This window comes from Pseudophryne corroboree, chromosome 11 (genome assembly GCF_028390025.1).
Source record: "Pseudophryne corroboree isolate aPseCor3 chromosome 11, aPseCor3.hap2, whole genome shotgun sequence".
Taxonomy (NCBI): domain Eukaryota; kingdom Metazoa; phylum Chordata; class Amphibia; order Anura; family Myobatrachidae; genus Pseudophryne; species Pseudophryne corroboree.
Window position 1 is genome coordinate 177,555,509 of NC_086454.1, and position 72,089 is coordinate 177,627,597.

Here is a 72,089-nt window from a genome sequence, read left to right on the forward strand (position 1 = left end):
AAACAAGCTTTTGTCTCAGCTCCAGTCCTCAGACATCCCAACCCAGAATTGCCCTTCATTGTTGAGGTTGATGCCTCGGAGGTTGGAGTGGGGGCTATCCTATCTCAAAAGGATCCGGAGTCTCTGGAACTACATCCTTGTGCCTTCATGTCCAGGAAATTCTCATCCGCTGAATCCAACTACGATGTTGGTAACCGGGAGTTACTGGCTATTAAATGGGCTTTCGAGGAGTGGAGACATTGGCTTGAGGGAGCAACACATACCATTTCAGTATTGACTGACCACAAAAATCTTCAGTACATCGAATCAGCTAAGCGGCTGAATGCCCGGCAGGCTCGTTGGGCTTTATTTTTTACTCGTTTCAAGTTTATTATCACCTTTAGGCCAGGTTCCAAGAATACAAAGGCGGATGCCCTGTCACGCAGTTTTCTTCCAGTTCATAATAACAGTCCTGTTACTCCCATACTTCCGTCTTCAGTCATTTGGGCAGGCCTCACACAAGATTTATTTACCCAGTTAAAGCAGCTTCAACATCAAGCTCCTGGAAATACTCCTGCTGGTCGTCTTTACGTCCCTGAGTTTTTGAGAGCTACTGTTTTGACTGAATTTCATGATAGCAAAGTTGCCGGGCATCCGGGGATCTCTAAGACTTTGGAATTAGTCTCCCGCTCAGTATGGTGGCCTGGTCTTTCTAAAGACATTAAGGAGTTTGTTTTTTCTTGTCAGGTCTGTGCACAGCATAAGGTTCCCCGTTCCTTGCCTATCGGGCAACTTATGCCCTTAAATGTTCCTCTCAGGCCATGGTCTCATATTTCCATGGATTTTGTGGTAGACCTCCCTCTGTCAGCCGGATTCCGAGTCATATGGGTGGTAGTGGACCGTTTTAGCAAGATGGCTCATTTCATTGCTCTTCCCCGACTGCCATCTGCCCAGGGATTGGTTGTTTTGTTTCTCCGCCATGTTTTCAGACTTCATGGGTTGCCCACTGATATTGTTTCTGATCGGGGTCCACAATTCATTGCACAATTCTGGAAGTCCTTTTGTGCCTCATTAAAGATGAAATTGTCTTTAACATCCGGTTACCATCCCCAATCCAACGGGCAGACCGAGCGAGTTAATCAATCATTAAAACAGTATTTGCGTTTGTACTCAGCCAAACTCCAGAATGATTGGTCCGAGTTTCTTCCTTTGGCGGAGTTTGCTTACAATAATTCTTGTCATTCCTCCACTAATGTGTCTCCATTCTTTTCAGTTTTTGGTTTTCACCCCAGAGCTAATTCTTTTTTTCAACATTCTTCTGTTTCCTCGCTAACCTTAACCTCTCATCTCAGAGTCATTTGGAAAAAAGTGCACCTTGCCCTCAGAAAAGCGGCATTTCGAGAGAAAATTTTTTCGGACAGGCTCCGACGTCCTTGCACTTTTAAGGTGGGAGACAGGGTATGGTTGTCGACTCGTAACATTAGACTTCGACAAACTTCAGCTAGATTGGGCCCCAAATTTATTGGACCATTTCATATTATTAAAAAAATCAACCCAGTTGCTTTCCGGTTACGTTTACCAAGAGCTCTCCGGATCGGAAATACGTTCCATTGCTCCCTGTTGAAACCATACGTTTCTTCCAGTAGATTTCCTCGGAAGATCTCTCAGGGGAAATCACCAGTAGATGTACAGGGACAACAGGAGTTCTTGGTGGAGAAGGTTCTCGATTCCAAATTGTCCCGGGGTCGGCTTTATTTTCTGGTGCACTGGAGAGGCTATGGTCCAGAGGAAAGGTCTTGGGTCCTGGATAAGGATCTCCATGCCCCGAGGTTCAAGAGGGCATTTTTTCGGGAATTTCCTCGGAAACCTGGCTTTAGGGGTTCCTTGACCCCTCCTCAAGGGGGGGGTACTGTTAGGCGCCGGGGTCCGCTCGTCGGTGCGGCCCGGCGCCTAGCAACCAGGGACGCCATGCGCGTACAGCCGCCGGCTCCCTGGCAACGCTAGACGCCGGGCGCACGGAGCCGCACGGAACCTAGCAACGGGAACGCCACTGGCGGACCGCGTTCCCCGTTGCTGGGTCCATTTAAATTAGTAAGGGCACCTGTTTCCTGGCCGTGCAGCAAGGCAGCTGCACGGCATTCATGCAATCAGCACTGGCAGCAGTTGATTGGAGGGCTTCGGTTTATATGCTCTTGCAGTGCCTCACACAGACGCCGGTAATAGCTTCCTGCATGCTGTATCTGTTTGCTGAGAGTGTTTCCAGTCCTGCTGTATCCGGTCGTTCCTGTCCTCAGTTGTCCTGCACTCGGAAGTCGTCATCTGTTCCTAGAGTCCTGACTGAGCACCGTTAAACATCCAGTGGTGTTCGTGAGTCGCGGCGTAGCCGTGTGTTGCGGCTTGGCCGCTTTATTACTTATTATTTATTATTTGTGTTTCGGAGCTTTTGCGGAGGATTCTGCTCCCACAGATCCACTCTGGTATCCAGCGGTGCTGGGTAGGAGTAATGGACTAGTGGATTTTGGTTGTCCTTTTATCTGGCGGTTTTTCCGCGCATACTTCAAGTTTGGTTAGTTAGCTTGTTGCCCTTGGCCTGTTGTAGTCAGAGGTCCTCTTGTCATCATCCTGCCTCGGATTTCCCTTTGTCTCTCACTAAGACCGGGGGGCACCGGAGTTGGGCAGACATAATCCGCCTTTCAAACGTGGCTGCCAGGGGCTCAAGAAACCATAGTCTCGCAAGGGATTTCCGATAGCACGGGTGAGACAATAGAGTTAGGGCGCCAGGGGCAACTAGTCTTTCCTGCTCCCGTAACCAGAATTCCCTTCCAGTACTCTGGCCATTGTCATAAGATCTCCTCCGGTCAGGAGTACTGGAATCATAACATTATTACCGGCCAAACCAAAACTTAAAATTAAACAGGGTTTGATTTTTTTCCTTATTCAGTTTTGTAAGAGTTATCGGCCTCATGAATCCCACAGGTTTAGGGCCAAATCCTGGTCAGCTCCTAGTCAGCCAGATTCAAGAACTTACTCAGATGGTTCAGGATCTTTCCCTGCGGGTGAAGTCGCAGGAAGATCTTTTACGAACTTCCCCGAGGGTAGTCCCTGAACCAAAAATGCACTTGCCTGACCGTTTTTCTGGTGATAGGAAGGAGTTTTTTAATTTTAAAGAATCCTGTAAACTTTATTTTCGTTTAAGACCGATCTCCTCAGGTACTGAATCTCAGCGGGTTGGAATCATTATTTCTTTGCTCCAGGGGGATCCTCAGACCTGGGCATTTGGTTTAAAAGCAGAGGATCCGGCATTGTTGTCAGTCGACGCTTTTTTGGGGTCTTTAGGGCTTTTGTATGATGACCCTGATAGAGAGGCATCCGCTGAGAGTCAGTTACGCGCTCTCAGACAGGGTAGAAATCCTGCAGAGGTTTATTGTACAGAGTTTCGCCGTTGGTCGAACGACTGTGGCTGGAATGACCCAGCCCTGCGCAGTCAGTTTCGCCTCGGCTTATCTGAGTCTATAAAAGACAGTCTCCTTCAGTATCCCGCTCCTGAGACTCTCGATAAACTCATGGAGCTTTCTATTAAGATTGATCGACGTCTCAGAGAGCGGAGGGCTGAAAAAGGAGCACCAGTCAGGACTACTCCATGTGTATTTTCCATTCCTGAGGACGTAGAGGAGCCCATGCAGATGGGTCTCTCCCGTCTGTCTCCAGAAGAAAGAGCCAGAAGGCAAAACTCTGGTCTTTGTTTGTACTGTGGGGGTAAGGGACATTTTGCCCGTAATTGTCCGAACAAGTCGGGAAACGCCTCGACCAAGTGAATTGTGAGGGGGTTCACTTTGGTCTGCAGCTTATCTCCTCGAATAACTCCCTTTTAGTCCCAGCTAAAGTTTCCTTTGGCAGCCTCAGTTCTTCGGTGTCGGCTTTTGTCGACAGTGGAGCTGCAGGGAACTTTATGGACTTAACTTGGGCCAAGGCCTTAGGTATTCCTCAGTTAGCCTTGGGTAGGTGTAATACCATGCATGGTTTAGATGGGAGTCCCTTGTCCAATGGGGTTATTTCCCTCTGTACACCTCCTGTACTACTTACGGTAGGAGCTCTTCATTCCGAAAAGATCGAGTTCTTCCTTACCCATTGCCCAGCAGTTCCAGTGGTTCTGGGTCACCCTTGGCTGGCCTTTCATAATCCCACCATTGATTGGCAGTCGGGGGAGATTTCACAATGGGGTACCATCTGTAATAAGGAATGTATTACGTTTCCCGTTAGAATAGCTGCTGCCATTCCCGAACTCATTCCCGTGGAATACCAGGACTTTGTTGATGTGTTTTCCAAGGGCAATGCGGACATTCTGCCTCCCCATCGGCCTTATGATTGTGCTATTGAGCTAATTCCCGGTGCCACATTGCCAAAGGGAAGGTTATATGCTTTATCCGGGCCAGAAACTGCGGCCATTAATGAGTATGTTAAGGAGAGTCTAGGGAAAGGATTTATCAGGCCATCTAAATCCCCTTTAAGTGCAGGCTTCTTCTTTGTGGAGAAAAAAGATGGATCACTCAGACCTTGCATTGACTTTAGAGCCCTGAATAAGATCTCAGTTAAAAATACTTATCCTCTGCCGCTGATTTCTGTCCTCTTTGATCAGCTGCGTTCGGCTGTGATTTTTTCTAAAATTGACCTGAGGGGAGCATATAACCTCATCCGAATCAAGTCTGGAGATGAGTGGAAGACGGCTTTCAGTACTCAGTCGGGTCACTACGAGTATCTGGTGATGCCGTTCGGCTTGTCTAACGCTCCGGCAGTTTTCCAGGATCTCATTAACGATGTGCTCCGTGACTTTCTAGGAAGATTTGTGGTTGTTTACTTAGACGACATCCTGATCTATTCTGACTCAATTGAACAACATGTTACCCAGGTGCGTCAGGTTCTTCAAAAATTACGTGAAAATCATCTATATGCCAAGCTGAAGAAGTGTGAGTTTCATGTCACGGAGGTATCCTTTTTAGGGTACATTATTTCCCCTCGGGGATTCTGCATGGAACCTAAGAAGCTCCAAGCCATCCTTAATTGGGCGCAACCCATCAACTTAAAAGCAATTCAGCGCTTTTTAGGGTTTGCGAATTATTATAGAAGATTTATTCATTCTTTTTCCGACCTGGTTGCTCCCATGGTGGCACTGACTAAGAAGGGAGCGGATCCTACCAACTGGTCACGTGAAGCTGAGTTATCCTTTAAGGCCTTGAAACAAGCTTTTGTCTCAGCTCCAGTCCTCAGACATCCCAACCCAGAATTGCCCTTCATTGTTGAGGTTGATGCCTCGGAGGTTGGAGTGGGGGCTATCCTATCTCAAAAGGATCCGGAGTCTCTGGAACTACATCCTTGTGCCTTCATGTCCAGGAAATTCTCATCCGCTGAATCCAACTACGATGTTGGTAACCGGGAGTTACTGGCTATTAAATGGGCTTTCGAGGAGTGGAGACATTGGCTTGAGGGAGCAACACATACCATTTCAGTATTGACTGACCACAAAAATCTTCAGTACATCGAATCAGCTAAGCGGCTGAATGCCCGGCAGGCTCGTTGGGCTTTATTTTTTACTTGTTTCAAGTTTATTATCACCTTTAGGCCAGGTTCCAAGAATACAAAGGCGGATGCCCTGTCACGCAGTTTTCTTCCAGTTCATAATAACAGTCCTGTTACTCCCATACTTCCGTCTTCAGTCATTTGGGCAGGCCTCACACAAGATTTATTTACCCAGTTAAAGCAGCTTCAACATCAAGCTCCTGGAAATACTCCTGCTGGTCGTCTTTACGTCCCTGAGTTTTTGAGAGCTACTGTTTTGACTGAATTTCATGATAGCAAAGTTGCCGGGCATCCGGGGATCTCTAAGACTTTGGAATTAGTCTCCCGCTCAGTATGGTGGCCTGGTCTTTCTAAAGACATTAAGGAGTTTGTTTTTTCTTGTCAGGTCTGTGCACAGCATAAGGTTCCCCGTTCCTTGCCTATCGGGCAACTTATGCCCTTAAATGTTCCTCTCAGGCCATGGTCTCATATTTCCATGAATTTTGTGGTAGACCTCCCTCTGTCAGCCGGATTCCGAGTCATATGGGTGGTAGTGGACCGTTTTAGCAAGATAGCTCATTTCATTGCTCTTCCCCGACTGCCATCTGCCCAGGGATTGGTTGTTTTGTTTCTCCGCCATGTTTTCAGACTTCATGGGTTGCCCACTGATATTGTTTATGATCGGGGTCCACAATTCATTGCACAATTCTGGAAGTCCTTTTGTGCCTCATTAAAGATGAAATTGTCTTTAACATCCGGTTACCATCCCCAATCCAACGGGCAGACCGAGCGAGTTAATCAATCATTAAAACAGTATTTGCGTTTGTACTCAGCCAAACTCCAGAATGATTGGTCCGAGTTTCTTCCTTTGGCGGAGTTTGCTTACAATAATTCTTGTCATTCCTCCACTAATGTGTCTCCATTCTTTTCAGTTTTTGGTTTTCACCCCAGAGCTAATTCTTTTTTTCAACATTCTTCTGTTTCCTCGCTAACCTTAACCTCTCATCTCAGAGTCATTTGGAAAAAAGTGCACCTTGCCCTCAGAAAAGCGGCATTTCGAGAAAAAAATTTTTCGGACAGGCTCCGACGTCCTTGCACTTTTAAGGTGGGAGACAGGGTATGGTTGTCGACTCGTAACATTAGACTTCGACAAACCTCAGCTAGATTGGGCCCCAAATTTATTGGACCATTTCATATTATTAAAAAAATCAACCCAGTTGCTTTCCGGTTACGTTTACCAAGAGCTCTCCGGATCGGAAATACGTTCCATTGCTCCCTGTTGAAACCATACGTTTCTTCCAGTAGATTTCCTCGGAAGATCTCTCAGGGGAAATCACCAGTAGATGTACAGGGACAACAGGAGTTCTTGGTGGAGAAGGTTCTCGATTCCAAATTGTCCCGGGGTCTGCTTTATTTTCTGGTGCACTGGAGAGGCTATGGTCCAGAGGAAAGGTCTTGGGTCCTGGATAAGGATCTCCATGCCCCGAGGCTCAAGAGGGCATTTTTTCGGGAATTTCCTTGGAAACCTGGCTTTAGGGGTTCCTTGACCCCTCCTCAAGGGGGGGGGGTACTGTTAGGCGCCGGGGTCCGCTCGTCGGTGCGGCCCGGCGCCTAGCAACCAGGGACGCTGTGCGCGTACAGCCGCCGGCTCCCTGGCAACGCTAGACGCCGGGCGCACGGAGCCGCACGGACCCTAGCAACGGGGACGCCACTGGCGGACCGCGTTCCCCGTTGCTGGGTCCATTTAAATTAGTAAGGGCACCTGTTTCCTGGCCGTGCAGCAAGGCAGCTGCACGGCATTCATGCAATCAGCACTGGCAGCAGTTGATTGGAGGGCTTCGGTTTATATGCTCTTGCAGTGCCTCACACAGACGCCGGTAATAGCTTCCTGCATGCTGTATCTGTTTGCTGAGAGTGTTTCCAGTCCTGCTGTATCCGGTCATTCCTGTCCTCAGTTGTCCTGCACTCGGAAGTCGTCATATGTTCCTAGAGTCCTGACTGAGCACCGTTAAACATCCAGTGGTGTTCGTGAGTCGCGGCGTAGCCGTGTGTTGCGGCTTGGCCGCTTTATTACTTATTATTTGTGTTTCGGAGCTTTTGCGGAGGATTCCGCTCCCACAGATCCACTCTGGTATCCAGCGGTGCTGGGTAGGAGTAATGGACTAGTGGATTTTGGTTGTCCTTTTATCTGGCGGTTTTTCCGCGCATACTTCAAGTTTGGTTAGTTAGCTTGTTGCCCTTGGCCTGTTGTAGTCAGAGGTCCTCTTGTCATCATCCTGCCTCGGATTTCCCTTTGTCTCTCACTAAGACCGGGGGGCACCGGAGTTGGGCAGACATAATCCGCCTTTCAAACGTGGCTGCCAGGGGCTCAAGAAACCATAGTCTCGCAAGGGATTTCCGATAGCATGGGTGAGACAATAGAGTTAGGGCGCCAGGGGCAACTAGTCTTTCCTGCTCCCGTAACCAGCATTCCCTTCCAGTACTCTGGCCATTGTCATAAGATCTCCTCCGGTCAGGAGTACTGGAATCATAACACACACATACCTAACACGCACTGCATTTCGGGTGTTTGTAGGGTATTCCAGGGTTTGATAGAGGCCTAGCACTGGTATAGACACACCTTTTAATGCTCTTTAAAGATCAATAAGAAGCTGAAATGTGGAGAATGGATGGGGACTGAGAAGGAGGTTGTGTAATGCTTGTAAAGGGCTCGGCATGCCCCATAGTAGGCATCATATACTATTTCTCTCACCGGGGGTGGGATGTACTAAAGGGAAAATGTAGCCACAAGTCAGTTTTTGGACTTTGGATGCATTTTCCATATGTACTAAGCCCTGAGTGCCAAGGCTTTGGTGCACAGGAGAATACCCTATAGAAGCCTCTGGTCTTCTCTCCGCATCCTTCCTGAGAGGGATCCAATCACATCTCTTCCAGCACCACCAGCGGCTGATGCGGAGAGGGACTCCCGTGTCATAAACCCAGAAGTCCAGTGACCAGCGCTGATTGCAAAGGAAGAGTTGTTCTTTGTGATACTAATTGCATATCTTAGTACATATGCGATTAGTATGTATGCAATGTTTAGCAGGATGTACTGCCATTGGTAAGTACATCACGCCCCAAGGGCAGCTCAGGTCACTGAAAAGTCTAGTTACATTTTCTTTGTACATATGTTGGTGTATTTACGAATATGAGGCAATGACAAAGAAAAACAGTTATTACCACAAGTTATTAATATAATAACGCTGGGGCAGCTGGACGACACCTGCAGGTAAAGGGTAAGGATGAAATTACCACTTCGCCAGCCAGTCTGGATTTATATTCACTAACTGAGGAAGCCGCCGAGGGTGATAGGAGGCGGAGAAACGCGTATTGTGACTATCAGCAGCAGTTACACGGACCCTCTCTGTTTTACAAGTCCCCTGCAAGCCTGTGTGGAACGGGATCAGAATCTCTGGATAAGGCTCACGGAAAGGAAATTCAGCTACCAGAGCCGGGAGCGAACCGATCTGTTCATTTGTCCACAGACGGCAAACGGGGTAAAGTGAATTTATTCCTCTGAATAGTTACATGGCCATGTAGATAACTTAGCACTAATGGTGCAAATAACTGTTTTCCATAATGGAATAAAAGGACTCTAATATCATAATAAAACACACTGTGGATAGAAAATAAATATATCACTGTGAACTTCAACATATTCCAGCCGAGTCCATCAATTAAGTCCAATTAAAAACGGACTGAAGATAATGTTCTGGTGATTATATAATAGAAACTACTTGAATGTGGACATTGCCATGCTATTTTAGAGTACTAAGAATTGCCTTTTAACTGAGTATAAATGTATAAATAAATAAGATATATTTTGTTGCAAACTATAGTGGAGTAACTATTTTTTCTACTCTGCAGAGACTGTTTTGATATAAATAGAAAGCTATTAAAATAACAAATAATTAGAACAGTCTCTGGAGATCGGAAAAAAGGGTGAGATACCCATATGATATATACGGAGAGGGTGACTGTAAATTTTATTGATTTAGAGGTTTTTTTTAATTGAGATATATATATATTTTTTTTTTTTGTTATATACTATTAAAAGAATACAAATAAATAAAAGTAATTCTTTATACATATTATACAGTGTGTCAGCGCTTTCAAAATTTCCTTTTTTTTCTACTTTGGATTTATATTCACACGTGTAAACCTGCTTTGTTGGATCACACATGTATAGTTGACTTGAAGCCCGAACTTAGGCTTCCAGTTCTACATTTGCAAAAAAAAAAAATTAGAGAAATGTTTTTGTTTTTTTAAGTTTGCACTTCAAAGCTTGATGTCTGCTCTAATGGTACTGGGGCACCGGATCATTCATGCATACATTCCAAATTCTCGGCAGGAGTCTCCAGGAGGGACCATGGGAGGAGGCAGCCAGAAGGGTGGTATAGGTGCGTGGCACTAGGGTTGTTATAATTGTTATATAAAGCTGTGATTTTTGGCTCAGTAAAGCATGGGCAGGGACACAATGATACGATCAACAGGACAGAACCCAGCAATAAGAGCTGCTATCAGTGGCCAAGGTAAAGCCTTAAACGTTCTCCTGCATAGTTATTGGAGCAGCTTTCTCAGCATGAGTATAGTGATAAGTTACCTTAAATTCATTCTCAAATTGCTGTGAATAGTAGTGATAAGAGGTATTAATTTTAGGGCATATCAGTGGTTTTACTAAATGAGCCCAAAAGTGTTTGATATCTCATCTCCATAGTGGAGATTCCAGTATAATCTGGTAGTACGTTTGGGCTGGGGCTTTTGGCTCTTGACTGCACATAGACATCATGGCGGACATCCCAACCTGGCACAACAAGTTAGGCTAAATGTCCAGGCTAAACCTTGTGAACAGGTAATAGGGACAGCTTGGTTTGGTTACATGGCCTGAAGGTTGTTCTCCTAATGCCCAGAACTGTTGAAAAAAATATTATAAAACCAGTTGCCAGTTCATATAAAACACTAAGCTCTTATGGTATACTTGCATGCAATTGCTTTTATAACAGGGGCAGCAAGCAAATGCAGATTCCTATTAAAAGCTTGTTCATGCCACTACATTTGTCACCTGCATTGTTGTATGTTTTTTGTCCAACCAATTAAATTGCACACTTTAATCCACCCCCATAGTGTCCTGAGTTGAGCACAGTGTTCTGGAGTCCGTATTTTCCCAGGTATCTAGCAGCCTGATTCACAGCAATTTGCCAGGAAAGATTCAGCCAGAACAACCATCAAAGTACTGCTACGGAGACAACATAGTGCTCCGTGTGACCGTGTGAGTGCATGTGAGGGAGCCTGATGGTGACATCATTCACTCTTCCACAACTAGTGGCGCTGCACCACATTAGCTTGTAGATGACACTAACAGTAGGTGATTGGCTGGTGTGGCCACATGATGGCAACAGAAATGATCAGCGATGACTAGATGCTGAGGCCAGTCCAACCTGAAACCGCTTAGAGCAGTATATGAAGCCTGTCACAAACTTAGTACAGATGAAATCGCTGCTCATGGCTTGTTTTTGGGTGGTCTCTCATTCTTAAAGGTGGGTACACACTAGTAGATATATCTGCATATCAATTGATCTGCAGATATATCTATGTACGGATCAGGCAGTGTGCTGTGCATACACACTGCCCGATCCGTCGGGGGACTGACGTCATGAACTGGGCGGGCGGGCGTGCGCCCGCCCAGTTCACCTGTCAATCACCGCCGGCCGCCGCAGCATGTGTACGGGCGGTCGGCCAACCCCCAATACACACACAGCGACGCGCCAATATATCGTTAGATATATTGGCCGTCGGCTGTGCTGCGCGGCCGACGCGATACGTCTGTGAACGACGGAGTTCACAGACGTATCGGCCGTACACACTTGCCGATGGTCCCGCGATATATCGGCCGTTCAAGAGAACGGCCGATATATCGACCAGTCTGTACGGGCCTTAACAATGACTGGCCACTCTTGAGTGGCTGTGCAAGTAGACGGGCTTGCTGAAGATAAATGCAGTGTTCAATCCTGTTCGCTCGTACTGGTTTTCTATTTATTTATTTTTATCAAATGCACTATGAAGGATAAAGAGAAGAGGATGCAAGGAAAGTATTACAGCCAGTGCACTTCAAAAAACGTGACAGACACTTTATAGATTATTATTATTATACAATAAAGGTGTAAATAAAAATAAAGGGGGCACATATATTATTTAATAACATCATAAACAGGGGTACTAATTTTAATAAAAAATATACTAATGTGGGCACACAGTTTAGCAAAAAAAATATAATAACTGGGATACAGCATTTATTTAATAAAATAGAATTGGCATACATTTTATTTTACAATATTAAGGAGGCACACAATGCATATATTAGACATGAATTAATTGTACTCACTGATGGCTGCAGCGCCGACTACCTAGTGCAGAAAGGGGGGGGGGGGGATGCTAGGCACATATAAACATACATGTGAACACGTATGTAATCACTGTTGCCATTCAGAGCCCGGGCATTAGGCTTCCCTCTCCTAAACCTGCCACCCCAGACTCTGTATTATTATAAAAGGGACACAGTGATCTTAGGGGGTGATTCAGACCTAATCGCTGTACTGCAGATTTTGCTGTCCTGCGTTCAATTTTGCCCATGCAAGTGTGCGATCACATGTGTACGCCATGCAAAAATTCCTCTCAGTCAGCGGACAGCTGCAAAACCATTCGCACCTCACTCACCCTCTAATGATTTTACCACTGTGTGCAGTCTGTGCGCAGCCCAGGACTTATGGTGCCCATACACTTATGAGATAATCAGCGCTATCCTTCGATTTCGACCACATCTGTGAGAGAAATCGAAGGATTGTATGCACATTTTAGTACCTTGAGACGCGATGCGCGGGCACGCTGGTTGAATATCTCGTCTCAAGATATTATGTGCTGCACTTAATATTTGTCGCATCGCAGTGCGATCGCATGTGGTTTTAAACCCACATGAGATATATAGCAGTGCGATGGGCACCCGACCTACTCGGCGGTGACATGCCCATCACGTTATTACCATGCGATCTATCGCATGATCGCATGGTAATCACTTTGGCAGTTCAGGTGCGTTTTCATCGCACCTGAACTGCCGGTGCGATGCCCCGCGATGTCGCGTTGCGGGGCATCGCATAAGTGTATGGGCAGCATTACTCCTACAGTGTGAGAAGAACAGGCTGATCGGGTCCGGAGCTGATGTCAGACCTGAATACGCTTGGGAATGCCTGCGTGTTCCCTGACACTCCCAGAAAACGGTCAGTTACCACCCACAAATGGCCCCTCCCTGTCAATCAGCTTGCAAATGGCTGTGCGATCGAAATTTTCGCACCAGTCTGTTGCTGTTCGGTGATGCCTGTTGCTGTTTGGCGGCACACATGCGCATTGTGGTGCATACTCATGCGCAGTCAGTCGATAACCGGCGCTGTGTAAAAAAGTACAGCAGCGATCAGGTCTGAATCGGACCCAAAGTTTTAAACTTCCAACCACTGGAATATAAACCTGGTGCTTTGGTTGACAAAATCGTTAATGATATGCAGCAATTTCAATCCCGCCAGGGGAACTGGCCTTTGCTAATTACACCCCTCATCCCAATGAATGAGGATAAACTAAGCAGTTTTTAGGAGAAACAAGAGGAATAAATAAATAAGGACATTTAATGGATGTAGAGATCATTTAGTGGTAAGTATTTGGACTTTTGCACAATGCCTGGTGAGATTTGGACACTTTCCCTAAAACCTATGTGCAGTTTTCATTTGCAGAGGTGTCTCCCAAGTGTGACAAGTGGCCATGTACCTTGAAGGACACTAGTGTGCACTGTGCTTCGTAAATGAGGTTCTCTGTATGTCCAGAGTGTTCCCAGGGGAATGTAGCCCTGTTGTCGGCACACAAACTCGGGCTGATCTCAGAAATAAATGTAGATTCCCCTTTATTCAGAGTCGCAGTTATCAACAACAGCATGCTTCTGCTCCAGCACAATTCCTGTTACTACGGAGCACTAACAGTTATGCTGCTTTCAGATCGCAAATGCCGGAACCCACCCGGTAAGAGAAACGTGTCCTTACCGGGTGGGATCCGGCGTTTGCGCTCCTTTGCTGGCTTTCCGACCCGGCAATATAGCAGCGAGGGGCGCAGCAGCAGCAGGGGCGGGGGTGGAGGCGGCGCTGGGAGATGAGCTCATCTCCTGCGCCGCCTCTCCCTATGCTGTGAATGGGAGCCGTGTCGCATTGGAACGGCTCCCATTCACACTGCACCTGACCCGCTATTCAACCCGGTAATAACCCTTCTTTTTTACCGGGTTGAATTACCGGGTCAGGCGACCCGCTAATTCACCAAAGGAGCTTTCACATCGCACACTGACCCGTTTCGACACAGCAATATGCCGTGTCGATACCGAGTTATTTGTGCGATGTGAAAGGGGCATAATAGAGTAAAATAAAAATCCATCTGCAAAATGGACATGAGTGACTGCAGCCATCCGAGCTGTGCCTGCGTTTCTACTTTGTGATAGTGAATATTCAGCAGCAGCAGGGACCATCCCTCCTAGAAGCGCAGCATGCATTAGGCAGTGATAGGGTAGTGAGCCAACCTGACGTCTGCTGTTCCAGCTGGCTTCTTTGTGGTAGTCATGGGATATTGATTCATAGGTCACAACACACAACCGCTCCCGAATATGTAGTGCCCCCAGGGGAACATACTGCTCCAAATAATGCGTATACAGTTTTCTCTATAAGTCAAAACAGAACAGCAATTGGTAACTGCATATTATTTATTAATCATAATAATTGTGCTGAAATACTACAACAGCCCAACTAATCACATCATTCATTATCGGTCCCTTTCCCAAACCCACTGCATTATCTGCTAATCACAAAAGCAAATAGTGCACCATCCTCTTATACCAGGGATGTGCGGTGAGCTATATAGCTCAGGAGGCACTGGCTAGCACCAGAGCCAGATTTACATGCAATATACCTGCACGTCACTGTCTTCTACCTGTAACTGCAATCAATAAACTTTTAAACACAGCAGCTCAACCTTTCATGCTGATCACATTAGCCAGTGATCACACCAGCCATATGACATCTGATGATTATACCAGCTCTGCATTATTGGATAATGAAAATCACACTGCAGGTTTTGCTAATCATAGAATGCATGAGCCCATGCTGATCACATTAGCCAGTGATCACACCAGCCATATGACATCTGATGATTATACCAGCATGAGCCCAATGCTAATCAATCACATCATTCAAAACCAGATAAAAGCCTGGTACAACCTACCTGAGAAAGTGTGCCTATGTGATAATGATCTGACATATTTTTTTCTATTGTATGAAAAGCTATTTATGCCTTACAGTAGGCTGACCATATTACCACTTTAACCTGGGACACTTATGAATTACACAGGTTCTGTGGCTGGCTGACTACAAGCCTGCATTTCACCTGGTTTTAAGCAGCCACAGAACCTGTGTAATTCATGAGTGTCCCAGGTTAAAGGGATAATATGGTAAGCCTACTTACAGAGCAAGACGTACTGAAGCCAGAACTGCCGTAAAACCCCCCAATATCGTGTTTTCTGAGTTTTTACTGCATTCCCGTATATTCTAAGGTTTGGAATGCGATGCTTTGCAGAACCTGGACCCAGTGGGTAACTATGGGCTTGTGTGGACAGATACCCCTACCCTTGTGCTGCAGTGACATTTTTAAATGGACCGTTTTATAAATGTTACAGGCAGTAGGCGATATTTTATTTTAAATGGATTACCGGCGTTCAATGTTTGATGTGCCGTGGCCCAGGATCACCTCCAGCAGCCGCAGCAATGTTGCATGTTAACCCCCGGTACTCTGCACCAGGGCACTATATACCAAGGAGACATAGTGGGACCGGGACTGCTGGGCTTTGTGCACAAATCTTTGGGGACTGGGAGTTTCGCTCCCGCGCGCCGCAGCATGGCAGGGCTGAGTACCGCATGCTTAGGGTTTGGGAAATCCATCTGTAAGTGTGGCAAGGCAGGGTGTATGTGCCAAATGCTGGGGACGTGGAGCTAGCTCCCAGCACCCCAACATTACAGGGTGGCATGGCTGAGTGACTGCACACTGTGGGACAGTGTTAAAGGTGAGCGTGCCTTGGTCATGCAGGACACATGCACTTAAGTTGTTTGGGTAAAAACTACAGGGCGGAACTACCCCCTTTGGTATTGTGTGATAGATTAGGATAAAAAGGAGGCCTGTGAGCCTGTTTTGATATATACCTTCTGTGACACCAAGAAGTGTTGTACTGCTGTGAACATCTGTATGCTTTACCCTCTAAGCCAGTGATTTTCAACCTTTTTTAACTCGCGGCATACCGAATTATAGTTTTAAATTGCCAAGGCACACCATCAGTCTCCTATGTGGAAAAAAACATGCACATTGGCTCCCACCAGTGCCAGCGCTATCCACTCAGCAAGGTCTGCAATGCAGGGAGGCGCTGTGCAGGATAGGCGCTCTCCATGCATTACAGACCTTGCTGATGTGCGCTATTGCTGCCCTCTGCCGCTGCGCCTGTCACTCTGTGAGCTGCCAGCTGCCGCAGCCTGTGCCCGTCACTGTATGACAGGCAGCGGCGCCGGCAGCATGAAGAACAGCTTCCCCTCTCTGCCTCCTCCTTGCCGGAAGCGACAGCTACAGTAGTCAGAGGGAGCTGCCGCCGACTGCAGAGCCGGAGTCAAGGGAACCTATGTGGGGACCACACATAGCGCAGCTATGGGCTGCAGAAAGCACTACAAGCCTGGCAGCCGGAAGACATGTAGAGAAACTCCATCCACATTCCTCCTGGAGCTCAGCCGACCGCAGTTAGCAGGGGTGTGATCACCACCTGCTCCCAGGAAGGCACCCTGATACAGCAGCACCTGGGAAGCAGACACTACTGCTTTTTCTCTGGCGTCCTAGTGGATGCTGAGAACTCCGTAAGGACCATGGGGAATAGACGGGCTCCGCAGGAGACTGGGCACTCTAAAAGAAAGATTAGGTACTATCTGGTGTGCACTGGCTCCTCCCTCTATGCCCCTCCTCCAGACCTCAGTTAGAATCTGTGCCCGGCCAGAGCTGGGTGCTCCTAGTGGGCTCTCCTGAGCTTGCTAGAAAGAAAGTATTTGTTAGGTTTTTTATTTTCAGTGAGATCTGCTGGCAACAGACTCACTGCTACGAGGGACTGAGGGGAGAGAAGCAAACCTACCTGCGTGCAGCTAGCTTGTGCTTCTTAGGCTACTGGACACCATTAGCTCCAGAGGGTTCGAACACAGGGCCTGACCTCGATCGTCCGTTCCCGGAGCCGCGCCGCCGTCCCTCTTGCAGAGCCAGAAGACAGAAGAGAAGGAGATGAAATCGGCGGCAGAAGACTCCGGTCTTCATTAAGGTAGCGCACAGCACTGCAGCTGTGCGCCATTGCTCCCACTGCACACCACACACTCCGGTCACTGTAGGGTGCAGGGCGCTGGGGGGAGGGGGGGGGGGGGCGCCCTGGGCAGCAATAAAGTACCTTTTGGCATAAAAATACACATAATACAGTCTGTGACTGTATATGTGTAAAACCCCCGCCATTTTTCAGTCAGAAACTGCAGGGAGAAGCCCGCCGCTGAGGGGGCGGGGCCTTCTTCCTCAGCACACCAGCGCCATTTTTCCTTCACAGTTCCGCTGGAAGCAGCTCCCCAGGCTCTCCCCTGCAGTATTCCTGATACAAGAAGGGTAAAAAAGAGAGGGGGGGCACATAAATTTAGGCGCAAAATAATATATATTAAGCAGCTATTGGGAAAAATCACTCATTATAGTGTAAATCCCTGTGTTATATAGCGCTGTGGTGTGTGCTGGCATACTCTCTCTCTGTCTCCCCAAAGGACTTTGTGGGGTCCTGTCCTCAGTCAGAGCATTCCCTGTGTGTGCGGTGTGTCGGTATGGCTGTGTCGACATGTTTGATGAGGAGGGGAGCAAGGGCAGGCGTGGAGGCGGAGCAAGGGCAGATAAGTGTGGTGTCGCCCCCGACGGGGCCGACACCGGATTGGATGGATATGTGGAAGGTCTTAACAGACAGTGTCAACTCCTTACATAAAAGGTTCGATGACGCAGCAGCCTTGGGACAGCCGGGATCTCAGCCCGCGCCTGCCCAGGCGTCTCAGAGGCCATCAGGGGCTCATAAACGCCCGCTAGCTCAGATGGTAGACACAGATGTCGACACGGAGTCTGACTCCAGTGTAGATGAGGATGAGACAAATGCACAGTCTACTAAAGCCATCCGATGCATGATTACTGCAATGAAAAATGTATTGCACATTTCTGATATTAACCCGGTTACTACCAAGAAGGGTATTATGTTTGGGGAGAAAAAGCAGCCAGTGACTTTTCCCCCATCTGATGAATTAAATGAATTGTGTGAGGAAGCGTGGAGTTCCCCCGATAAGAAACTAGTGATTTCTAAGAGGTTACTGATGGCGTACCCTTGCCCGCCAACGGATAGGTTACGTTGGGAAACATCCCCTAGGGTGGACAAGGCGCTCACACGCTTATCAAAAAAGGTGGCACTGCCGTCTCAGGATACGGCCGCCTTAAAGGAGCCTGCGGATAGAAAGCAGGAAGCTATCCTGAAGTCTGTGTATACACACTCAGGTACTATACTGAGACCTGCTATTGCTTCAGCATGGATGTGTAGTGCTGCAGCCGCATGGTCTGATACCCTGTCAGACAACATTGATTCCCTCGACAGGGATACTATTTTGCTAACCATAGAACATATAAAAGACGGCGTCTTATATATGCGGGATGCACAGAGGGACATTTGCCTGCTGGCATCTAGAATTAATGCAATGTCCATTTCTGCCAGGAGAGTATTATGGACTCGGCAGTGGACAGGTGATGCTGATTCTAAAAGACACATGGAGGTTTTGCCTTATAAGGGTGAGGAATTGTTTGGGGACGGTCTCTCAGACCTCGTATCCACGGCAACAGCCGGGAAGTCAACTTTTTTTACCTCAGGTTCCCTCACAGCCAAAGAAAGCACCGTATTATCATGTACAGTCCTTTCGGCCTCAGAAAGGCAAGCGGATCAGAGGCGCATCCTTTCTGCCCAGAGGCAGGGGTAGAGGAAAGTAGCTGCACCAGGCAGCCAGTTCCCAGGAACAAAAATCCTCCCCCGCTTCCTCTGAGTCCACCGCATGACGCTGGGGCTCCACAGGCGGAGCCGGGTGCGGTGGGGGCGCGTCTCAGAAACTTCAGCAACCAGTGGGTTCGCTCACAAGTGGATCTCTGGGCTGTACAAATTGTATCTCAGGGATACAAGCTGGAGTTCGAGGCGACACCCCCTCGCCGTTACCTCAAATCAGCCTTGCCAGCTGCTCCCAGGGAAAGGGAGGTAGTACTGGCGGCAATTCACAAGCTGTACCTCCAGCAGGTGATAATCAAGGTTCCCCTCCTTCAACAGGGACGGGGTTACTATTCCACAATGTTTGTGGTACCGAAACCAGACGGTTCGGTGCGACCCATTCTGAATTTAAAATCCTTGAACACTTATATAAGGAAGTTCAAGTTCAAAATGGAATCGCTCAGGGCGGTTATTGCAAGCCTGGAAGAGGGGGATTTTATGGTGTCGCTGGACATCAAGGATGCTTACTTGCATGTCCCCGTTTACCCACCTCACCAGGAGTACCTCAGGTTTGTGGTACAGGATTGTCATTACCAATTCCAGATGTTGCCGTTTGGTCTGTCCACGGCACCGAGAGTATTTACCAAGGTAATGGCTGAAATGATGATACTCCTTCGGAAGAAGGGAGTTATAATTATCCCGTACTTGGACGATCTCCTTATAAAGGCTAGGTCCAGAGAGCAGTTGTTAGTCAGCGTAGCACTTTCTCGGGAAGTGTTGCAACAGCACGGCTGGATTCTGAATATCCCAAAGTCGCAGCTGATTCCTGCGACGCGTCTGCTCTTCCTGGGCATGATTCTGGACACAGAACAGAAGAAGGTGTTTCTCCCGGTGGACAAGGCCCAGGAATTGTCATCTCTGGTCAGGGACCTCCTGAAACCAAAACAGGTGTCGGTGCATCACTGCACGCGAGTCCTGGGAAAGATGGTGGCTTCTTACGAAGCAATTCCCTTCGGCAGGTTCCATGCAAGGATCTTTCAGTGGGATCTGTTAGACAAATGGTCCGGATCGCATCTTCAGATGCATCGGTTGATCACCCTGTCTCCAAGGGCCAGGGTGTCTCTGCTGTGGTGGCTGCAGAGTGCTCATCTTCTCGAGGGCCGCAGATTCGGCATACAGGACTGGGTCCTGGTGACCACGGACGCAAGCCTCCGAGGATGGGGGGCAGTCACTCAGGGAAGGAACTTCCAAGGACAGTGGTCAAGTCAGGAGACTTCACTACACATAAATATCCTGGAACTAAGGGCCATTTACAACGCCCTGAGTCAAGCAGAGCCCCTGCTTCAAAACCAACCAGTGCTGATTCAATCAGACAACATCACGGCGGTCGCCCATGTAAACCGCCAGGGCGGCACAAGAAGCAGGATGGCGATGGCAGAAGCCACAAGGATTCTCCGATGGGCGGAAAATCACGTGCTAGCACTGTCAGCAGTGTTCATTCCGGGAGTGGACAACTGGGAAGCAGACTTCCTCAGCAGGCACGACCTCCACCCGGGAGAGTGGAGACTTCATCCAGAAGTCTTCACGCAGATTGTAAACCGTTGGGAACGGCCACAGGTGGACATGATGGCGTCCCGCCTCAACAAAAAGCTAAAAAAATATTGCGCCAGGTCAAGAGACCCTCAGGCGATAGCTGTGGACGCACTAGTGACACCGTGGGTGTACCAGTCGGTTTATGTGTTCCCTCCTCTTCCTCTCATACCCAAGGTACTGAGGATAGTAAGAAAGAGAGGAGTAAGAACTATACTCATCGTTCCGGATTGGCCAAGAAGAACTTGGTACCCAGAACTACAAGAAATGATCTCAGAGGACCCATGGCCTCTGCCTCTCAGACAGGACCTGTTACAGCAGGGGCCCTGTCTGTTCCAAGACTTACCGCGGCTGCGTTTGACGGCATGGCGGTTGAACGCCGGATCCTAACTGAAAAGGACATTCCAGATGAAGTGATTCCTACGCTGATAAAGGCTAGGAAAGACGTGACAGCACAACATTATCACCGTATATGGCGAAAATATGTTGCTTGGTGTGAAGCCAGGAAGGCCCCTACAGAGGAATTCCAGCTGGGTCGATTCCTGCACTTCCTACAGTCAGGAGTGACTATGGGCCTAAAATTAGGATCCATAAAGGTCCAGATTTCGGCCCTATCTATTTTCTTTCAAAAAGAACTGGCTTCACTGCCTGAAGTTCAGATGTTTGTTAAGGGAGTGCTGCATATTCAGCCCCCTTTTGTGCCTCCAGTGGCACCTTGGGATCTTAACGTTGTGTTGGGTTTCCTGAAATCCCACTGGTTTGAGCCACTTAAGACCGTGGAACTAAAATATCTCACGTGGAAAGTGGTCATGCTATTGGCCTTAGCTTCGGCTAGGCGTGTGTCAGAATTGGCGGCTTTGTCTTGTAAAAGCCCTTATCTTCCATATGGACAGGGCAGAATTGAGGACTCGTCCCCAATTTCTCCCTAAGGTGGTATCAGCGTTTCATTTGAACCAACCTATTGTGGTGCCTACTCGGGACTTGGAGGACTCCAAGTTACTAGATGTAGTCAGGGCTTTGAAAATCTATGTAGCTAGGACGGCTGGAGTCAGGAAAACTGACTCGCTGTTTATCCTGCATGCACCCAACAAGCTGGGTGCTCCTGCTTCAAAGCAAACTATTGCGCGCTGGATCTGTAACACGATTCAGCAAGCTCAGTCTGCGGCAGGATTGCCGCATCCTAAATCAGTGAAAGCCCATTCCACAAGGAAGGTGGGCTCTTCTTGGGCGGCTGCCCGAGGGGTATCGGCTTTACAGCTTTGCCGAGCTGCTACTTGGTCGGGTTCAAACACATTTGCTAAGTTCTACAAGTTTGATACCCTGGCTGAGGAGGACCTTGCCTTTGCTCATTCGGTGCTGCAGAGTCATCCGCACTCTCCCGTCCGTTTGGGAGCTTTGGTATAATCCCCATGGTCTTTACGGAGTTCCCAGCATCCACTAGGACGTCAGAGAAAATAAGAATTTACTCACCGGTAATTCTATTTCTCGTAGTCCGTAGTGGATGCTGGGCGCCCGTCCCCAGTGCGGACTCTCTGCAATACATGTATATAGTTATTGCTTAACTAAAGGGTTATTGTTATGAGCCATCTGTTACTGAGGCTCAGTTGTTGTTCATACTGTTAACTGGGTATGGTTATCCCGAGTTGTACCGTGTGATTGGTGTGGCTGGTATGAGTCTTACCCTGGATTCCAAATCCTTTCCTTGTTGTGTCAGCTCTTCCGGGCACAGTTTCCTTAACTGAGGTCTGGAGGAGGGGCATAGAGGGAGGAGCCAGTGCACACCAGATAGTACCTAACCTTTCTTTTAGAGTGCCCAGTCTCCTGCGGAGCCCGTCTATTCCCCATGGTCCTTACGGAGTTCCCAGCATCCACTACGGACTACGAGAAATAGAATTACCGGTGAGTAAATTCTTATTTTTACCATAAAGAATCAGTTAAAGCCAACTCCAGGTAAGCCTACCTGCCCTGGACATTTAACTATATTAACTGTCTATGGGGGTCATTCCGAGTTGATCGCACCAAGCAACTTTTTGCTGCCGGTGCGATCAACTAATCTCCGCCTATGGTGGAGTGTATTTTAGCATAGCAGGGCTGCGTTCGCTTGTGCAGCCCTGCTTTGCTAAAAAAGTTTCACTCAAAACAAGACCAGCCCTGCAGCTACTTACCCAGTGCGACGGATCCAGCGATGCAGGTCACGACTTTGACGTCAGACATCCGCCCTCCGTTCTCCTGGACACGCCTGCGTTTCCCTTACCACTCCCTGAAAACGGTTGGAAACGGTGAGTATCTTCCCCGGTACGCCTCCCGCCTGTCCATCTTCTTGCGATCGCCGCTGCAATCACATTTGTCATTGGCGTCATTGCCCGGCAGCGAATTGTCACCAGGCAATGACGCGTGTGCACAAAGCGACCGCCACACATTTCCAACCCGTTCGCACTGCAGCGAAGAACCGCTGCGTGCGAACGGGTCGGAATGACCCCCCATATACTTATTCAGTTGTGTACTAAACAAGGAAGACTATGGTGCCATTTATCAATGATCGCATTTGCAAATGCGATCTGGGTGTGATATTAGCACCCAGGATCGCATTACAGAATGTGATCACATAGGTTGAATGTATCACCCGCCACAGGCATGGACAGAAGCCTGTCCCTGTGATGTGCTGAATACACTTCTAGGGCTTTTGCACATCTCAGCCTTACCGCCAAGCACAGGGGCCATTTCCGGCAGAGGGTTCCTGGAGTTCCCTGCTGGACCTACATCTCGTGAAGTGTAGCCCATAGGCCCTAAAGCTGCGGACAGTAGCGGTTTTAGGTGCAGGCTAGCTGTCCGCCTCCTGCTGGGCGCCCCCCATAGGCTGCTTCCCGCTACTGACTTCCACCCAGCTTCACTTTGGGCGGAAATTAGGTATGAAGTGGCCGCAGAGATGGTCGGGAGGCGAGGGACCTATTGCCGCTGTCGGACCTGGTGAGTGAGGACACACACGCACACTCTCTCTCTATAGAGAGACTCTACCTGGCGCAACGTGCGTAAGGGGCTCTACCTGGCGTAACATGCAGAAAATGGGCTCTACGTGGCGTAACATGCATAAAAGGGGCTTTACATGGTGTACTGTGTATAAGGGGCTCTGCTCTACTGTGATGTAATGCGTGTAAGGGGCTTTAACATTGCATAATGTAAATAAGGGGTACTACTGTGTGGTGTAATGTGAATGATGGACACTATTGTGCGTTGTAATGTGAATTGTTACTATTCTGTGGTCACGCCCCTTCCCTGTGAAGCCACACCCCTATATTTTTGCTGTGCGCCTTCGGCGCGCATCTGTCCCTTTGAAAACTATGTGGAGGAGAGTGCAAATTCATTGTTTGCAGGAGGGCGCCGAAACACCCCAGCACCGGCCCTGGCTCCCACAATAAAAAAAAAGGCCCCCCACCCACATTGTCCTCCACAGAAAAACAATTACAGTATTCCCCATAGAAAAAACAATCACATTGCACCCCACATAGATCATTTTGCTCCCCACATAAATTACATTGCTCCCTACATATAATATATTTCTCCCCACATAAGTTACATTGCCCCCTACATACATTATTCCACACATAAGTTTTTTGCCCCTCCCACATACATTGCTCCCCACATAAGTTACATTGCCCCCCCCACATACATTATTCCCCACATATATTAGCCCCTACCATCATCTGTCTTCCTCCCTGTCTGTCCCTCAGTGGCGGGGGTTGCTTCCAGTTCTGGGAGTACTGAGCAGCGGGCAGGCAGGTGCAGATGCATGCGGGCAGGGGGGGGGGGGGGGGCAGATATGGATGCGGGAGGGTGGCGGGTGGGAGGGACGGCAGGTGTGGATGCGGAAGTGTGGGCGGGCTGCCTAGATTGTGGGATGCGGCGTCCATGACCTATGATGTCACTGCCGCGTCTCCATGGCAAAGTTCATGGCTCATGCACGATTGACTCTGAGCCTCACAGAGGATCCCAGCAGTGCCTGGGGTCACAGTTTGTATTGAAGGTACAGCAGTGACTTCGGCTCCGCGGCACACCTTACAACCGGTCACGGCACACTAGTGTGCCGTGGCACAGTGGATGAAAATGCCTGCTCTAAGCAATACTTGCAAAGAGTCTTTTTTTAAGACTGAGCAATAAACATCTTGCCTTTAAGACAACTACATCTGAATTCCTGTAACCAGCAGAATTGCACCAAACACAATTCCATTCTCCAGCTGTGGTGGGTTGAGTCCAGTGTCTCCAATCTCCGCCCTCTGCCAGCTACCGTGCAGGGCCTGGACCATTGTGAATAACCAGTGGGAACCAGCTGATACCAATGAGGTGTGGCTGCAGGTTGTCTACAAATATGCAGCAGAATCGTTTAGTAGGAACCTGGTGGTGGCAGCAAAATACCTGCTCATTGCGCAGTTGGTGGAGTCAGTAACAGGTGGGGCATTTATGAAAGGGGCATTTATTTTTTCTTACACGCAGAAATAATAAAGGCTGATTTGCACTTAGGATACAAATCATACTTACCTACTCTCCTGGATTCTGCGGGAGATACCCGGTTTCTCGGGTAGTCCCCCACAGCCCCGGAAGAGTGGGCACTCCTCCTAGTGAAGTGGGCAGAATGGGGAGATGAATATGGCAAAATCTCAGATCCAGTGAAGGGGAGGAACCTAATGACGCAATTATATGCTAATGGAGTCATTTTAGCTCCACCCCAAGCAAATATTGACCAATCGGGTACATTTTCTGGTGTGTGGGCAGGGCATAATGATGCAGATAGCATTGAAATTTAGAATTGAGCTACAACGAATCCCTTCTCAGATCTAAATCCGTCTGCTCATTTACATTTTCTCCTCTGCATGGTACTGCATGGTACACCATGGTACTTTTATTTTTTTGCTTTGCTCCTTATACCAAATAATCCCCTATATTTAGGATGCCCATCGGTTGGTCAACCATTGGTGGTATGTAACCATTGATATGGAAACCTTTGATAGTTTTGCCTTCCAATGGTCGTCCTTGTTCTATTAATCGCAGGGCAGTGTGCCAATCAGTGGTGGTGGCGGTGCTTCATGATGATGCCTATGGGGAAAGGGGGGAGAGCTAGGCTTCATGTCCCAGCACCATGGAGTAAAAAAACATTGCTGGCCAAGGTGCTATCCAAGGTGGAGAATCACTGGATTTCCGCAACCAATGGATGAACCATCTACTGTGTGTGGTTAACCACTGATGGTCAATCGCCATCCCTACCGTATATTACCAAAATATATCTCACCTCCCACCCATCCCAGAATGCTCCAGTAGTTTAACTCGCTGAATTAATATCGTTACATATTTCCAAACCGCCCTGATTTTTGGTGGGACAGTCAGGCTGTTTGGGAACTGTGCCACCTGCAGCCTTTGTGTTCTTATCGGGGAGGTCACTCTCTCTCTCTCATCCGCTGCTTTGTATAGTGTTGAATGATGTCCTATGCATGCACACAATATCTAAACAGTAAAGAGGTATGTTTGGGGCAGCCCACCATCTTGGGAAGCATTAGGCACATACCCAGCGAGATATGCAACAGGGTGTGATGCAGGGCTATGCCCCAAACATGGCGCACAACGGGAGGCGGGGGCATGACATGCGCCCTGCGTAAATATTGGGCAACATTTTGTTATGGAAATAATATGTTAATGTTGTCATGGTCCTATATCTGAACTGATTAAAATTGTTTCCAGTAAATCACTTTGTATAAGCAAACAAGGAGTTAATGTATTCTGGCAAACAAAACAGATATCCAGAGGCCTGCTTTCTGTCACCTTCCCTTGATCAGATACTCTTAGAAACTCTTTCATCAGAAGTCAGCAAACATTTGTTATGGCCCTGGTGAGAGATTGAAGCATACTTGCCTACCTGACCCTCTCCATGAGGGAGAAAATGCTCTGTTCCTGGACTTTCCTGGTAATGTATGATTGCCATCACCTGTGGTGAGCTAGTTAATTGATAAGAAAGGTATTTTAACCCAAGGTGATGGTAATCATACATTACCAGGAAAGTCCAGGAACAGAGAGCATTTTCTCCCTCATGGAGAGGGTCAGGTAGGCAAGCATGGATTGAAGAACCTCACCAAAGTATTTGAATAATTCCAAATTAGACAGAATTAGGCAAGAAAACTTCCCAGATTTTAAAAATTAAAAAAAAAAGACATAGTAAATGCTATTCAAAATTTTAGTGCATAATCTAAAAGTGCATAGTATACAGTTTACTCATACTTGCCTACCTGACCCTCTCCATGAGGGAGAAAATGCTCTGTTCCTGGACTTTCCTGGTAATGTAAGATTGCCATCACCTGTGGTGAGCTAGTTAATTGATAAGAAAGGTATTTCACCACAGGTGATGGCAATCATACATTACCAGGAAAGTCCAGGAATAGAGCATTTTCTCCCTCATGGAGAGGGTCAGGTAGGCAAGTATGAGTTTACTTTCAATTGGTTTTGAATATGATATAGTCAGTTTTTGGTGTATAGCAGCCTTCAGTTCATTAATGGTTTTTGGTGGATGTTGGTAAACCTCAGCTCTCAGATGGCCCCGTTGGCTGTGTAGAGGTCTTTCATGAAGTTTATGAGGATCGCTATCCACCCAGTAATAAAAATTCTGCTTGTTAACTTAGCCAGACAAATGAAAGTGAGCTTCATCGAGACATGGCAGTGATAACGCTGGAAAGGAAATGCAGAGTGATGTGAAACCTCAGAAATAAACTACAAATGTGTATCACGAATGAAGGCCACCATCTGGACAATATTATATTCAAAACCCACTGAAAATAAAAACTGTCTTCCGTGCACTTTTAGACTAACGACCTTATTCAGCTTCAGTTGCAGTTTTGTTTTTTTATCAAAACTGCATCTGGCTGCAATAGCATGTTAGGGGCCGCCCAGAACAGGGCAAGGCCGCCTAGCATACAAATACCCCAATATGAAAATATTTTAGCTGATGCACCTTTAAATAGCAGCTAATCTCACCACCAAGCATTTTGTTCGTATGCTACACAAACGCTGCTACATAGCTTTATGACTTTGAGATTTTTTTATTTTTGCCCCCAGTTCACACAGATATGCCACAAATTGACGCCCCCCTGTCTCCTCACTGGTGGCTAGTGTTGACACGGTTAGGCTACTTTGAGAGGACTTGTGGCCTACTTTTTGCTCCTTTATTCATCTCCTTACTGGGCTGATGTGGTGGTAAGAAACATGTGGGAGCCACCAGCAATTGTGACCACTCTTAGTGGAGGTAGCGGTCATATCTGCTTGCGGCTCCTCCTGCCAATGTGTTCTAGGCAATGGGAGGTATGGCCTGCTTGGTGTGCCTTGATGCCCCAGGCATTCGTCTATATGTCCTATGCCCAAGGCTTGCTTTGCTTCCATGCATCACCTGGTTCCAAGAAAACAAATGAACACCTTTAGTGGATATTGAATTAGGATTGTTCCCCCAAGGCCTGAGGCACACCATCTGGAGCAGCTACAGTTTTTTTCATTAAGTTTAAAAAGAAGCATTGAAAGTGGGAAGGCTTAATTCTGGGAGGACAAGTGCTGTGGGGTACAAGCCGAGAGATACTGCCTGCAACAGATCCTTAATGCTGCTCATGAGGAAGCTGACCGATCTAGGAATGAGTACTAGGGAGAAGACCTTTCTTTAATTATGGTGCTGTTGTCATGATACAGATTCAATTTCATTATCAGCTAGCCCTGCCCTACTGACGGTGGCTGACTTCAAGTACTAACATGGTGAAGTGTCCTTTGACGTTCCAGGAGAAGTTATCCAGACTGAAACAACCACAGGGGCCAGGCAAAACAGCTGGAGATTGTTGAGGCTCTCAAAGGGAATAATCTAGAGCAGGGGTTCTCATACTCAGTCCTCAGGACCCCACACAGTGCATGTTTTGCAGGTAACCCAGCAGGTGCACAGGTGTATTAATTACTCACTGACATTTTTAAAGGTCCACAGGTGGAGCTAACTATTTCACTTGCGATTCTGTGAGGAGACCTGCAAAACATGCACTGTGTGGGGTCCTGAAGACCGAGTTTGAGAACCTGTGATCTAGAGTAACCCAGAACCCAGTTGTATAACATGCTGGAACTATATAAAGACTAGAAAATAATAATAATAATACTAATAATAATAATAATCAAATTACTTTAACACCAGTAGTGGTAGCGAACATTTTATGGCATTCATTTAACCCTTCGACCTCTAAATTATTTATGTTTAGGACACGGATAAATGACATTATGAAGCACACATATGCTTACATATACGTGTTGTTGTAACGGAGTAGGAGGCCAGCTGATACAATCTCTTTTTAATGACCTACTTAGTGGTTATGTTAAGTTCACAGGGTTTGTAGGAGACAGGAAAATAAACTGCAGCAAGAAAAGCAATGGCTAATGTCACTGCTACAGCAGCTGGAATGTGGGAAATAATGGCCCTCATTCCGAGTCGTTCGCTCGGTATTTTTCATCGCATCGCAGTGAAATTCCGCTTAGTACGCATGCGCAATAATCGCACTGCGACTGCGCCAAGTAATTTTACAATGGAGATAGTATTTTTACTCACGGCTTTTTCATCGCTCCGGCGATCGTAATGTGATTGACAGGAAATGGGTGTTACTGGGCGGAAACAGGCCGTTTTATGGGCGTGCGGGAAAAAACGCTACCGTTTCCGGAAAAAACGCAGGAGTGGCCGGGGAAACGGGGGAGTGTCTGGGCGAACGCTGGGTGTGTTTGTGACGTCAAACCAGGAACGACAAGCACTGAACTGATCGCAGATGCCGAGTAAGTCTGAAGCTACTCTGAAACTGCTAAGTAGTTTGTAATCGCAATATTGCGAATACATCGGTCGCAATTTTAAGAAGCTAAGATACACTCCCAGTAGGCGTAGGCTTAGCGTGAGCAACTCTGCTAAATTCGCCTTGCGAGCGATCAACTCGGAATGAGGGCCAATGTTTCATGTAGTGTAAAGAAAAGAGCAGAAGATAAGAAGGACTGCACAGTGGCCCTCATTCCGAGTTGTTCGCTCGCTAGCTGCTTTTAGCAGCATTGCACACGCTAGGCCGCCGCCCTACGGGAGTGTATCTTAGCATAGCAGAATTGCGAACAAAAGATTAGCAGAATTGCGAATAGAAAATTCTTAGCAGTTTCTGAGTAGCTCGAGACTTACTCCTACATTGCGATCAGTTCAGTCAGTTTCGTTCCTGGTTTGATGTCACAAACACACCCAGCGTTCGGCCAGACACTCCCCCGTTTCTCCAGACACTCCCGCGTTTTTCCCTGAAACGCCTGCGTTTTTCCGCACACTCCCAGAAAACGGTCAGTTTCCGCCCAGAAACACAGACTTCCTGTCAATCACTCACCGATCAGCAGAACGATGAAAAAGCTTCGTTATGCCGTGAGTAAAATACCTAACTTTTGTGTAAAATAACTAAGCGTATGCGCTCTGCAAACCTTGCGCGTGTGCAGTAAGCGACTAATCGCAGTATAGCGAAAATCGGCAACGAGCGAACAACTCGGAATGACCCCCAATGTTCTGGGAGCCGTTTGGGCATCTTACCTGTTCACCATCCATGAGAAATGTTCTGCAGCTGACTAGTTTATGCATAAAGCAATCATCCAAGCCACACTTATATGATGGTTTAGTATAATGTGTACCATAGTTGCTTACTTACTAGGCATGGCCGGGATCCTGTCAAAAGACTGATGCCAGAATCCTGGCGCTGATCAGAATGCCAGCGGCGGTTTCCCTAATCGGATCACAATGCTGGCGCCAGCTTCCTGACAGCCGGTATCCGATTGGTTCACTGCCAGAATGTTGGAGAGGTAAGCCATGGGGGGTGGGGGAGATTTAGGGTTAGGCTACGTAAAGGGGGGTTAGGGTTGGGGGGTAAGGGGTGAGGGGTAGCTTGCTTCTCAACCCTTGTCAGGATTCTAAAAAGCGGGATGCAGGTATTCTGACCACTGGCATCCCATCCGCCAGCATTTCATTCCCAAACCGGGTATCGCCATTAGTAACCAATGGTTTGCATCCATTGATGTTTTTGTTCTGATTAATTTTCTATTTGATTGCGTGAGAGCGATGGTGATAACTATTGTCTATTTCATTCCACTTGCTGCTTTTGGATGGTTGGTGATGTCACTCCTGCTGTGTACACCACAAGGAGAAACTGTGCACGTAGCAGAGTTCTTTTGTGCATGTGCAAACTACACTGCACATGATCATATCATTAATGGTTGAAACCAGGATTATAACTAGGGGTTCCTTAGGACACTCTGGGCGCTAAGTCTCTCCAAGAGCAAGCCGGGACTGCCATTAGCATCCTTAGGACACTCAATTTGGTTTCAGTGGCAAGCCACCTTAGGATGCTTTGGGCACTCAGCTACTCCTTGGTCATGATGTCACATGTTCGGAAGCGGGGCTGGCACAGGGTGCATTTTCCCCAGCTATGGCAATGTTAAAATCATAGACTGGTTAGTAAGCGATGGCTAGATGTGATCAGTAGGCATGTATAGACGGCACCAAGACAGGATCACTTAGATCCTGCCTTTGATTTAGCCATCTATACTGTATTTCTTACACTGAATGCAGGGCCGGCCCGAGCTTAATTTTTTTGGTAAGCGAATTTAGAAGTTAGCGCCCCTTGATGGGATCAAATTTTAAAAGAGGTGTGGTCTCACAAGGAAGGGTCGTGGCAACACAATAGTACCCCAAGGGGTCCAGGGAGATTGTCAGTGACAGGGAGAAAGTGCGTGACTGGGTGGCAGAGGTGATGGAGATAGTGAGTGACTGAGGAGGTTGGGGTGACAGGGAGATAGTGGGTGCCATGTGCCCACAGTGCTAGATATGCCCCCACAGTGTCACATATGCCCCCACAGTGCCAGATACAGATATGCCCCCACAGTGCAATGTACCCACAGTGCCAGATATGCCCCCACAGAGCCACATATGACCCCACAGTGCCACATACAGATATGCCCCCACAGTGCCATGTGCCCACAGTGCCAGATATTCCCCCACAGTGCCACATATGACCCCACAGTGCCAGATACAGATATGCCGCCACAGTGCCATGTGCTCACAGTGCCAGATATGTCCCCACAGTGCCACATATGACCCCACAGTGCCAGATACAGATATGCCCCCACATTGCCACATATGACCCCACAGTGCCACATACAGATATGCCCCCACAGTGCCACATATGACCCCACAGTGCCACATACAGATATGCCCCCACAGTGCCAGATATGCCCCCACAGTGCCAGATACAGATATGCCCCCACAGTGCCATGTGCCCACAGTGCCAGATATGCCCCCACAGTGCCACATACAGATATGCCCCCACAGTTCCAGATATGCCCCAACAGTGCCAGATATGCCCTCACAGTGCCAGATATGCCCACACAGTGCCACATATGACCCCACTGTGCCAGATACAGATATACCCCCACAGTGCCACATATGACCCCATAGTTCCACATACAGATATGCCCCCACATTGCCATGTGCCCACAGTGCCACACATGACCCCACAGTGCCACACATGACCCCACAGTGCCAGATACAGATATGCCCCCACAGTGCCACATATGACCCCACAGTGCCACATACAGAGATGCCCCCACAGTGCCAGATATGCCCCCACAGTGCCAGATACAGATATGCCCCCACAGTGCCATGTGCCCACAGTGCCAGATATGCCGCCACAGCGCCATATATGCTCACACAGTGCCACATATGCCCACACAGTGCCACATATGACCCCACTTTGCCAGATACAGATATGCCCCCACAGTGCCACATATGACCCCACAGTGCCAGATACAGATATGCCCCCACATTGCCATGTGCAAACAGTGCCACACATGACCCCACAGTGCCACATAGACATATGCCCCCACAGTGCTGCTCACCATTTTGCTGCCTGTTTTCTTTGTGGAGAGCGCAGCGCGCGCTTCTCCTGCCTGCCGCTCTGCACCTCAGTCTGATCTCCGGCGGCGACTGCAGCATGTATATCTCAAATCAGGCACCGGTCCGCGAGCTCTGATTGGCTAACGAACCGGCACCTGATTTGAGTTATACACTCCGCCGTCACTGCCGGAGACCAGACTGAGGGGCAGCCGCAGGACGGCAGGCAGGAGAGGTGTGTGGTCAAGGCTGCTGGTGGCGCCTTTTTCACTGCGGCGCATTACCCGTGTGCGTACTGCGCGTAACAGGCGGGCCGGGCCTGACTGAATGCCCATCTGTCTCGCCTATAAGGCAGAGACGTCATGGACTACAGAGAATTATCCCTCAAGGATGCTTTCTTGTTTGTAAAGTATAGTTGTACATACAGATCTATCCAGGCTCATATTACCCATGATGTGTACGCATCGCGGAAGTAACTAATACCTCTCTCAGACTTACATAGCTGGGTTGCACCCGGGAATGTGTGCACAGGTGCTTCCCAGGTGTGACCCGGCTTGAACCCCTTTCAGACCCGGCATATTGCTGGGTTGGTGACGTCACCGTGGACGCTACTGGAGGCGGCGCTTGGAGATGATCATCTCCAAGCGCTGCCTACTCCTTTTCAAAGAATGGGTGCCGGGTCGCTGTGACCCGGCTTACCCGTTCACACTGTATGCATCTCGGGTTGATTCTGGCTTCAACCAAGGTTGCGACCTGGGATGAAATGCCGGGACGCTCGACCTGGGATATTGCTTTAGGACCCATTCAGACTAAGCAAAATCCTGGGTTGATGCGCGTTCACGTGCATTGTCCGGGGAAATTTTTGCTAGTCTGAAAGGGATATTAGTGCACTTGGCTGTGACTATTTGTACCTGCGATCACACAAGGAAAAGTCAATGGACTGCAGCTGCGAACATACGCACATACCCCTGTATGTGCGCATGCAACGCACCTAAGTAAAAGCTGGTGCGATTAGCCGCAGCCAGGATGAGCCTGGGTACATCTGTATTACCCAGTCCAAGTAACGGCATCATCAAGTATCATCCTCAGGGGCGGTGCCACCATTAGGCAGCTTTAGGCAGCTGCCTATGGGCGCTGGCCACTGGAGGGCGGCATGCTCCACTTAGATCTATTTACAATTTTTTTTATATTTTTCTATGTAAGCCGGGGGGCGGCCGTGGCGAGTATCTAGTCTGCCACCAATGGCAGTGTATTGGTTTTCCTGCAGCTGCTCCATGTCTCTAACAGAAATAGACGGAGCTGCGGCCCGGGTACGAGAGAGCAAGTCAGGAGACGGGCGCCACACAGACAGCCTAGATGTCAGCGCTAACATGCCGTGCGCTTGTTTACAAGTTGATGACTCACCCTGTGTGGCGCCCGTCTCCTGACTTGCTCTCTCGTACCCGGGCCGCAGCTCCGTCTAGTTCTGCTAGAGACATGGAGTAGGGGCAGGGCTGTCGGCATTATGCGGAGAAGAGTCAGACTCAGAGGCGTCATTAGTAAGGATTGCAGCCGTTTTATCCCCGCCTCCGCCCTAGACAGAACTTCAAGTTCTCCCCTCTGGCTACCATCGACGATCCCTCCCCCTAACATTATCATTATTACTGCTGCTGGAAGCCCCAAGATGAGGGCGCTTGGATGGTGATGTCTACTGCATCAGAAAGGCGAGAATGCACTGCTGTGACGCCAGGTTAGAACTCTGCTCCTGCGGGCACATACAGTTACACCCCCCAGTGTCTCCCTATCCCCTCTCTGCCGCCCGGCGTCTCCCTATCCCCTCCCTGCCGCCCCTCGTCTCCGTACCCCTTCCCTGCCGCCCCGCGTCTCCCTATCCCCTCCCTTCCGCCCGCGTCTCCCTATCCCCTCCCTGCCATCCCAGATCTCCCTATCCCCTCCCTGCCGCCTGGCATCTCCCTATCCCCTCCCTGCCGCCCGGCGTCTCCCTACCCCCTGTCAGCCGCCCTGCGTCTCCGTACCCCTTCCCTGCAGCCCCGCGTCTCCCTATCCCCTCCCTTCCGCCCACGTCTCCCTATCCCATCCCTGCCATCCCGCATCTCCCTATCCCCTCCCTGTCGCTCCGCATTTCCCTATCCCCTCCCTGCAGCTTCGCATCTCCTTATCCCCTCCCTACATCCCAGCGTCTCCCTATCCCCTACCTGCAGCCCGGCGTCTCTCTATCATCCTGCGTCTCCCTATCCCCTCCCTGCAGCCCGGCGTCTCCCTATCCCCTCCCTGCAGCCTGGCGTTTCCCTATCATCCTGCGTCTCCCTATCCCCTCCCTGCAGCCCGGCGTCTTCCTATCCCCTCCCTGCCGTCCCGCGTCTCACTATCCCCTCCCTATCATCCTGCGTGTCCCTATCCCCTCCCTGCAACCTGGCGTCTCTCTATCCCCTCCCTGCCATCCCGCGTCTCACTATCCCCTCCCTGCAGCCCGGCGTCTCCCTATCATCCTGCGTGTCCCTATCCCCTCCCTGTCGCCCTTTGAAGATTCTGCTATGGGGGACCAAAAAGTTCTAGTTAACTTACAACCCAGGTACCTATCTATAATACTGTATAAAACAACAGACTGTGGTATTATACTATATATGGATTTATGGCTGGATGCATTTTAACTTGTGTGCATTTAATATAATATTTGTCTTAAGGTTTTCTTTTTCTGCTATTTTGCTGCTTCAGGAGGATCAACATACTATTAACAAAGCCTCAGGGGGAGGTGGGGGGTGGGGTAGGCATAAATTTTGCCTAGGGCGTCGAGAAACCTTGCACCGGCCCTGATCATCCTGCTCTTCATAACCATTGTTGGCTTCTCCTCAACAGGTATAAAAAGGTTTTACACAATTTGTTGCTTGAAAAATTAATTCAGACACTGATTTATAAATCTGGTGCTACTTTGCCTTGCACATAATGTAATATTAGGGGCAGACGAGATGGGCCAAGTGGATCTTATCTGCTATATGGCATTACACACAGCATATACAGCACATTGATAATCTTCTGCACTCAGATGACAGCCAGAATATCATATACTGTATCTGATACCATCTAGTGTCTAGATGAGGACATTACATCATGAGAGAATTCCTCATTTAAAGGGATAATCTGGCAACCATAAGGTTAGTGCCTCATCATAATTGTCACTGGTAACTGATTTCCCTGGATTCAACTCCTCCTTCTTTACTAGTCTGAACTAGCAGTCTATTCTATCGCTTCCACCTTCACTGATCTTTCCAGATGCTGCCTAACTATAGCTGTCTGGCACTTACAAATCCTGGATGTGCTCCATTTTTATGATTACAGCTTCAGTCCATAAACTATTGTCTTTGTAGTCTACTCCTTGCCATATTGGTCCAAATGCCCAATTTAGACTGTGAACCAGAGTCAAAACCTTTGAATGAGAAATTAGAGGTTCACACAGTCTGTTTGCATTTATATATCTCCTAAATAACGTTGTGTACATGTGGCTGTCGCCCACCCATTCCTCAATAAGCTGATACAGGAGGAGGCATATGTTGCTCATTGACCAATTGCTTAGTGAGTACAGTAAGGACAAAAACTTCTTGCAGTGAAGGAGCATGGGAATACCAACTGGTTCCAATACTAGACCAGTGGTCCTCAAACTGTGTGCCTAGTCGCCCTGGGGTACCTCAGTCAGAGCACTTGTAGGGGTGCCTTGGATTGGTGGTCCAGGACCAATTCACATTATTTATGGTCAATGTAATAGGAAAAACCAGTGCTGGTGGCTGCCAATCCTAAAATAAGTGGTAAAACAGATGCAAATCTTGTCCCTCACCACACAACTGAACCTAAGGATGACATATACACACAATTTACTTAATTTAATATTTTGTTCTACATTTCTCAATAAGAAACCTTTGGCCTAGGGGTGGCGTGATACTCTAGGACGCCGTGATTCAAAAAAGTTTGTGAACCACTGTGCCAGACTAAAAAGTTTGATATAGATTTAAGCAAAGGGTGGGCACTTCAAAGTTTAAGGAATAAACGTGGGTGCCAGAAAAAATTAATAGTAATAGACAAAAGAAAAACCAGCACTCCAGGTTGAATAGGATAGCGGAGATTTGAAAAGTTGCTTGTATTTCACCAATAAACCTTTGCAATTATGTATTTGAGCCTTGAGATCCATTTTTTCTTGACTATAAGTTTATTTTAGTTAATACAAAATTCCTTCCTGGTGCAAAGAGTAATGGGACAAACTGCAATTTATGCTAAAGTAAATAGAAAAATGAAAAAGAAGGGTTCAGCCAACCACTATTCACCGAACTCCTTACAATACCAAACTATAATTACTTAGATGTACAACTAATATAAAATATATATTACTTACAGTCCAAGATTCTCTGTGTTATGACACAGGGCTGCTCTCTGCCCATCCCCGCATTGAAATATTCCGGTCACACACAGCCTCAGCTTTATTCAAATGGTTAATAGATTTTGACTTCCACAAACAGAAGTTAGAAGTGGAGGCAGTTTAGATTCTTTTTCAAGTGGCCAATGTTTTGTCAACTGCGAACATTTCGGAGCCGCGGTGCCCATGTGCTGCAATTTTCTTGCAATTACTGTCCCCAATCATGTGTCTATTCAGTAGGCATGAGGGGGGTATACTGTATATATTGCAGGCATGAAGGAGGACCATACTGTTTATACTGCATGTGTGAGGGGGAAATAGGCTGCCATACAGTGTATACTGCAGACATAAAGGCAGCTATATGGGGGTTCAAAGCATACACTGCACTGCTACCAAACTTTACATTATTATTACCATTATTACATTTTTATTTATAAAGCACCACTAATGGTTCACAGCGCCATACATATGGCACACATTAGCATTAGCACCACAATTCTCAGTAGATAACAAGGCTGAGATGTAAGGAAGCAAAGTAACAAATGGCGTACCACTAGGGGCGGGCAGCAGTTGGAAAAGATGAACAGTTATGAGTGAGAGGAGATGTGGGTATAGACAGTCATTGAGTAGGAGAGAGCTGTAATTGAAGTGCAAGAGAAGAGGAATGTGAGAACAGAAGGAAAGAGGGCCCTGCTCCAAGGAGCTTACAATCTAGAGGGAGGGGGGAGACAGACAGGTGACATGAGGCGCGAGCAAGTGAAAGGCAGCCTGATGGTAGGAAGTAAGTGAGGCAGAGATGGCCAAGGCATGAGGCAGAGGGTTATGAAAATGGCCTTGAGACTAGGTTATGCAGAAAAGTACACTTTGATGAATGGGTGGGTTTCAGTGCCCGTTTGAAGCTTTGCAAGGTCAGGGAGAGTATAATAGAGCGAGGAGCTCATTCCAGTGATGGGAGCAGCATTGTGCACACTAAGGTATTCCATCAGTGACTGGATTTATTCCGGATTGTCTGTATAAACCATATTTTTGAAAAAGCTTTTGTGACTATATATTGTACTAGCTGAATACCCGTGCTTCGCTACGGGATGAGTATGGTAAATTAGAATTATAGTTGTTCATTAATTGGCGTTGGTAGGAGATCTAGTATATAGGCATATCTTGCTTCCCTGACCCACTTTGTGTAGTGACTGGACCCCTTTTTGGTCTCCCAAGGGACCCTGCTCTTCCCACTATACAACTCTCAGTCTGTGGCTTCCTGCTGCCTCCATTCCCCTCCTCACATCATGTCAGTGCCCCTGTGAAATGATCGATTTATTGACAGTTTTTATATAGCGCAACACATTACGCATCTCCTGATATACTCTGTGCTGCTGGGGGACCCTGCTACTTGCACTATATAACTCTCAGTGTGTGGGTTTGTGCTACCTCCATGCCCCTCCTGACATCATGTCACTGCCCCTGTCACATACAACCCTGTCCTACCTGACATATCATGCATCTCCTAATATACTCTGTGCTGCTGGGGACCCTGCTCCTCCCACTATATGACTCTCAGCATGTGGCTTCCTGCTACCTCCATCCCCTTCCTCACATCATGTCACTTCCACTGTCACATGAAGCCCTGTCGTCACTGACATATCATGCATGTCCTGATATAGTATGTGCTGCTGGCCCACCCCTAGGGGTGCTAGTGGTGTGTTACCCCCACAGTGTTTGTTCCCAAATTGTAAGTCATATGTGTACCAAGTTTGGTGTAAATTGCACCAGGCATTCCAGAGTTATGCTGCCTGCTGAAATACTATGTGCTGCTGCCTCACCCCTAGGGGTGCTAGGGGTGTCTTATCCACACAATGTTTGTTCCCGATTGTAAGTCATATGTGTAGCAAGTTTGTTGTAAATTGGTCCAGGCATTCCGGAGTTGTGCTGTTTCCTGAAATACTCTGTGCTGCCACCCAACCCCTAGGGGTGCTAGGGGTGTCTTACCCCACAGTTTTTGTTCCCCGATTGTAAGTCATATGTGTATGAAGTTTGGTGTAAATTGATCCAGCGATTTCAGAGTTATGCTGTCTACTGAAATACTCCGTGCTGCTGCCTCACCCCTAGGTGTGCCAGGGGTGTGTTACCCCCACAGTGTTTGTTCCCAGATTGTAAGTCATATGTGTACCAAGCTTGGTGTAAATTGCTGCAGGAATTCTGGAGTTATGCTGGAACATATATATACACATACATACATAGTGTACATACATACATACATACATACATACATACATACACACATACATTTTTGGCGTTTTCCGTGGCTGGACAGTGACTTTTGTAAAACTGGTTATTAGCAAGCACCTGGGACCTAAGGAGAAGCAATCTGCCCAGTTTCAAGATTGTAGGCCTTGTGGTTTAAGAGACTTCATGATGAGTCAATCAGTGAGTCAATCTCCTTTTTTGCCTTTTACGAGTAAATATAGATAGAAGTGCGCTTTTGAACATCAGTGATTTTTCAACTGCAGGATAACCAGCCTATTATTTAAAAATCTCGTATGTGAGTTCACATTCATGCTGTTGGTTAGAAGTGATTTGATACATTTTAAAGTTGCAAATGATAATTGTATCAGACAAATGAATATTTGTTGCCATTGCTTGATACTTGTGTAGTCTTATTTTAAACAGAAAGAAAGTAAAATACTAATGTCTTTTTAAGAAAAGCAAGTCTCTTGAGTGATTATTGTGAAAAATCAGGCACATGATATATTTTGTATACCAAATGCAGTAATCCTTTATGTATATTTTTGTTCAAGGGGGGCAGCATGAGCAAAATCTTGGATTCGTGCATGGGATGCAGTGATGAGGAGAGGAAACGGTTTTTGGCTGACTGGAGTGGCTGGGAGGGAGTATATAGTGAGATAAGGTTGGAGATGTAAGGAGCAGTGGAGTTAGAGATGGCCTTGTATGTGAGGGTGAGGAGTTTGAAGAGGATTCTGTAGGGGAATGGAAGCCAGTGCAGGTTTTGTTAAAGGAGAGATGTAAATGTGGAAAGACAGGAGAGGAATATACGTCTAGCTGCTTAGTTGAGAACAGATCAGAGGGGAGCGAGATGGGAGCACGGGAGGTCAGTGAGGAGAATGTTGCAATAGTCGAGCCGTGAGATGACCAGTGAGTGGATAATACGTTTAGTCACACTCTGGGAGAGGAACGGCCTGATGCGAGTGATATTGTGTAGCTGTAACCAACAGGATTGAGTGAGAGATTGGACGTGGGGATGAAGGAGAGGGAGGAGTCAAGAGGGATGTCCAAGTAGCAGAGTTGGGGAATGAAGGAGAAGATAGTGTTATCAAAAGTGATAGAGATATTGGGGCTGGGGGGGGGGGGGGGGGTAGAGACTCTGGATGGGGGAAAGAGGATGAGTTCAGTTTTGGCCATGTTGAGCTTCAGAGAGTACTGAGACTTCCAGGAGGCTATGGTGGAGAGGCAGTTTGATACCCGAGAGTGGACAGAAGGGGAGAGGTCAGGAGAGCAGAGGTATAGTGGTGTATCAGCGTAGAAGTGGTACTGAAGGCCAAAGGAGCTTATAAGCGCACCCAGGGAAGAGGTGTATAGGGAGAAGAGAAGGAGGCCAAGGACAGAACCCTGGGGGACACAGAGTGACTCTCTACGGCCCTGGCTAGGATGTATTGAAACACACACCCTTAAGGTTTTTTTCCTGTGCTCTGGCTATGGTGTGTGTCTGGCATCTGAGCACAATACTCAAGTGCTTATAAATAAGCAGAATGAACAGGTGTGCACAACATAGATGCAAGGCAAGTCAATTAAATGTTGAGTTCCAGATTATTTCATATTGCAAACAAGAAAATAAACTTTATAATACTCCTATACCTCCAGGAAAATAATCATGGTAGTTACATGTACTACAGCTTCTCCAAGTTTGTCCAGTGTGTTACTTTCATTAGATGTTAAATAAAATATGTAACACAGTCTCTTTCTCCACCTGTATTTAACTCATTATGGTGGCAATTATCACCAATGCCTCCAGGGCGCCTACAATTAAACTGGTGTTGCTAGGTGCAGAAATTCCACAGCTTGTCAGATCATTGCTTCCGCATGCAGGCATTCAGTGGACTCAATATCAGAAGTTCTAGCACTTCATTACTCACACCATAGACTCCACTACTGTGCAACATCCTTCTTTCACCAGGGAGCTTCTTCCTCCTACGTCATACTACATAAACTTTCTTCCAAACAGACATAACTAAGATCCCAATATCCAATATCTGATTCAGGTGGATGCTATCCCAGTAGTGACTGTGACTTGTCACTGTGAAATCATACAAATTCCGCAGTTGATTGGCTGTCTACAGAGATGCCCACTGGCTGTAGCTCTAATTCACTGCAGTCTGCAATAAGTCACACCATCGAGCGGACATCGGCTGCACCATCGGACATTAGAGCAACCCTTCATAGATCTCATAATTGGAATTGCAAATATCTCCATGCAATTTCGATTTGCATCCACCAGCGGTAACCAGAGCTGTAGATACAATGTACTATATATACATATATTCTTAGATTGATTTTCTCTCATAATTCCCCATACATTGATTCTGCACAATATAATGTCCCACCCATTAATTATCTCCCCAAATCATTCTCTCCCCAGAATGAGAAATTATCTCTTTTGCCAGTGCAGACTCTTTTTTGCCAGTTCTCAGACTGTAGGGTTGTGTATGGAGCAGAAGTCTGATGTCGCAATCTTGCAAGAAGAAAATTTCTTATCACAAGACAATACTCTGCTGGTATACTTTGCACAGACAGATGGTATAGCAGTAAATTAGGATGTAGCTGCCTCACTCTGACTTGATGACAGGCTGTGATTGCCTATTCACTGTCAGGGCTGCCTCTATTTTGCCAGTGATGCTTGGTCAAGGAACGCAGCCCCTATATTAAAAAAAACATCAACTCTGTTAAAATGTCACAGGCTGTCCTGTTCTAGTGTGTTGGGGACCATCAGCCTACCAGGGAAACTAGTAAAGTCTATGACCAATCCACTCCTGCTAAGGGCCCTACGCCGAGCTGCCCGCCGATGGAAACGGCTGCCAGCGGCCCGGCGGCGGGAGGGAGGTGACTGGGGGAGTGAAGACCCTGTCACTCGGCTCCATAGCAGTGCATGCTAATATGGATGAAATTGTCCATATTGGCCTGCATGTATAAGCGACCCAGCACCAACGATGAACAAGCGCGGGGCCGTGCATCGTTCATCGTTGGTGCCTACACATTGAACGATATGAACGAGAACGTTCATGCCGTGCAGTGAAATCTGTAACTGTGTAGGGCCTATTAGTGTTCTAAAAAGGCCAAATATACAGTAATATTTTGTCTCTTGAATTTATGCTGAATTTATGTTGAATTACATGCCATCTGACCCAAGTTCCATGCTGTTAATAAGTCTATGGTCTAATTTGGCCCGGTTATAAACCTTGTGGTGCCCAGGGTGAAAGTTTCCTTTTGCTCCCCCCCCCTTTGCCAAAAAGGCGCACATCAAAAATAGGGGCATGGCTTCATAGGGAAGGGGCGTGGTCACAGTTATGCCCCCTGTAGTTGTGCCTCCTGTAGCTGTGCCCCCAGTAGATTTGCCCCCTGTAGTTTTGCCCACCTGTAGCTGTGCCCTCAGTAGTTGTGCCCCTGTAGTTTTGCCCCCTGTTGCTGTGCCCTCAGTAAATGTGCCCCCTGTTGCTGTGCCCCTAGTAGCGGCGCTTGAAAAAAACAATACTCACCAGCTCCACTCCTGCTTCCTGACCGCTGTTGCTATTCTCCATCTCCGACAGCCGCTCCTCGGATCTATGAGAGACATCATGACGTCTCTCCCATAGCACCGCACACTGCACAGACACAGACACTAGACATTATGACCTCTAGCAAGAATAAAACGATACGTGAACTACCACTGAACCAGCGCCTCACTTCTCATGGACAGATATATCCCAACCTCCGTATAACTCCTGTTATGGAGAGACTTCCAGGAGCGTTTTCAGGGATTATGCCATGGAAAAGAAATGGTATGCAAATATAGTGTGATACTGTATAAAAACGACAATTTATTACGTAACACACATCACATGACCAAACATAACATTTAAAAACAATTAAGAACACAGAAAACCACACTATAGTGGTGCAGACATTCACTATTATGACTGGACTCCTAGGCAACGATGGTAAGAATGGCTGATTACCGGCTGTAAGTGAGAACTGGCTCACACCAGTTCTAAAAGCATGAGTGTGTCAGAGGAAGTCACCAAGCTGCAGCATAGGGATTCCCCGGTCTCAGAACTCCTTCACTCGCCAGATCAGTTCTTTATACCTTAACGTCCACACAGGAGGTCGGTCAGAGGGGCACCCACGCGTTACGACCCTCCTCGGGTCTTTCTCAAGCTCAGGAGCTGACCTTGAGAAAGACCCGAGGAGGGTCGTAACGCGTGGGTGCCATTCTTACCATCGTTGCCTAGGAGGCCAGTCATCATAATTCTGGTTCAATAAATTATCTTTTGAAATTTTGAGGACTGGTGCGGAGTCACAACCTTGTTCACGGATACTTTGTTTTTCTGATCATTAGGTCAGCTTCTGATTCCAGCACAGTCCATTTATAATACCGAAGTACGTAAGGATATTGTCCAACGGAGGTTTCATTTCCTCCTGTTCATCCTTAATTTACCTCATATACCCACCATACATCATATCTACACCAATGACTTCCTTCTCACTCAAATCTGAATTGCTAAGACGCAGGAACACTGAAGGTTTCGAGGATCTTCTGTCAGATATAGAGGACACTTCCAGGTCTTTAACAGACTGGAAGGATCCTCTATCAAAACTCCAGAAAACATTACAAAGGAGGATCCGTCTGACCTGGGACATTACTACTCTGGAGAATTATGTTAAACACAAGATAGTACCCAGGGGCTTAAGACCCAAGATCTTCCCCTCTTTTCCCCTAGCCACGACTAATTTGAAGGGCGAGTGGGAGGCGGCTCTATTGAAATGTTCCAGTGATCTTTTACATATACTTATCAAACACGATACCCTGATCCTTGACAGGTAGAGAAAGAAATAGAAGAACTCAGGAAAACTCTTGAAAAATGGGAAAAAGATCTACCGTTCCAGACCACCTTTGAAAAATACAAAAGGGACCCGGATACATATGAAAGAGGTATTAAGGATCGCAAACGGAACAAGCTGCAGAGGGACAAACAGGATTTCACCCAGGGCAACATCTTCAGATGGAACATACGACCCCCAAGAAATAGAGATACGAGACAACAGGAAGATCCCACTTTCTCGGAATTCGAGTCCTCTATGAGTGATGATTCAGCCAATGAACTAACAGGAGACACACGGATATCATACGATACTGGAGACCGTGAAGATTCACCCTATTTTTTAGGCCGAGGTCAGAGAAACAGAGGTAGAAATCGATACACAGGCCAACAAGAAGGGGGGGAAAGAAGAGACAGGGGAAGGATCAACAAATGGGACACTCCCAGGACATCAAAGTATCCGGAACGACAGAGGAAAGTGCGATAAATTCACTCTCCTCGGAACATCTTCAAATTATTAACCTATCAGACAGAACAATATCCCCGGTACAAAGGAAAGTGCTTAGTAAAGGTTTATCCTTCTCTCCCACCAAACCATTTGACCGTTTTATGTGGGAAAAAGATCTGCGCCTATTTGGGAGAAAATTGCTTCTTAAGAAATTCTTCAGTGAACAGAACTCATGGAAAGAGGGAGCCACAGGAGACCCCCCTTGGAGTACAGAGGATTTGGAGATGGTGGAAATCTTGGAAGACCTTCAATCAGAATCAAGACAAGAAATAGGGACAAGAGATCGCCCTAAATGTAGAGCCAAGTCAACCTTTTTCCCACCAGACAATAACAGTCCGGAAATCAGGGTTTTCTTGGACATGGTATCAAAAGAATTTGATCTGATTAAACATCGCAGAGAAAGAAAATACTACTACTTTCCCCAGAATCTGTCCTATGATGAAAGAGAAGCCTTGAGAGAGCTGAGAACCTGGAAGGATGTGGTAATAAAGCCATCCGACAAGGGGGGCAATATAGTGCTGTGGCCGATAGATATGTATGTGACAGAAGCTTTGAGACAACTGAAACAAACTACATGTTACAAAAGGCTGCTAAACAATCCAACGATCCGTTTTCATACAGAATACATCAGTTTGATTGGAGAAGCCTGGACAACAGGCGTCATTACAAAACAGGAACACGCATATCTTTCAATAAAAAATCCCAAAACACCCACATTTTATCTCCTCCCAAAAACACACAAAGATCTGAAGAAACCCCCGGGGAGACCTATTATGTCGGGTAATGGAGGCTTACTTGAACAGCCGAGTCGTTTCCTGGATTTGCATCTCCGGGAATATGTCTTACAATTACCTTCTTATCTGAAAGACACCTTGGACCTGCTACAGAAGATCAGTGACATCATATTTGAAGATAATTTCCTACTGGTGACCCTTGATGTTGAAGCGCTGTATACCAGTATTGATCATCAGGCTGGACTAAGGGCGACACGGTTCTTCCTTGATAATGATGAAAAGGGTGACTTTGGCAACTTTCTACACAACCTATTGGCATTTGTACTAGAGAAGAATTACTTCACTTTTCAGGAACAGTTTTACCTCCAGGTCAGGGGTACAGCCATGGGGGGCAGCATGTGCGCCTACCTACGCAAATTTGTTTCTGGGCTGGTGGGAGAAGAAATATGTCTTCACGGACACCAATGATCTATATACAGAACATGTGATGTTGTGCCTAAGATATATAGATGACATCTTTGTCATATGGGATGGTGACCAAGATCTCCTGATGGAATTTATTAAGCTTCTGAACAACAACGACCTGAACATAAAGCTGACACATACCATTGACCAGAAGAAAATAGCCTTCCTCGACATCAACATCTATAAATCCAGTACAGGCAATCTATCAACCGAACTCTACCGAAAAGAAACCTCAACCAATAGCCTTCTGTTCCAAACTAGTGCGCATTTCCCACCGACAATAGAGAACATACCCAAGGGAGAATATCTGAGACTTTGGAGAAATTGCTCAGAAGATGCGGTTTTCAAAAGCAAAAGCCAGGAACTCTCTCATCGGTTACATGAGAGAGGCTACAGCAAAATATCTTTTGAAATGGGCATATAAAGAAGCAATCAAGATACCCAGGGATACTCTAATTTTTCCAACCAAAATTCCCAGGCAAACTGATGACAAGATCAGATTCATCGGGACTTTTTGCCCGGAATGGAGACAGATCAAGAAGGCTATTGAGAAACATCTTCCGATACTCCGATTGGATAAGACCCTGGCACCATTGATAGACACCAACATACAAATGAGTTGGAGGAGATCAAGTAACATCAAGGACCTCCTAGTACGGAGCCATTTCCAATCAAGAACTGCTAAACCAAACAATCTGAGGGGCACCTTTCCATGCGGACATTGTAAAGCTTGTCCACAGATGTTGAAAGTAAATTCTATATCTGATCGTTATGGTAAACTTATACCCATCAGACAATTTTTCAACTGCAGCACCCAAGGCCTGATTTACTGCATTGAATGCAGCTGTAACTTGAGGTATGTAGGGATGACGACCCGCAAATTTAAGGAGCGAATCTTAGAACATGTGGGAACTTGCCGCAATGCCGCCAGTGATCTCATGCGAATGAGAAAACTGACCTCGGTGGCGAGACACTTTCATCTGTGTCACACAGATTTCATGAAAGATCTCAAGATTTATGGCCTGGAAAAAGTTCAGCTGGGCATCAGAGGAGGAGATCTGAGCAAAGAACTTCTGAAGAAAGAAACGGAATGGATTTTCAAACTTAATACATATAAACCAATGGGTCTCAAGGAAAGCATAAATTATAGTGCTTTTCTTTAACTTATCTGATGATATGCCATCATCTTTTCCACCCTGCATGCTCAACAATTTAACAACGTGTCATTCCCTTTTCTTTCTCATAACAGGCCCTCCCCCCTTTTTCTTCCCCTATGACCGTCCCTACACTCACTAACCCGCTCAATTTAGCTACATCCCAGATATACATCATGATCCTTAACAGGACCCATTAATAGGGTTTTTTAGCCCTACAATCACGACAATCATGGTACCCTCTACCTTGGGGCTTTAGCAATCTTTCCCTTTATCAGCTCAATCACCATTACTAAGCACACATTCATTACTTCCCTTGGGAGGTTCTTAAGAGTAACTAACCCAATATTCCTTAACCTATCATAACAAAATTCAGTAAAACTAACATTTCAATAACAAAATCACACCCCCTCACTTATTCACCCTTTATTTTTCACTAATTCAGCGGTCCCAACAGCACCTCGGCCATACCCTACACACCCATTATCATTTACCTCATCCAGACACACCACTTACCACACCATCCAATAGCAATAGTTAGATGCGCATACATATTCCACATCCCACGTTTTGGGCACCTTGTCACAATTATATTTTGGTTTAAGCACACACGTTTTTCTACCATCATTTGCCTTCTCACCTTTCACGGTTTATACCAACCCGCAAGTCCCTAATAACCTAAAAGGACACCCACTATGAGGCACACTAGCCAACCCTGGACCCATTCCCCGATAGGTCCACACACCTCTACATACCCAACACCGCACCAGTATAGTCAAACAATCCACTATTCTATAAAATTCACCGTCTCAAATTTAACAAATCAAAGCATAATATTTTCACCTTCCTCATCACTCCTATGCCCCACTCAGAAATAGAATAAGGCCACACAATTTGCACGTCTCAGTCAGCTTTCACCCTTGTAGAATCACTTCAAAGGTTTTAGCTAGGACAGTATTATTGCCATATAATGTAATCAAGCAATTACAATACAAAGGGTAACCAAAAAGCTTTTTACATTCCAAGGTTTAATACCACTACCCAGGTGGCTTGTTTGTAGTCGCCCCCTATTATAATGGATTAATTATAAAGGCCAATCACTATGCATGTTTTATTTAAAAGGCACAATATCTCTACACAGGCGGCTAAAACAGAGATAATAGCTCTATATCTTGGTCTGGGCCGAATACCACAGAACAAGCTCTATATAACACGCCATGTCCGTACATGGCCCTACCCTGCTTGTACAGAATACGCTATAAGCCAACAACGGGGGCTACCGGGGCACCGCAAATCCTATAACAGGATGTCTATCTTTCCCCAACAGACCCAGGAATATTCTTCCCCTATCCACTCAGGAATAAGATACCTGGATACCTACGGATACGACCCCATCATCCCTGCCCGGACAGCCGGGGAGACGATATGTACTTGTCTTTAATGTACAGATAATGAGAAGGCGCTATCACATTAAGTGCTGGTATATTTTTCTGCACTTTTACACACATTTTTTCCCAGTGTATCTTTTCCTCTTTTTTCTTTTTTCTTTTCCACAATCATTAGGACCTCTTAACCATGACAAATGGGGCACAGCACAATGGAGTGCCTTATATTTATCCGCCCCCACACACATAGAAACTATTACTTCCCGGTCGCCAGGCAACGAGACGCTCAGGCACCACCGGATGTGACGTATCGTCTCTGCCCGAAAGCTGGGGAGACGTGATGATGTCACTTTATGAAGCCGGGAAGACGTGGTGATGCCTAGCAACGGGACGCTCAGGCATTAATCCGATGGTATGTGACGCCTCTGCCCGGGTTGCCAGGGAGATGTTAGGGGGCACCAGCGATGCGGCCAGCGCATAGCCTAGAGGCGCAGTGACAAAGAGTCCTGATATATTTGCTTATAATTGCACACATGGATTCCTCCTTTCCACTCTAGTGATATATAAATCATTAAAGGTAACCTAGCAACCAGTGGAAGGACGTCACTTCCGCTGGTTACAGCAGTTTGCCTGTAACCAATCAGGCAGAAAATTTCGGATCCCAGTGATTGGCTGGGTTATCAGTAACAGGTATTTAAACCAGACCTACCACCATAATTAGCAGCATTGAAAGTGAACAAGCCTGCAGGACGGGTGAAACGCGTTTTCCTCTTCTGACCAAGGACATCAGGAGTATGATGCAGATCTTCCTAACTCCAGACTGACCCAGGGACCTGGGCAGGGACTGGTATTTTCTGTATCTTTCTACACAGAATGTTTGTGTACATTTTTTTCAACTCTCTAAAACCAATATCTGTTAGCAGCACCAAAACCCATTCTGGTTTTTCAGATTGATACAATGTTAATTTTGCCTGTTATAGACGGGATATAATAATTGTACCTGTCTTTCCATATTCTGTTTTTTCTTTACCATTATCTGTTGCCCTATAGATAACTGAGAGCAGGTGATAATTTTGTTTGATTGGACACACCCCTCTCTAATGGCTGTTTTTCCCAGTATAACAGCCCCATATTTTGGGTTGTATTTACAATCATAATTCTTATGGGGGATTTTTTGGTGTATGTGCTATAGCCGTTCTAGTCCAATCTAGCCCACAGCAGGGGCTCTATATATAAAAAATGTATATCTAAGTTATCAAACAAATTGACAGTACCTATTGAAAACAATACCAGATTCCATTTTATGATATTGATTTCTCAGTATTCCCTGCCTAGCGGTATAATACATTGGGTTTATAGGTGGGATCAACTGGGGTTAATTTAGCATAGGCTATAGTCAGCATACACTGATCTGGCCTATTTTGTCATTATAATACAGCTTCTTCAGTTAACGTTTACCTTTATCTTATCTTTATCTTTATCTATAATTTTCTGTATATCAGCGGACTCTCATCTATGATTCACAGGTGAAAACCTGCGCCTAACGTAGACAGCAGATCCGCAGTTTGCCTTTTTTCTGAAATCTTTAAATCGGTGCACTCTCATTGGTGAGTCGACCAATTGCGTCTAAAAGTTACTACCATACCCCACCGACAGAGCCGATCTCGTCCGATCTTGGAAGCAAAACGGTGGCGGGCTGGGTCAGTACCTGTGAGGGAGACCCCCAGAGAATACCCGGTGTTGTAATTAATGACCCTCTCCGACCGGATACCACAAGCAGGATCACCACTTTCTCTCTCCCCTTTTTTTCCTTCTTATCTTCTATTTTCTTTCTTCTTTTAGATATCTAAAGCTAAAATCAGCTAAACTTATTGTCTTCAAATTACGGGGGAATCTAGCAGGCACCCCTATATGTGCATATATTGTTGTTAGGATACATACTCCTGATAAGAATGGTCCGGTCAATCATGACCCATTGAGGTCTCATTAAAACAAGCTTCGCTTGTGCTGGTTGGTTAGGAATTGGATGTAGAACTATAGTGTCTACATCCCCCTACAAGTCTTTTGGTGATAGACTAACCAGAACATTTCCAATTTTTGAAGCACTTTTGTGTGAATAGATATAAATACATCTTATTAACCAAACATGGTGGAGTATGAGAGTGAGGATTTATTTTAAATGAGTTAATAAAAGTTATGTTTTAATTAATAGTCATATAACAAAAACAAGAGTGCACCCACACAAGAGTCTTCTGCAAAGTTGTTTTTTCCCATGTTAGATTTACCCAACAATGTACATCCTAGGTATAAACTGCATGCATATTTTTGGTTCACAGCTGTATAACCTTACCATTAACCACTGAATTAATCTCTAAGGATAACACGTCTTGTATGACCATTACATGTTGATCTTATTACATTTGAAGAAATAAATATCAAAGATGAATGATCTATTCATTTTTCTCTTCTTGAGCAATTCCCGTGTGAGCCCTAATTTTTATGATATATTTTGGAAAAAATATTTAGTCATATTCTAGAAAGATAGAATAACAATGAAGATAAAAAGTCAAGTTATCTGTGATATGTAGCAAGAGCAATTCCTAAAGGGGATGGATCACATCATTTAAATTCTTCACAGTGCAATATTCATCCTACTAGTACATTTGGAACATTTGATGAATCACATATACATCTGTTTTGGTTTCAGTAAAGTGAATTCCTTAATTGAATTGAGCTACAGTACCATAATCCAGAGGTTCTCAAACACGGTCCTCAAGGCACCCTGATGGTCCTGGTTTTAAGTTTATCCATGCTTGGCTACAGGTGACTTACAGTAATAAGAACCTCAGTCAATTTTTCCAGTAGGGACATAAGGTGCATGTATCATGGGGAAGAGGCATGACAAGATGTATCCCAGAGGAAGCCCATGCTGTGATGCCCCTTCCCACATTTAATATATATCACCCTACTCATTGAGCTATTTGATCCTGTATAAAAACTATGAACACTATATGAAGCTACTGGTACTTTGTAAGAAAATAATCAGCATTGTAATTAAGCAGATATTTGTAGTGTGCAGCCACACATGCAATCCCTTGCAGCCACACACAACATTGGCCCTCATTCCGAGTTGTTCGCTCGCTAGCTGCTTTTAGCAGCATTGCACACGCTAGGCCGCTGCCCTCTGGGAGTGTATCTTATCTTAGCAGAATAGCGATCGAAAGATTAGCAGAATACCGGTTTGATAGATATCAGTGCGCTGTCACAGCAGCTGATCCGGGTATCACTATTGAGGTATCTCCACCCTCAAAATACACAGACAATGACAAAAACATATAGGATACCACTGAGTAAGCGCTGTCTGGAGGTCAGGACCAAACGTATTCTTACAATCTTTTTCTCTTAGCTCGTCAAACCGGAAAAAGAAAGAGAATTGTGGACTATAGTGCAGTACCTTAGGTTAAAGGATTTTATTACACACCACACAAGAAAAACATTAAAAACATCCTGAGTTGAAAGAAAGTGTCAAACATTTCTTTCAACTCAGGATGTTTTTAATGTTTTTCTTGTGTGATGTGTAATAAAATCCTTTAACCTAAGGTACTGCACTATAGTCCACAATTCTCTTTCTTTTTCCAGTTTGACGAGCTAAGAGAAAAGATTGTAAGAATACGTTTGGTCCTGACCTCCAGACAGCGCTTACTCAGTGGTATCCTATATGTTTTTGAAAGATTAGCAGAATTGCGATTAAATAATTCTTAGCAGTTTCTGAGTAGCTCGAGACCTACTCCTACACTGCGATCAGCTCATCCCGTTTCGTTCCTGGTTTGACGTCACAAACACGCCCTGCGTTCGGCCAGCCACTCCCCCGTTTCTCCAGACACTCCCGCGTTTTATCCTGGCACGCCTGCGTTTTTCTGCACACTCCCAGAAAACGGTCAGTTTCCGCCCAGAAACACCCACTTCCTGTCAATCACACTCCGATCACTTCAACGATGAAAATTCTTTGTTCGGACGTGAGTAAATCTACTAAGTTTTGTGCTAAAATACTTAGCGCATGCGCGCTGCGTACCATGCGCATGCGCATTTTTGCCTTAATCGCTCCGTTACAAAAATCTGCAACGAGCGAACAACTCGGAATGACCCCCATAGATCTGCTCAGCCGCAATGCTGATAATTTTTTCACAAAGTACAAGGTAAGTTTCAAGTAGTTAGAATTCTCTATCTTAGAATTATCTACCTTTCGATGCAAGGGCAGATAGCTCAATGAATAGATTGTCTGACTGCAATGCCACAGGCAATGGGTTTGAATCCCGGGTATGTCAGCATCTTGAAATGTAATAAAGGACAGTGTGACCGAATAACAAAGAGATCTCAAGTTGAGTTTAGGAATGTTGTATAGGTACAGTATTAGCGACAGTAGGGGTCAGGGAAGGAGACAGGGACGGTCAGGTCATGCGATGTTGGGCTTCAAAAAGGGGGGAAGCTGCAAGTGAAAGTAATTAAAACAGATAATTCACAAGTGCCGCCAACAGCGCCTCCTACCCTGCAGCGCTATGTGTGGTGCCCCCACCGCACACACCTAGTTACGGCCCTTCTCTGCCATAATCCATTTACTCCTTTCTCTTTTATAAAACTGGATTATTCATGTTTGAAGAAAAAAAAAGAACAAAGGAGTCTCTTTTTTTAATTGTATGTATATTAGTATTCTCTGTCCACTATCTGGTCAGCATACCGGCTTTTGGGATGATCGCAGTTGGATTACCAATGTCAAAATCCTGACACTGGTCAGAAGACCGATGCCGGTATCCCGACATAGATGACAATGCCTGCACCAGAATCCTAACTGTCGGCATCCTGTAAGTATGCCGGGGAACGTTAGGGATAGGCTGTGGGGGGAGGTTAGGTTTAGGCACTAGAGGGAGGGTTAGGCTGCAGGGTGGGAAGGTAAGGGTTAGGCTCCAGGGAGGGAGGGTTAGGCACAAAGGGGGGAGGGCTAGGTTTAGGCTGTGAGGATGGAGGGTTAGGTTTAGGCACTAAGCGGGGAGGGTTAAGGTTAGCCTGCAGAGGGCAGGGTTAGGATTAGGGGGGCACAGCGGCTTGCAACACTTACCTAGCAGGTGTTGGGATTCTGCGCATCTGGATGCCACTGTCAGTATCCCAAGTGCTGGGATACCGATACAATCCCCTCTGTCCATTTGGTATAGATAGTAGTTTGATATCAATAGTAATCATTGATTCTCAAGGTACTTTGAGGTCATTATTGGAAAACATTAATTATGACAAGCATCAGGAATTAGATCCAAATCTGTGGTACATGCGGGGGGTGGGAGGGGTGGTTTCTGAGTATATATGTATGTTTGTGTGTGTGTGTATTTATTTACATATATATATATATATATATATATATATATAATGTGTGTGTGTGTGTGTGTATACGGTATGTATGCATGTTTGTTATGTGTAAATCCTGAGTTTGCCCCTGCAAATCATTTAGTATTAAAGTATTCCTCTGATGAAGTCTCAGGATTATACAAAGGGACAAAAAAGCATTAAGGTTTTGGAACTTGTACCCTCATCCTCAGCGCTATGATACCACGTTCATCGTATATAGAATATAAATATAAAATCTTGCATACCAAAGCAGGACATTATAGCACCTAGTATTTTATTAGGAGATTCATATTTGGAGAAGTTTTGTGTCACATTAAGACCATGACATTTATAACTTTTACCATGTACTCGGTAAGGGCCAGCATTGTATTTTCATTCATCCAGTCGAGACAGACCCTTTTCCAGTAGCACCAGCAGAGATTATATTATAATAAATGTGTAACAGCCCCGGGATTGGCAGGGTATGTCTAAGGGTTTGTACACACGGTGAGATCCTTGCTATGCCCGATTTTCACTTGCGATTTCCCTTGAAGTCCCCGGAGCCCAGATAGCACAGATTTTGACTAACTTTTCTTGAGATATGGACTATGTGTGCTTACGATTTTGGCTTATGTGAGATGTCATTGACGTGAGATGAACTAGATAGTACACCGATCTAGCAAGGATTGACTTGCCTGCACAGTCTATCTTTTCTTGCGGTGCCGACCTGGCGGGACCGCGCATCGGGATCGAATCTGGATCGCAAGGTGACTTTCACCTTGCAATCTAAACTAACTTTTCTTGCGATTTTGACTATATAGTCAAAATCGAAAGAAAATATCTCACCGTGTGTACACACCCTACGTGGTTGAGAGAGGTATCATAGGTGTTGGGCGATGGACCTTTCCCCTGAAGTGTTGTTCCCCGTACCTTGTCTCGTAGTAAAGTGCTCAGAGAGATAGGAAAGACTGATACAAATCAGGAGTGAGTAAGCAATTCCAACTAGAAATCTTTTTAATGATCTGCAATGAACTCTGTATTTGGGATGATTAGGTAATTAAAGGACGTTGCCTTTTGTTGTAAATCAGAAAAAGAAAACTTTGGCAAACAGTAATGACTGGAATATACAATTCTCTACAGTTCACACTACAACAGATTATGCATTCCATTGTACAATATGATGATGAGGAAAACGATGACAATGCAATCCTAAATACTGACTTTCTTCCTTTCCCTAGCCAAGGTAACAGATATCTTCACTGGCAATTACTTGGAGCTCTTATTTAAGTCTGCTGTGCCACAGTGTTTCAAAGTGAATGAGCACACAGTTATTGAGGGGATCCTGGGTTGGGAACTGTTAATACTACTCAGTTCTTTATCTGCTTCTCCCTTCAGCCTCTCACCAATCAGCTCTCCCTCCCGAGGCCACGTGACCAGACCCCAGGGCTGCAGTTAAATCCTCCTGCCCCAGCATTTCTCCAGCTGCTGCAGAGCTGCAGCAAACGTTCTTAAAGGGGCACACACACCAAACTCCGGGGTGCCACAAATGTGCTGTTAGTGGAGGGTTGGAGACCACTCTACTTTATTGGACACCCTGATTAATAACTGTATTTTAGCGATTTTATTTAGTTGTAACCTCCAATTTCCCATTCTGGATCAGTACATGGATCCTGTGTTTTTTTTTATTCTGGCTGATATCCTTAACCTCCAAACATGGGACAACCTGCTCAAGAGTTATGCTCCCAATGATCCTGCAGACTTTTTTGTAGAGCTCTCACATTTTTTGGCCCAACGAGATACACCTGGCTTGGTGCTGGGGTCAGGACTTTACTACTTCTTACTATACCTCTTTAGATAAATCCCCTCTTGCGATAAGGCCTTATTTTCTCCATTGACAGCACATTCATAGGCTGAAATCGTCTCTTCATTTAGTTGACGAGTGGCATTTGTTCAATCCCATAGATCGATCCAACACCCACCATTTTGCAGTCCAGAGGACACTCACCCATATTGCTTATATCTTGGGGACTGATGCTTTATTTACTCAGGTCCGAGATACAGCACTAGGTGCATAGTTATTTCAGACCATGCCCTTATCAGTATATGTTTATCTGGATAAAGTGCAGATTATGTCCACCTTCAATCTTCACTTGACACAAATAATCTTCCTAGGGGGATATAATCTTCACTTGAACCAACTATGGTGCGATCGGATATTCCAGTCAGTTGTGCAGTTTGTTTTTCAGAGGTTTCCAAACACAAGAGGTAAGCAATGTGTAGCTACTTTTTCAGAGACATGTGCAACTTTTCAAAGAAAGATCCCTTTCTGATGGATACTCACGATGACGCACAAACCTTGTTAATTCACTGCCAATATTATCCATCAGTATACTGGTGACGAGCAATCCAGTGCAGAGGTTGATGGCAGATTTTTTGCAGTCCAGATTGTTAGCATGTAAATAGCGCTGTTTCATGCACTTGATGACATCGGTATTACTTGTAACAGTTATAATAGGCTGGAATGTCTTCTCATAAAAATGTTGATTCATTTTAATTTGAGGGCAACAAAAACATTGCAGGGAGATTTATGACAGCTGAACTCTGATTGGTTGCTATGGGAAACAAAGGACAGCCCCCACTAAGGATAGCAGGAAGCAGGGAGACATAATCTTCTTTTGTTCAATCAAAGGACAGCCCCCACTAAGGATAGCAGGAAGCAGGGGGACATAATTTTTACTTGTTCAATCAAAGGACAGCCCCCACTGAGGATAGCAGGAAGCATGGGGACATAATTTTTACTTGTTCAATCAAAGGACAGCCCCCCACTGAGGATAGCAGGAAGCAGGTGGACTTAATGTTCACTTGTTCAATCAGGGGGACATAGGGATAAATCAGGTTGTATCGCAAATAGTGATCCAACCGGAATTTTTCAAGTGCCCCATGGGCGCATGCGCAGGGCCCATCCTGCGCATGCACCTGTATTTACTGTGGGCACCCCACAGAAAATGCGAACAGCTCTGCCTGTCAATCAGGCAGAAACGTTCACTGTCCGGGAGGCGGCAACGCTCCGTTTCCTAGGCAGAGATGGAGCATTGCGGGGGCGACGACTGGGCAATGAAGGTGTGGTGGTGCAAATGGGTGGTGTGATCTGGGCAGCTGTGATCACAAAAATGGCGGTGGGCCTCATGCAGGCGCAGCCAGGCTGTGTCGGCATGAGGCTACCCTACTTTTAGCGATGAAACTGAAATTGCGGTGCAACCACAATTTCAGTGTGGTCAAGGGGGGGCCAACAGTTAGCATTCTGGGCAGCCCCCAGCATGCGATCAAAAGGATTCCAAATTCTGCTATTTAGCAGAATTTGCAATCCTTACTTAATCAGGTCCATAATCCATTTATTTTACGCTTCTCCTTCAGCAGCTTCCTGTGTTTGGCATTTCCTATTTATTCAGAAGATTTTCCCAATTTTCTAGACCTCAAAGTGGTGGTTTTGGTGAGTATTTTAACACTAACCCTAAAGGGCCCCATACACTAGAACGATTATGCCTGATTACATCCAATTTCGGGCATTCGGGCTGATATATATCGGGTGAAATCGGGCATTTTGGATGTGTTTCCGATCTGATCGGATGCACATTCCCGTGAGGGTCGGATCGGCTCCCCTACATCGTTAGTGCTGCACTCGTGATATATTGGTTCCCGCAGGCATGGCTGGGATCGCATAAGATATATCGCATGCAAAATGTATCAAATTGTATGGAATCGTATGGAACCACTCCCGGGAAGCTCCCAGGAGAGTTCAAAGGAAATCGCCTCCGACTTCAACCTCAGACAGATCGTTGTAGTGTATGGGGCCTTTAACACTATTCCCTACCCCTAACTCTCCCCTCAAGCAACTGTACTCAGGGGGTAATTCAGATCTGATCGTAGCACATCTATGATCATTTACTCTGACATGCGGGGGGATGCCCAGCACAGGGTTAGCCCACCCCGCATGCCAGGCCCGCACGGCGGCGATGCTTTTACACTGGGCAAGTAGCTCCCTGCCAGCGCAGCTCCTGCGTACTGGCATGCCGCTATCCACCGCATCCCGGGTCGCAGCGGCTTCGTGTGACACCACACAGCGGCTGCGTGTGACATCATGCAGCCACCGCAGCCTGTCCACCCAATGGTCTGGACACGCCTGCATTGTCCGGACTTTTTCCCCGCCAGCGGCATTCTAACGCCGTTGGCACGCCCCCTCTCAGCCGGCGACCACCTCTGCTGTCAATCAGGCAGAGGCGATTGCAGCCCTAATATGCTTTTAGTATCTCACTGGGCTCCTGGGCTGCGCACGCGCAGTGCGGCCGCTGCATGTGCGCACTCCACAAAGGATTCAGACTGTGATCGTTGCCACTGCAGTGATCCAGTCTGAATTAGCCCCTCATAGCGCTGCATGGGGAAAGTGATGTTGAGAAAAAAATTTTTTTTTTTCTCCTGAGCACTTTCTCTTCTCTTAATATACAGTAGCACCACCATGGCCATCTGTGTACTGTGAACAAAGAGCTCTGCCAATAAGGAGCCACTGTGCATGTGCACTCGTGGCTGCAGCTAGTCAGTGTAAAGAAATAAAAATAGGACAAAAAAATCTACCAGGGGTTTTCAGGGTATTCAGGAACTCCCACCACCTATCTGGAATGCATCTCAAGAGGGTAACACACAGCAGAGGGCAGCAGAGGGTAACACGCTGACCTGTGAGGAGGAGTGACGGCTGTGATGCAGAAGATGTGACCCGAAACCGGAAGTGGTTGATTGGTGCACGTGCATGCACGTGTGTGCGAGTGGTGTCGGTGAGGAGGGGCTGGAGTGGGAGAGGGTGCCTGTGCTGGTCAGAGCGGGTGCCGGTGCTCGGAGAGGGGGCCGGTTCTGAGTGGAGCGTGCAGCAAGAGTAAGAGCTGCCGTTCTTTGTGCAAGTTTGGGTGAGGTGCTGCGACTTTGTGAGTGACTGCGATTTTGTGTTTGTGTGAGGGGCTGCATTTTTGTGTGAGTCTGTGAGGGGCTGAGATATAGTGTGTGTGTGTGTGAGTGTGTGAGGGGCTGCGTTTTCATTTTTGTGTGAGTGTGTGAGGGATTGTGATTTTGTGCTGCCATTGCTGCTGCTACTTGAGGAGCTTTCTGCAGAGAGCCGGGGACTGAAAAAGATCAGGGGGCGCACAAGGATAGATAAGTATAAGCTTAACTACATTATTGTATAAGTTACTTTTTTTTTCTTTTTTTTCTGTCCTTCGGTATATCCCCTTGTCCTTGATTGTACTGTATTATCAATTATTGTTCTGTTGTTGAATATTGTTTCTCTTCACAGCTAGGCTATAGTACTGTATTGTATTGCATAGATTGAATTGTTTTTTCTGAAGGTAACAGGGAGTTAGACTTTACAAAAAAAATAGGTGGGGCCGTGATTGTGAATCTCACTCATTGCATGTCGTGCACCTGGGCAACCGTCCTAGTGTGAATACATCTGAGTGAGGTGTGTGTGAACGGCTGTGTAACTGATCTAGAGCAAACCATTACGTGACTGAGGGATATTCACAATCTCGAGCAAAGCTTAGATAAAATGGTGGATGAGTTGCAGGGGGGACACCGGTAGACGAAGACAACCAGGTAGCCAGCGGGGTCGCAGTTAGAAGGAAGAAAAAGAGGGGGAGTCATGACATCTCTGAACTACTAAACCCCAATAAATTCGCCCAATTGGACGGAAATTCGGAGGATGATAGTGAGGAAATGACGGAGCTGGAGGAGACTGTTCCCTCTAGCAACCGGAGGAGCGGTCCCTCCGGCACAGATGAGACAAAAGAAAGCGAGGTACCTAGTCAGATTGTGGTGGTAGGGGATTCTACCATCAGAAAGACAGATAGGGCAATCTGCTACCGGGACCATGATTGCCGTACTGTCTGTTGTCTTCCGGGTGTTCGGGTATGGCACATTGCGGACCGGGTAGAAAGATTGTTGGGAGGGGCTAGGAAGACCCGGCGGTCTTGGTGCTTGTTGGCACCAACGACAAAGTTAGTGGTAGGTGGGATGTCCTTTAAGAAAGATTATAAGGACTTAGGCCAGAAACTAAAGGCAAGGACATCTACGGTAATATTCTCCGAAATACTACCTGTGCCACGTGCTAACCCAGAAAGGCAGAGGGAGATTGGGGAGGTAAATGTGTGGCTTAGAGACTGGTGTAGGAAAGAGGGGTTTGTGTTCCTGGAACATTGGGCGGACTTCTCAGTCAGGTGCCATCTTTTTTATCGCAATGGATGGCACCTGACTGAGGAGGGGGCAGCAGTGCTGGGGGGAAGGATGGTTAGAAGGTTGGAGGAGTTTTTAAACTAGGTGCCTGGGGGGAGTGTTTAGCTAGAAACTATGGATCATGCAGTGAGAATAGTGAGGATGGAGGTAGTGAACGTAATGGGGGTGGAGAAGGGGTAGTGAAAGCGCAGCCGGCAATGGCATTAACATGGGTTATAACAAGGGCATTACCAAAGGTATTGCCAAAACAGTAACTAACGATGATTATGGGTCATCATTACCGCATATACAAAATGATGTCCCTTGCACAAGGGGAAATACTTATCTTAATTGTATGTATGTAAATGCTAGAAGCCTTACAGGTTAAAAGGGGGAACTAGAAGTCCTTGCAGCAAGCAAACAGTATAGGCATTACTGAAAATTGGTGGGACAAATCTCATGATTGGACAGTCAATCTAGAGCACAGGTTCTCAAACTCGGTCCTCAGGACCCCACACAGTGCATGTTTTGCAGGTTACCCAGCAGGTGCACAGGTGTATTAATTACTCGCAGACACATTTTAAAAGGTCCGCAGGTGGAGCTAATTATTTCACTTGTGATTCTGTGAGGAGACCTGCAAAACATGCACTGTGTGGGGTCCTGAGGACCGAGTTTGAGAACCTGTGATCTAGAGGGTTATACGCTGTTCAGGATAGATAGAGTAAATAAACGGGGTGGAGTGGTATGTCTTTACGTAAAGCCGTTTTTAAAACCTGATATACGGGAAGATGTTCTCGAGGGGACTTTAAATACTGTTGAGACGTTATGGGTAGAAATTGCATGTGCATAAAAGGGAACAAAAAAGATAGTATTGGGCCACCTGGTGTTAATGTGTCTTATGAGGAAATGTTACGGAAGGAAATTGAAAAAGCAGCAGGAGAAGGAGATGTAATAGTGATGGGAGATTTTAACTATCCGGAGATAAATTGGACAAATGATTCATATAATACTGCTAGGGGTAATATGTTTTTAAACACACTAAATGCTAACTACTTACTTCAACTAATCAAGGAACCAACTAGGTACAATGCAATCTTAGACCTGGTACTAACTAACAATGGGGAACTGATAAAAAATATTATAGTAGGGGAGCCCATGGGAAACAGCAACCACAATATGGCCACATTCAATATCAGTTTTCATAAGAAGTCCTATATCGGCTCAACTAGGACTCTAAACTTTAGCAAAGCCAACTCTGACATGATGAGGGAAGCTTTAAGGGACACTGAATGGGAAATTTTGTTTCAACGAAAAAATACTCCAGAGAAATGGGAGGTATTAAAATCACTGCTCGTTAGTAATATTCGCAAAATTAGTTCCCATGGGCAGCAAACAAAGGACTAAAAATTCAAAACCAATGCGGCTTAACAAAAAGATTAAGGATCTAATGGGCAAAAAAAGGAAAGCACTCCAAAAATACAAATCAGATGGGAATGCGGAGTCATGCCAGCACTGTAAGGATTGTAACAAAATATGCAAAAAAGAAGCAGCTACAGTAGAAGCTTAAAAGATAGTAGCAAAGGAGAGCAAATCAAACCCAAATTTTTGTTTTCAAATATATCAACAGCAAAAGATTAAAGAAGGAGAGTATAAGCCCTTTAAAGCACAAGCTGGGAGTCTTAATCAAAAACGATAATGACATTGCAGACAAATTAAATGAGTTTTTCTCATCGGTATTCACAGAGAGGACCAGATGTGGGGATTAACACACATGTCCCACTGCCAAGGGCTTATTTAAGTGAGGAGGTAGTCTGTGACCGATTAAAAAAAATATATTAAAATACTATATCACCCGGTCCCGACGGAATTCACCCAAGGGTTCTCATGGAGCTTCACTCTGAACTAGCAAGACCGCTATTTTTGATAGTCAATGACTCACTTACATCAGGATGGTTCCCAAAGACTGGCGTATAGTGGAAGTAGTGCCGATATTCAAAATGGGAAGTAAAGCTGAACCGGGTAATTATAGACTAGTTAGTCTTACATCGATAGTGGGGAAAGTACTGGTAGGTATTCTAAGGGCTAGTATACAGAAGTTAATTGAAGCCAATAAGGTTATTAATATGAACTAACATAGATTTGTGAAGGATAGATAATGTCAAACAAACTTACTAGGCTTTTATGAAATGGTTAATGCAAACCTTGATCAGGGTAAGGAGGTGGATGTAATCTTTTTAGACTTTGCTAAAGCTTTTGACACAGTACCGCACATGAGACTCATCTATAAGTTACAAGAACTAGGGCTAGGGAGCACAATATGCACTTGGGTCAGGAATTGGTTAGATAATAGGGAGCAGCGCGTTGTGGTAAATGGAACTTTTTCAGATTGGACTGAAGTTCTAAGTGGTGTGCCACAAGGGTCTGTACTTGGACCACTATTGTTCAACATTTTCATTAACGATCTAGCAGTAGATCTAGAGCACATGGTGTAAGACGATACCAAATTGTGTAAGGTTATAAATACGGAGGGAGATGCTGAGTCTCTAAAGAAGGACTTAGTTAAACTGGAAGCATGAGCAGCAAAATGGAGAATGAGCTTCAATACAGACAAGTGAAAGGTAATGCACTTTGGTAGCAAGAACTAAAATAACACTTACATACTAAATGGGGTAAAATTAGGGGATCTTGTACTTGAAAAAGACTCACGTGTTCACATAGATATCAAACTAAGCAGCAGTACCCAAAATAGGATTGCAGCAAAAAAGGCTAACAAGGTATTAGCATGTATAAAGCGGGGTATTGACGAGATTGTTATACTACCATTATATAAATCCCTAGTGAGGCCACATCTTGAATACTGTGCACAATTTTGGGCATCATACTACAAAAATGATATCCTGGAACTAGGAAAGGTTCAGAGGCGAATGACCAAACTAATTAAGGGGATGGAGATGCTGGAATACAAGGAAAGGCTTGCAAGGCTAGGCATGTTTACATGGAAAAGAGGAGACTAAGAGGGGACATGATCAACATTTACAAATATATAAGGGGACAATACACAGTACTTGCGGGGGATCTGTTTTTGGTACGATCAACACAGAGGAAACCCGCTTAGGTTAGAGGAGAGGAGATTTCGCACACAGAGACGTAAAGGTTTCTTCACAGTAAGGACAATACGTGTTTGGAATACCCTGCCTAAGAGAGTAATAATGGCGGAATCACTTTTAAGAGTGGGCTAGATAAGTACCTAATGAATAAGGATGTACAGGGTTATGGTGCATAGTTTTCAACCTCAGAAATTATGTTACTATGTTGCTATGTGTACGTTCATGCTTATGATATTTCTTGAGGCTCCTAATTTTTGGAGTAATTTGCATCCATATTGCTACTAGTGATGTGCACCGGAAATTTTTCGGGTTTTGGTTTTGGATTCGGTTCCGCGGCCGTGTTTTGGATTTGGACGCGTTTTGGCAAAACCTCCCTGAAAATGTTTTGTCGGATTCGGGTGTGTTTTGGATTCGGGTGTTTTTTTACAAATAACCCTCAAAAACTGCTTAAATCATGGAATTTGGGGGTCATTTTGATCCCATAGTATTATTAACCTCAATAACCATAATTTCCACTCATTTTCAGTCTATTCTGAACACCTCACACCTCACAATATTATTTTTAGTCCTAAAATTTGCACCGAGGTCGCTGGATGACTAAGCTAAGCGACCCAAGTGGCCGACACAAACACCTGGCCCATCTAGAAGAGGCTCTGCAGTGTCAGACAGGATGGCACTTCTAAAAAAATAATCCCCAAACAGCACATGATGCAAAGAAAAAAAGAGGCGCAATGAAGTAGCTGTGTGACTAAGCTAAGCGACCCAAGTGGCCGACACAAACACCTGGCCCATCTAGAAGAGGCTCTGCAGTGTCAGACAGGATGGCACTTCTAAAAAAATAATCCCCAAACAGCACATGATGCAAAGAAAAAAAGAGGCGCAATGAGGTAGCTGTGTGACTAAGCTAAGCGACCCAAGTGGCCGACACAAACACCTGGCCCATCTAGGAGTGGCACTACAGTGTCAGACAGGATGGCACTTCTAAAAAAATAGTCCCCAAACAGCACATGATGCAAAGAAAAAAAGAGGAGCAATGAGGTAGCTGTGTGACTAAGCTAAGCGACCCAAGTGGCCGACACAAACACCTGGCCCATCTAGGAGTGGCACTGCAGTGTCAGACAGGATGGCACTTTAAAAAATAGTCCCCAAACAGCACATGATGCAAAGAAAAAAAGAGGCGCAATGAGGTAGCTGTGTGACTAAGCTGAGCGACCCAAGTGGCCGACACAAACACCTGGCCCATCTAGGAGTAGCACTGCAGTGTCAGACAGGATGGCAGATTTAAAAAATAGTCCCCAAACAGCACATGATGCAAAGAAAAAAAGAGGTGCACCAAGGTCGCTGGATGGCTAAGCTAAGCGACACAAGTGGCCGACACAAACACCTGGCCCATCTAGGAGTGGCACTGCAGTGTCAGACAGGATGGTACTTCCAAAAATAGTCCCCAAACAGCACATGATGCAAAGAAAAATGAAAGAAAAAAGAGGTGCAAGATGGAATTGTCCTTGGGCCCTCCCACCCACCCTTTTGTTGTATAAACAGGACATGCACACTTTAACAAACCCATCATTTCAGCGACAGGGTCTGCCACACGACTGTGACTGAAATGACTGGTTGGTTTGGGCCCCCACCAAAAAAAAGAAGCAATCAATCTCTCCTTGCACAAACTGGCTCTACAGAGGCAAGATGTCCACCTCCTCCTCTTCCTCCGATTCCTCACCCCTTTCACTGTGTACATCCCCCTCCTCACAGATTATTAATTCGTCCCCACTGGAATCCACCATCTCAGGTCCCTGTGTACTTTCTGGAGGCAATTGCTGCTGGCGAATGTCTCCACGGAGGAATTGATTATAATTCATTTTGATGAACATCATCTTCTCCACATTTTCTGAAAGTAACCTCATACGCCGATTGCTGACAAGGTGAGCGGCTGCACTAAACACACTTTCGGAGTACACACTGGAGGGGGGGCAACTTAGGTAAAATAAAGCCAGTCTGTGCAAGGGCCTCCAAATTGCCTCTTTTTCCTGCCAGTATACGTACGGACTGTCTGACATGCCTACTTGGATGCGGTCACTCATATAATCCTCCACCATTCTTTCAATGGTGACAGAATCATAGGCAGTGACAGTAGATGACATGTCAGTAATCGTTGGCAGGTCCTTCAGTCCGGACCAGATGTCAGCACTTGCTCCAGACTGCCCTGCATCAACGCCAGCAGGTGGGCTCGGAATTCTTAGCCTTTTCCTCGCACCCCCAGTTGCGGGAGAATGTGAAGGAGGAGCTGTTGACAGGTCACGTTCCGCTTGACTTGACAATTTTCTCACCAGCAGGTCTTTTAACCTCTGCAGACTATTGTCTGCCGGAAAGAGAGATAAGAACGGTGGCCAAAATGTAGTGCTCTGATTTCAACAGATTGACCACCCGTGAATCCTGGTTAAGCGAATTAAGGGCTCCATCCTCAAGTCCCACATGCCTAGCGGAATCGCTCTGTTTTAGCTCCTCCTTCAATGTCTCCAGCTTCTTCTGCAAAAGCCTGATGAGGGGAATGACCTGAATCAGGCTGGCAGTGTCTGAACTGACTTCACGTGTGGCAAGTTCAAAGGGTTGCAGAACCTTGCACAACGTTGAAATCATTCTCCACTGCGCTTGAGTCAGGTGCATTCCCCCTCCTTTGCCTATATCATAGGCAGATGTATAGGCTTGAATGGCCTTTTGCTGCTCCTGCTGCTCCTCCATCCTCTGAAGCATATAGAGGGATGAATTCCACCTCGTTACCACCTCTTGCTTCAGATGATGGCAGGGCAGGTTCAGGACTGTTTGCTGGTGCTCCAGTCTTCGGCACGCGGTGGCTGAATGCCGAAAATGGCCCGCAATTCTTCAGGCCACCGACAGCAACTCTTGCACGCCCCTGACATTTTTTAAATAATTCTGCACCACCAAATTCAATGTATGTGCAAAACATGGGACGTGCTGGAATTTGCCCAGATGTAATGCACGCACAATATTGGTGTCCGATGTCACAAATCCCCAGGAGAGTCCAATTGGGTTAAGCCATTCTGCGATGATGTTCCTCAGTTTCCGTAAGAGGTTGTCAGCTGTGTGCCTCTTATGGAAAGCGGTGATACAAAGCATAGCCTGCTTAGGAACGAGTTGGCGTTTGCGAGATGCTGCTACTGGTGCCGCCGCTGCTGTTCTTGCTGCAGGAGGCAATACATCTACCCAGTGGGCTGTCACAGTCATATAGTCCTGAGTCTGCCCTGCTTAACTTGTCCACATGTCCGTGGTTAAGTGGGACACTGGTGACTCTTTTTCTGACGTCTGTGTACATTTTCGGTATCGCCTGCCTAGAGAAATGGAACCTAGATGGTATTTGGTACCGGGGACACAGTACCTCAATCAAGTCTGTAGTTGCCTGTGAATTAACGGTGGATACCGGAAACGAGTTTCTCACCACCCAGGCTGCCAAGGCCTGAGTTATCCGCTTTGCAGCAGGATGACTGCTGTGATATTTCATCTTCCTCGCAAAGGACTGTTGGACAGTCAATTGCTTACTGGAAGTAGTACAAGTGGTCTTCCAACTTCCCCTCTGGGATGACGATCGACTCCCAGCAGCAACAACAGCAGCGCCAGCAGCAGTAGGCTATACACTCAAGGATGCATCGGAGGAATCCCAGGCAGGAGAGGACTCGTCAGACTTGACAGTGACATGGCCTGCAGGACTAATGGCTTTCCTGTCGAAGGAGAAAATTGACACTGAGGGAGTTGGTGGTGTGGTTTGCAGGAGCTTGGTTACAAGAGGAAGGGATTTAGTTGGCAGTGGACTGCTTCCGCTGTCATCCAAAGTTTTTGAACTTGTCAATGACTTCTGATGAATGCGGTCCAGGTGACGTATAAGGGAGAATGTTCCTAGGTGGTTAACGTCCTTACCCCTACTTATTACAGCTTGACACAGGCAACACACGGCTTGACACCAGTTGTCTACATTTCTGTTGAAATAATTCCACACCGCAGAGCTGATTTTTTTGTATTTTGACCAGGCATGTCAATGGCCATATTCGTCCCACGGACAACAGGTGTCTCCCCGGGTGCCTGACTTAAACAAACCACCTCACCATCAGAATCCTCCTTGTCAATTTCTTCCCCAGCACCAGCAACACCCATATCCTCATCCTGGTGTACTTCAACAGTGACATCTTCAATTTGACTATCAGAAACTGGACTGCGGGTGCTCCTTCCAGCACTTGCAGGGGGCGTGCAAATGGTGGAAGGCGCAACCTCTTCCCGTCCAGTGTTGGGAAGGTCAGGCATCGCAACCGACACAGTTGGACTCTCCTTGGGGATTTGTGATTTCAAAGAACGCACAGTTCTTTGCTGTGCTTTTGCCATCTTAACTCTTTTAAGTTTTCTAGCAGGAGGATGAGTGCTTCCATCCTCATGTGAAGCTGAACCACTAGCCATGAACATAGGCCAGGCCCTCAGCCGTTCCTTGCCACTCCGTGTCGTAAATGGCACATTGGCAAGTTTACGCTTCTCCTCAGACGATTTTGATTTAGATTTTTGGGTCATTTTACTGAGCTTTATTTTTTTTGATTTTACATGCTCTCTACTATGACATTGGGCATCGGCCTTGGCAGACAACGTTGATGGCATTTCATCGTCTCGGCCATGACTAGTGGCAGCAGCTTCAGCACGAGGTGGAAGTGGATCTTGATCTTTCCCTATTTTACCCTCCACATTTTTGTTCTCCATTTTTTAATGTGTGGAATTATATGCCAGTAATATATCAATAGCAATGGCCTACTACTAGATATACTGCGCACAACTGAAATGCACCACAGGTATGGATGGATAGTATACTTGATGACACAGAGGTAGGTAGAGCAGTGGCCTACTGTACCGTACTGCTATATATTATATACTGGTGGTCAGCAAACTGTGCAAAACTGAAATGCACCACAGGTATGGATGGATAGTATACTTGACGACACAGAGGTAGGTAGAGTAGTGGCCTTCTGTACCGTACTGCTATATATTATATACTGGTGGTCGGCAAACTGTGCAAAACTGAAATGCACCACAGGTATGGATGGATAGTATACTTGACGACACAGAGGTAGGTAGAGCAGTGGCCTACTGTACCGTACTGCTATATATTATATTTACTGGTGGTCAGCAAACTGTGCAAAACTGAAATGCACCACAGGTATGGATGGATAGTATACTTGACGACACAGAGGTAGGTAGAGCAGTGGCCTACTGTACCGTACTGCTATATATTATATATACTGGTGGTCAGCAAACTGTGCAAAACTGAAATGCACCACAGGTATGGATGGATAGTATACTTGACGACACAGAGGTAGGTAGAGCAGTGGCCTACTGTACCGTACTGCTATATATTATATATACTGGTGGTCAGCAAACTGTGCGAAACTGAAATGCACCACAGGTATGGATGGATAGTATACTTGACGACACAGAGGTAGGTAGAGCAGTGGCCTACTGTACCGTACTGCTATATATTATATATACTGGTGGTCAGCAAACTGCAAAACTGAAATGCACCACAGGTATGGATGGATAGTATACTTGACGACACAGAGGTAGGCAGAGCAGTGGCCTACTGTACCATACTGCTATATATTATATACTAGGTGATTTATCGCGCCCTACGGGCGCTCTTCAAACCGTCGTTAGGGGCTACGCCCCGTTAACCCCTGCACGCCTTTGAACATACGCAGGCCGGTAGATAACAGAACCAGAAATGCAGGGCAGTATAGAGGGCATACAGAAATGGGTTCCGGTTGAGAAAAATGAGACAGGTGTAGGGGGGGGAGAAAGGGAATGTACAGAAAAACGCTGTGCGATGGGTAAAGGATAGGGAGAGGCAGGGTGGTAGGGAGAGGATAAAAGAGAGGGAAGGTGTTAGACAGAAAATAGCGTTGCAAGAGGCTACGACCTGTTAACCCCTGCACGGGCTTCAGCTGTGCTATAATTGTTATTATATGGAGTATTACCTTCACAAAAGTTTATGCTATTGGGTAAATATTGCAAGGGGGAAGGGCATGCAATTGTCAAAGGGACGTAGCCCTTTGTGAGGGCGTGAAGAGTGGCCGCAGGGCACAATGAATAACATAGTGTAGTTTATACTGCTAGTGTATGTAGCGCAGCTTATACACACAGTGGCCACAGGTATCAGAGCCGCATATACACACAATGGACACAGGTAGCTGAGCCGCTTATACACACAATGGCCACAGGTAACGGAGCCGCGTATCCACACAGTGGCCAGAGGTAGCAGGCCAGCTTATACACACAATACTCACAGGTAGCAGAGCCGCTTATACACACAATACCCACAGGTAGCAGAGCCGCTTATACACACAGCGCCCACAGGTAGCAGCGCAGCTTATACACACAGCGCCCACAGGTAGCAGCGCAGCTTATACACACAGTGGCCACAGGTATCAGAGCCACGTATCCACACAGTGGCCAGAGGTAGCAGGGCAGCTTATACACACAATACCCAATGGTAGCAGAGCCGCTTATACACACAGCGCCCACAGGCAGCAGAGACGCTTATACACACAGTGCCCACAGGTAGCAGAGCCGCTTATACACACAGCGCCCACAGGTAGCAGAGACGCTTATACACACAGTGCCCACAGGAAGCAGAGCCGCTTATACACACAGTGCCCACAGGTAACAGAGACGTTTATACACAACGTGCCCACAGGTAGCAAAGCAGTTTATATACACAATGACCACAGGTAGCAGTGTTGCTTATACACCCCCGGTAGCAGTGCCACTTCTACACACAATTCCCATAGGTAACAGAGGCGCTTATACACAAAGTGGCCACAGCTAGCTGAGCCGCTTATACATACAATGGCCACAGGTAGCAGCACCACTTATACACACAATGGCCACTTTTAGCAGCACCGCTTATACACACAATGGCCACTGGTAGCAGTGTCACTTATACACACAATGGCCACAGGTATCAGCACCACTTATACACACAATGGCGACAGGTAGCAGTGTCATTTCTACACACAATGGCCACTGGTAGCAGAGCCACGTATACACACAGTGCCCACAGGTAGCAGCGCCACTTATACACAATGGCCACAGGTAGCAGTGTCGCTTAGACACATAATGGCCACAGTATTACTTTTTTTAATTAATCCAATGTCCACTGGTGGCATCTATACTCACAGAAGTTCAGTGTGTGTGTGGGGTGTTTGGAAAGGGGGTGGGTTCAGTGAGGTGGAGGTGCCTATCCGTACCGCTGATCACCCTGATTCAGGGAATCACTTGTAGCGGCTGCGGATGGTGTCCGAGGTGCTACGTGTGGTGGAGGTGTGGGTGCGGGAGGGGGTCCAGAGGTGTTGCGGGTGGTGGAGGGGTGGGTGCAGTGGCACGGATGGCGGAAAGGGTGCAGAGGTGCTGTGGGTGGGGGAGGCGTAGGTGTGGAGGGGGCGCGGATGGGGGAGGGGGTGCGGGTGGGGGAGGCGTGGGTGTGGAAGGGGAGTGTAGATGCTGTTGGTGGGGGAGGGGTGGGTGCGGGGGGCTGTGGATGAAGGAGGGGGTCTGGAGGTGGTGTGCGTGGGGGAGGGGCGATTTAGTGGGAGTGTGTTTGGGGAGATGGGGTTGCAGGGGGGTGAGGTTGGGTTCTAGAAGTGCTGCGGGTGGAGGAGGGGTGACTGCAGGGGAGCCGTGGATGGGGTCCGGAGGTGCTGTGGGAGATGGTCCAGAGGTGCTGCGGGTGGGGGAGGTGTGGTAGGTCCACGAATGGGGGAAGGTGTCTATAGATGATGTTGGTGGGGGAGGGGGCCGAGGTTGGGGGAGTGGCGGCTGCGCGGGGGCATGGTGGGGGTCCGGATGCACTGTGGGCAGGGGAAGGGGCGGAGGGTGCTGCGGGTGTGGGTGCTACGGGTGGGGGAGGGGGCGGGAGTGCAGCGGGTGGGAGGGGGATGTTGTGGATGGGGGGGGGCGTGTGCCGCGGGTGGGGGGCAGATGTGGTGGATGCTGTTGGTGCCGCGGGTGGGGGAGGGGTGGGTGGGGTGGAGGGTGTGGGGGTGTAGCGGTGAGAGAAGTGGGTATGGGGGTGCCGTGGGTGGGGGAGGGGTGGCGGTGCTGCAGGTGTGGGTGCTACGGGTGGCGGAGGGACGTGTTCCGCGGGTGGGGGGCGGATGTGGTAGACGCTGTGGGTGCCGTGGGTGGGGGAGGTGCGGTGGGGTGGGGGAGAGGTGGGTATGGAGGTGGGTTGGGGGAGGGTGGGGTGGAGGGTGCGGGGGTGTAGCGGGGGGAGAAGTGGGTATGGGGGTGGGGGAGGTACGGGTGTGCCGCGGGTGGGGGAGGGGTGGGGGTTTTGCGGGTTGTGGGTGATATGGATAGGGGAGGGGGTGGGAATGCCGTGGGTGGGGGCCGGATGTGTTGGGTGCCGCGGGTGGGGAAGGGGTGGGGGGTGCTGCGGGCGGGAGTGCCGTGGATGGGGGAGGGACTGGGGGGGCGCTGCGGGTGTGGGTGCTACGGGTGGGGTTGGGGACGCTAGGCGGATATGGGAGGAGGGAGTGCAGCGGGCGGGGGTGGGCGTGTGGTGCGAGTGGGGGGGCAGATGTGGTGGATACTGTGGGTGTCGTGGGCGGGGGAGGTGCGGGGGGAGAGGTGGGTATTGGGGTGGGAATGCCGTGGGTGGGGGCCGGATGTGTTGGGTGCCGCGGGTGGGGAAGGGGTGGGGGGTGCTGCGGGCGGGAGTGCCGTGGATGGGGGAGGGACTGGGGGGGCGCTGCGGGTGTGGGTGCTACGGGTGGGGTTGGGGACGCTAGGCAGATATGGGAGGAGGGAGTGCAGCAGGCGGGGGTGGGCGTGTGGTGCGAGTGGGGGGGCAGATGTGGTGGATACTGTGGGTGTCGTGGGCGGGGGAGGTGCGGGGGGGAGAGGTGGGTATTGGGGTGGGGTAGGGGGCGGGTGGGGTGGAGGGTGCAGGGTGTAGTGGGGGGGAGAGATGGGTGTGGGGGTGGGGGAGGTGCGGGGGGTGCTGCGGGTGGGGGAGGGGCAGGGGTTTTGCGCGGTTTGGGTATACGGGTGGGGGAGGGGGTGGGAGTGCCTCGGGTGGGGGAGGAGCGTGTGCCGGGGTGGGGGATAGATGTGGTGGGTGCGGAAGGGGCGGGGGGTACTGCGGGAGGGGGCACGAGTGTTGCGGGTGGGGGAGGGGCGGGGTGTGCTGCAGGTGTGGGTGGTAGGGTGGTACGGGTGGGGGAGGGGGTGGGGAGTGCCGACGTTGGGAGCGGATGTGGTGGATACTGTGGGTGCCGCAGGTGGGGGAGCCGCGGGTGGGGTGGAGGGTGTAGCGGGGGGAGAGGTGGGTATGGGGGCGGG